The 72,089-nt window shown below is 35.0% G+C and overlaps 2 protein-coding genes and 1 non-coding gene across 3 annotated transcripts; 2 read left to right on the top strand and 1 right to left on the bottom strand.

Annotated features, from left to right (window-relative positions):
• Window positions 1–18,097: 18,097 nt before the first annotated feature.
• On the bottom strand, window positions 18,098–18,204 carry LOC128293583 (small nucleolar RNA R71). The gene has a single exon (XR_008283764.1). It is a non-coding gene; the product is annotated as a small nucleolar RNA R71 (small nucleolar RNA).
• Window positions 18,205–31,054: 12,850 nt separating this feature from the next.
• Window positions 31,055–31,600, top strand: LOC108451521 (uncharacterized mitochondrial protein AtMg00860-like). The gene is made up of 2 exons (XM_017749203.1): window positions 31,055–31,162; window positions 31,277–31,600. Exons 1-2 carry the CDS (start codon window positions 31,055–31,057, stop codon window positions 31,598–31,600), a joined length of 432 nt encoding a protein of 143 aa, XP_017604692.1.
• Window positions 31,601–55,794: 24,194 nt separating this feature from the next.
• On the top strand, window positions 55,795–59,320 carry LOC108451522 (probable LRR receptor-like serine/threonine-protein kinase At3g47570). Its single transcript, XM_053027542.1, has 2 exons — window positions 55,795–58,760; window positions 58,917–59,320. Exons 1-2 carry the CDS (start codon window positions 56,090–56,092, stop codon window positions 59,318–59,320), a joined length of 3,075 nt encoding a protein of 1,024 aa, XP_052883502.1. The 5' UTR covers window positions 55,795–56,089.
• The last annotated feature ends 12,769 nt before the right edge of the window (window positions 59,321–72,089 follow it).

Here is a 72,089-nt window from a genome sequence, read left to right as displayed (position 1 = left end):
TCGTTGCCGAACTTGTCCGGCAACCCTTTCCAGAACACGAAGCATTACTCGTGATGGGCATCATCCCCAGCACCGCGGTCATGAGACTCTACCTCTGTTGTCGGTGGTACCGGTGCATCTACCGCCGGCATATGTCTCGAAGACGAAGATCTCGCACAAGCACTTCCTCGGCTCCGTCCACGGCCTCTTGTACTCATATCGTATTATCTTGATTCTGAATTTTTATGCATCAATTAATATTCCAGTGTTTATTACAGATGTTTTATGAATCAGACAGTAGTTCAGAGTTTGTTTGCGCAGAATCGAAGTCTAGCTACAATTTCAGTCTCTTATTAGATTTTCCTATGGTTTCAATATCATCTTATCTAAAGTATCCTAGCAGGATTTTAGTACAGACAGATAAGTCAGAAAAATATTCAAAAGAGTTTAGAGTAATACTTACAGGCTTGGGTCGGAGATTCGGAATGCCAGCTTCTAAAGATCTAAATTTTGAAAATCGAGTTTTTCGCATTCTTTATAAAATTTTTGCTTTCGAAAATCTTTGTTTTTGTAAACCCATTCCACAGCCGAGTTGTTGCAACCTAGGCTCTGATACCACTAAATGTAGTACCCCAAACCCGACCCAGAAGTTATGGTTGGATCCGGCATGCCACATCAAAAACGTTAAAAAAAAATCCATTCTAAGTCCAGAAAATCGTACTTAATGTTCAAAAGATTAATTCATTAAGGGTTAAAGTGAATGGAAGTCAGCACCGGTAGGAAACCGGAAAAAGGTGGTGAGTCCATCTGATCGCTTAAGTACCAAGCTCCTTCGGATCCAATCCTAGACATGCATACGCCATTGCCACACCTTAACGTCATGGATATTTCTAGGAAACCGATTTGATTAAGTCATTTTAGGAAAAGTGATTAATTTTGGAAAATACTTTCATTGCGGAAGCTTTGCTTGTTGTCTGTTATTTTGAAATCAACTGTTGTTTTTGAAAACGCGCCTAAAGCTATCCAGTTTCAACAGTTAAAATAAGTAATACCTATCTTAGTAATACATATTAAAACCATCAAAATAAATAAGCGGCCTTATTACATTTAAAAGCCCAAAACCTCAAACGTAATTAAAAGGATGTCCAGTTCACGGAAGAAAATCAAACTTTCGAGCGGGTGGCCACTCCGAATTCCCTCACGACTCCAAGCCCACTATGGTTGGGGATTTCTGCGTGGATGAAAATAAAAGGGTGAGTTTGGGAAACTCGGTGTAAGGAAAACCCATTCAAAGTCCAAGTCACTCAAGCCCATTGGGCCTAAGCCCATTCGAAATGATGGTCTTGGGCGAGTCCTTTTGATTACAATAAACCGGGCCTTAGCCCTTATTCAGATAACGATATGGCCCATAGGCCCATTTCAAAATATATGCAACATCAATAACATATGCAAGCCCATTTGGGTAATAAATGATCTTGGGCCAAAGCCCTTTTCAGATTATAATAAAGCGGGCCTTAGCCCTTATTCAGATAACAAGATGGCCCATAGGCCCATTTCAAAATACATGCAACATCAAGAAACATATGCAAGCCCATTTGGGAGACTACTCAACCCACCAACCACTACACTCCACCCGTACCAGCCATACACTCCATGTGGGAATAGCTCAACCCACCCACCCAACACTCCACAGATTGCTTTGACCTTCTTTGCTCGATTAACGATAAATTGAGGCAAAGCCTCCAAGATCGTGGACAAGCCACTTTCAATACTTCCTCCGTCAATATCCCATCCCATGCATCGATAATAACAACATGGCATGCAATAAATAACAACGATCAAACATGCATTTAGGTCAATTTAACCCTAGGGTATTTGGTAATTTATCTACTAGGGTAAAAGCGTAAATTTTCCACTTTTAAAGGTATTTCAGTAATTTATCTATTTTAGGGTTTTTCATGCATATTCCTACTTTTCACGTACTAACAGAATCACGTACTGAGGGTTCTTACCGAATTGGGCCCGTTGGCCCATCATTCCAATTTTGGCCCATTAAGCCCAAAAATATCGAGGGCATAGAAATCATGCACTTTGCAGTCCAAACATTGCAGCTTACCAAAAACATTAATCGATTTACCTCACGAGCATTCGCACACTCATAAATCTACAAAATACCGGTTTTCGGCATTTCGACTTTTCGACTTTTGCCGATCCGGACTAAGAAAAAGGGTGTTAGTTACACACTTTTTGCGACGATATCTTGACGAGATCCACACACGAACCGCCTACAATTAGATTACTAACACGTTAATCTAACTATTCAAATCTGAACTACGTATTAATCCCTTACAATATTCGCCAACCACACCTACAGATCATAGTAAACATATAAGAAATCAATAAGCAACCCATTAACAAATTTTTGTCAATGTTTACCACATAATCATAATTTCACTGCAAGCTGTCTTCCTGGGCAACAGTCACTAAATCATTTATAACTGGAGCTACGAAACTCCAAATCAAGTTCCGTTAATTTTCCTGAAAATAGACTCATATATCTTCTATCCATAAAATTTTCATAATTTTGGTTTAGCCAATCAATACCAGAAATTTCTCAAAGTTTCCCATGTTTCACTGTTTGACTAATCTGACCACCCTTCATTACGAATCAAATTTCTCATTGTACAGAATTCGAAATATGTTCTTGTTTATTTCATTAGAAACTAGACTCAATAAGCTTTAATTACATAATTTATTCAGCTTCTAATTCTTCTCCCACAATTTATGGTGATTTTCCAAAGTCACATTACTGCTGCTGTCCCAAGTAGATTTATTACCAAATCACTCTTTCAAACACCTATCTTGCATGCATGTTATTTAAACATGTATATCACCAATCAATCATCACATATCTATGATTTTTACTTAAGCATAATCTCCATTTCATCATTTTAAAGCACAACATGTTAGCCGATTTTTCCCTTTAGCATCTAAGGCACATGCATGCTCATTTGTTTGGCTCAACTTCACATATCTTCCATTTTCATCAAAAAACATGAAACAACAACCATTTCCTTCATTTTAATTCATGACCAAATGCTCACAACACAACCAAAAATCAAAATATACTTCAAGAGTTAAGGTAGAATCAAGAAGAACTCATGAACCTCAAAATAGAAGCAAGGTACCAAGAACTTACCTTCAATTTTCCTCCTCCTAATGACCGAATACTCAAGAGCTTTCTCCTCTCCTTTCTCTTCTCTAACTTTCAGCTATGATGAACAAAGATGGACAAAACTTTGTTCTTTTCACCCCTTTTCTTTTAATAAAACTTCATATTTCATCCATTTAATTCTTTAATACAAAAGACATGATATTCTTATCATGAAACATTTACCTAACCCATTATCATGAAACATTTACCTAACCCATTATCATGGAACATTTACCTAACCTATTATCATGAAACATTTACCTAACCCATTATCATGGAACATTTACCTAACCTATTATCAATTTGTATCAATTTGTACCATAAATTATGGATATCAAGTGTACATTTTGTCTACAACAACATGATGGTTGGCCACTTCAAGTAAAATGGGAGGTTTGTCATGCAAATCCTCCTATTTTGCACTCCTATTTATTTGGCCACTTCAATTTAGCCTATATCATTTTCAAACATTTTCACATAGGTCCTATTTCATAATTTCACCCTATTTTTCTTATGGAACAAAAATTAACTAAAATTGTCGGGTTCTATCTTAAGTTTGGGCTTTCTAGAGGCCCACTAACATAATTAAACCTATGCCAACATTCACAGGATTCCCAAAAATTGGGGCGTTACACACTACTTTTCACACTTGATCACCATAACCAGAACTTACTTATTAGACACATTACAGGCTTCACCTTCAAGGTGGATCTCATTCTTTCTTCAGAAAACACACACATTTCTCGGAAAAGTATTCACATAGAGTTTACATTTGACAGATCGTCATTTAGACAGATGCTGAACTGTTCGCATAGGATGATGTACTCACATATATTACTCTTGGCAGATACTTATAGTAACTGATTTTTTTTTTAAAATAAGCCTCATACGGATCCTACCTTTGACGGATTCTCATATTTAATTTGGTAGTTATCAGGTTACTAGCCATATCATATTTTAGATTGAACCAAACCAAAACTTATTCTGATGGATGAAACATTCTAAGTTATCTTAAGGAATCCCAGACAATCATGTTCCATAACATGAGGACGCCCAAATTGGCGGATAGCTTAGATTTCATATAACTTCTATTCATGACATGAAAACACTTAGATTTGGCGGATAACATAGACTTTGAATACCTTGCTTACGTAGCATAGACACTCTCAATTCTGGCGTACATTTAAACCACCTATCACTACGGATATGCTAAGTTCTCTATATTGGCGTATTATTATAGCGATTTCTCTCTTCAAAAACGTTGTTGATAACTCTTTTAAAGAATGATCTCCAAGCCTATTCAGTTTTCACCACAAAATTAACCAAACAAAGATATTTCAAACTTACTCGGATCTTTATCATATAGCCAGTTAATGAAGAAGTCACAAATTTTATCCAAATCTTGTTACAAAGGTGGTTAAGTAGACTTTGCCACGACATAGAGACTTCATAGAATACGCCACAAAGGCTTTGCAAAATACGTCACAAAGGCTTCATTTGGTTTGTTACTAAGGCACCACATAACTGTCATGTTTGGCGATATGAATTTGCCTAAACTCAGCATCGCTTGAGGTTTGCCCATCATCAACCTTGGGACACACAGAGATCCTAGTAGACAAATGCAGCTCATCCGCCATTTTCAAAATATACCATGGTTGTAGTCTTTTCACACATATATCTTCCATACCAAATTTCGTGTTTACTGTCCCAGTGACCCTTACAAGTTAGATGGTTCAATGTTAGTGATTTTATTTTTGAGTCTTGGGTTCAATTCCTCTATTATTCACATTTTTATTTTTATTTCATGTTGTTTCAAAAGTTAAATTAAATGTATATGCCAAAATAAAAGTTTATTGACTAAATATGTAACACCCCAAAATTAAGAGGTTATAATTTTAATTTTTATATAAATTAGATGATTAAGAGTTTAGTAAAATCACTTGAAAATCAAGTTTCAAATCCAATTTTTTACTTTTTTTTTCTTTTTATTTTGCTGCACTTAAGGAAACAAGGTTAAGGTGGGACTTTTTCTAAAAGAAGAAACGGTGTACTATATCTTTTCAACTATGGATATGAGGATATAATTTTCTAAAGGGCTCAAAAGCCAGAATACATAGAAAAAGTTGGTAAAGAAAAAAAAGGTTAAATGTACTTGCATCAAATATATATCTAGAAAAAGTCAAATGTGCTAGGCTCCGCAAAAAGACGACCCTCGACAGTATAAATTATTTCACACTGCAAGCTAAGATTTTTCTTGGGTTAAAAGGCTATAAATAGTTTCACATTGAAGGCATCTCTTGATTTTTTTAGGTAACATTAAAGGCATCAGGAGGAATTAATTACACATCTATTTTAGCGGAGACCGCCATTTAGAAAACGACAGTCAGCTTTGGTCAAGAAAAATTGTAGGTTAGCTTTCAAGATTAATTACGAAAAATAAATAATATACATATATATTAAATTTTTTTAAAGATAAATTCATTAATTCATTTAATGTATGAAATTATACAATTTAGAAAAAAAAAAACCAAACACTCTTCGTAGATGGGGAAGGACAAACTCCATCAACACAGCAAAGGCTTTAGCTTCAATATCAATAGAACATTCTGACACGTTGACAATAGGTTTTGTCACAACTCAAGTATGACATATCTGGAGTGATTGTAAGCACTTAACACAATAAGAAAATCAACCTCGAATTGTCTAAAACGGCAAGCAAAAATCAACAAAAGAATCGAGCATTCACCTAACTATAGAGGGTGACAATAAAACCATCACTTGTAAAACTAAGATTACATGCATAAGCAAAACTAAAAACCGTACTATAAGAGCAGACAAAAATTTATAAAACTGAAGACTTATTAAACAATGGAATAACAAACAAAAAACATATAAAACTTAAGACAATACGAGTTTAAATCAACTCGTGAAATCATTTATTATTCTAAAATATTTTCAAAATAGAAACAAATTAAGAAACTGATGAGGAGTCAAAAAATAAATATGCAAACTGAAGAAGAAAGAAGAAATGTGGAGTGAATAAAAAAGAAAGAAAGAGAGAATTGATGAGGGAATATATATTTATATATTAAAATAAATATATATTGAATTTTTAAATAAATATATATTGAAATTTATTGACTGTAAATTAATGCAAGTACATAAATATATCACAAGCGTGATTATGATGTAAAAAAAACATTACGCTAAAAATAAAGAATAAATAGTTTCTTATGAGATTTATTGTAGTTGTAATTACGAAATTGGTTAAGTGGAGAAAACTGATGTGGATGAAAATATTGTTATAACATTGCTATTTGCATGAATGATTATTTACATAAAAAAATTTAATATTCATTATAGGAGGTAGAACATGCACGCCCACGACACCACAAAATAATATTTTACTATATCTTTTTAACAGTACAAAATAAGAAAATATAGGAAAAGTTTAAATAAATCGAAATTCCTCTTTCCTTTATTTTGCTACGCAGAACTCATAATTTTTTTAAGTTTTGTATTAAGTGATGTGGGATCAATTCTCTTACTAACAAAATACTTAAGCCAAATTTAGTACCTAAAAATTAAATATTAAAATTAAACATTGTACAATAATAAAAATTAATAGAACATACTTTCTAACTAGTTGGTGTTAATACTCAACGCTCCCCCTCAACACCAACTTCCACAATGTCGAGATGACAAAGAAAGCTGTCGAGCTTGTTGCCATGTAAGCCTTTTGTGAATAGGTCTAAACTTGGTCTTTAGTCTTGACATGTTCCAACTTCATTTCTTCTTGCAAGCCTTTTTCTCTAATAAAATGATTATGCACCTCGATATGTTTAGTTCTTGCATGAAAGACTAAATTCTCTATCAAGTATATTGTTGACAAGTTGTCACAATATAAAGGAGTTGGACACTCCACTACTTGATGCAAGTCCTCCTATAGTTGCAAAAGCCAAGAGCTCTATTGAGCTATCATCGCTGCTACATGGTACTTTCTTCTGTGGTTGACAAATACATTGTTGGTTGTCTTTTTCTACACCAAGAAATTGCTCCAAACCCAAACATAAACACATACTCGATAGTTGAACGTCGGGTATCATGGTCTCCCACATAGTCAACATCACAAAAACCAACTAAGTTGCAATCTCCACTCTTTTTGTACATGTAACACCCCAAATCCGGTCTAAACGTTAAGGTTGAATCCGGAGGAATTACATTAGTTTGTTTTAAAAACTCAAAAGTTTAATTCTAGCTTTTGAAATCGGGAAATCTGAAAATATCATTTTCAGCCAAAACATTGACATGTTATTTTGGAAATTACATTAGTTTGTTTTAAAAACTCAGAAATTTAATCCTAGCTTTTGAAATCGTGAAATCTAAAAATATCATTTTCAGCCAAAACATTTGTAACGCCCCAATTTTCGGGAATCCTGTGAATGTTGGCATAGGTTTAATTATGTTAGTGGGCCTCTAGAAAGCCCAAACTTAACATAGAACTCGACAATTTTAGTTAATTTTTGTTCCATAAGAAAAAGGAGGTGAAATTATGAAATAGAACCTATGTGAAAATGTTTGAAAATGCTATAGGCTAAATTGAAGTGACCAAATAAATAGGAGTGCAAAATAGGAGGATTTGCATGACAAACCTCCTATTTTACATGAAGTGGCCAGCCATCATGTTGTTGTAGACAAAATGTGCACTTGATATCCATAATTTATGGTATAAATTGATACAAATTGATAATAGGTTAGGTAAATGTTCCATGATAATGGGTTAGGTAAATGTTTCATGATAATGGGTTAGGTAAATGTTTCATGATAAGAATTTCATGTCTTTTGTATTAAAGAATTAAATGGATGAAATATGAAGTTTTATTAAAAGAAAAGGGTGAAAAGAACAAAGTTTTGTCCATCTTTGTTCATCATAGCTGAAAGTTAGAGAAGAGAAAGGAGAGGAGAAAGCTCTTGAGTATTCGGTCATTAGGAGGAGGAAAATTGAAGGTAAGTTCTTGGTACCTTGCTTCTATTTTGAGGTTCATGAGTTCTTCTTGATTTTACCTTAACTCTTGAAGTATATTTTGATTTTTAGTTGTGTTGTGAGCATTTAGTCATGAATTAAAATGAAGGAAATGGTTGTTGTTTCATGTTCTTTTGATGAAAAATGGAAGATAGGTGAAGTTGAGCCAAACAAATGAGCATGCATGTGCCTTAGATGCTAAGGGGAAAAATCGGCTAACATGTTGTGCTTTAAAATGATGAAATGGAGATTATACTTAAGTAAAATCATAGATATGTGATGATTCATTGGTGATATACATGTTTAAATAACAAGCATGAAAGATAGGTGTATGAAAGAGTGATTTGGTAATAAATCTGCTTGGGACATCAGCAGTAACGTGACTTTGGAAAATCACCATAAATTGTGGGAGATGAATTAGAAGCTAAGTAAATTATGTAATTAAATCTTAATGAGTCTAGTTTCAAATGGAATAAACGGGAACATATTTTGAATTCTGTACAATGAGAAATTTGATTCGTAATGAAGAGTGGTCAGATTAGTCAAACAGTGAAACATGGGAAACTTTAAGAAAAATCTGGTATTGATTGGCCATACCAAAAATTCTGAAAATTTTATGGATAGAAGATATATGAGTCTATTTTTAGGGAAAATTAACAGCACTTGATTTGGAGTTTTGTAGCTCCAGTTATAAATAATGTAGTGACTGTTGCTCAGGAAGACAACTTGCAGTGAAATTATGATTATGTGGTAAACATTGACAAAAATTTGTTAATGAGTTGGTTATTGTTTTCTTATAAGCTTACTATGATCTGTAGGTGTGGTTGGCTGAATATTGTAAGGGGTTAATACGTAGTTTGTATTTGAATAGTTAGATTAACGTGTTAGTAATCCAATTGTAGGCGGTTCGTGTGTGATCTCACAAGATATCGTCGCAAATAGGTGTGTAACTAACACCCTCTTTCTTAGTCTAGATCGGCAAAGCCGAAAAGTCAAATGCCGAAAATCAGATTTTGTAGATTTGCGAGTTTGCGAATGCTCGTGAGGTAAATCGATTAATGTTTTGGTAAGCTGCAAAATTTGGACCGCAAAGTGCATGATTTACGTGCCTCGATATTTTTGGGCTTAATGGGCCAAAATTGGAATAATGGGCCAACTGCCTATTTCGTAAGAACCTTGATGCGTGATTCTCGTAGTACGTGAAAGGTAGGAATATGCATGAAAACCCTAAAATAGATAAATTACTGAAATACCTTTAAAAGTAGAAAATTTACGCTTTACCTGGTAGATAAATTACCAAATACCCCTAAGGTTAAATTGACTTAAATGCATGTTTGATCGTTATTATTTATTGCATGCCATGTTGTTATTATCTGATGCATGGGATTGGGATATTGACGGAGGAAGTCTTGAAAGTGGCTTGTCCACGATCTTGGAGGCTTTGCCTCAATTTATCGTTGATCGAGTAGCAAGGTCAAGAATGTGGAGTGTTAATGGGTGGGTTGAGCTATTCCCCACGTGGAGTGTATGGCTGGTACGGTGTGGAGTGTAGTGGTTGGTGGGTTGAGTAGTCTCCCAAATGGGCTTGCATATGTTATTGATGTTGCATGTATTTTGAAATGGGCCTATGGGCCATCTCATTATCTGAATAAGGGCTAAGGCCCAATTTATTGTAATCAAAAAGGCTCGTCCAAGACCATCATTACTGAATGGGCTTAGGCCCAATAGGCTTGAGTGACTTGGGCTTTGAATGGGTTTTCCTTACACACGAAGTTTCCTCAAACTCACCCTTTTATTTTCATCAACGCAGAAATCCCCAACCATAGTGGGCTCGGAGTCGTGAGGGAATTCGGAGTGGCCACCGCTCAAAGTTTGGTTTTCTTCTGGTGAACTAGACATCCTTTTATTTATGTTTGAAGTTTTGGGTTTTTAAATGTAATACGGCCGCTTAATTATTTTTAATGGTTTTAATATGTATTACTAAGATAGGTATTACTTATTTTAACTGTTGAAATTGGATAGCTTTAGGGCGCGTTTCAAAAATAGTAACTGATTTCAAAACAACACGAAAATCAGCAAAGCTTCCGCAATGAAGATGTTTTCCAAAATTAATCTTTTTTCCTAAAATGGACTTAATCAAATTGGTTGCCTGAAAATATACATGACGTTAAGGTGTGGCAATGGTGGTGTGCATGTCTAGGATTGGATCCGAAGGGAGCATGGTACTTAAGTAGTCCGATGGACTTACCTCCTCTTTTTCCGGCTTCCTACCTGGTGCACAACTTCCATTCACCTTAACCCTTAATGAATTAATCTTTTGAACATCAAGTACGATTTTCTGGACTTAGAATGGAAAATTTTTTAACGTTTTTGATGTGGCATATCGGATCCGACCATAACTTCTGGGTCGGGTTTGGGGTGTTACATTTAGTGGTATCAAAGCCTAGGTTGCAACAACTCGGCTGTGGAATGGGTTTACAAAAACAAAGATTTTCGAAAGCGAAAATTTTATAAAGAATGCGAAAAACTCAATTTTCAAAATTTAAATCTTTAGAAGGTGGCATTCCGAATCTCTGGCTCAAGTCTGTAAGTATTCTGAATTTTTCTAAATATTTTTTGAATTATCTGTCTGTACTAAAATCCTGCTAGGATACTCTAGATAGGATGATACTGAAATCATAGAAAAATTTGATAAGAGACTGAAACTGTAGCTAGACTTCGATTCTGCGAAAACAAACTCTGAATTACTGTCTAATTCATAAAACATCTGTAATAAGCACTGGAATATTGAATTAATGCATAAAAATTCGTAATTGGATAATATGATATGAGTACAAGAGCTGCTGTGGAAGAGGCCGTGGACGGGGCCGAGGAAGTGCTCGAGCAAGATCTTCGTCTTCGGGACATATGCCGGCGGTGGATGCACCGATACCACCAGCAACAGAGGTAGAGTCTCATGACCGTGGTGCCGGGGATGATGCCTTGTCACAGGAAATACTTCGTGCTCTGGAAAGGGTTGCCGGGGCAAGTACGGGCAACAAAATTTAGGGGTCTATTTCTGAATGACTTCAGGCTAACGGAGCAGAGATCTTTATGGGCGTGTCTGGTATAGCCCCAAATGTGGCAGAATATAGGTTGTGAGACCTATTTGGCATTTGTAAGTTAGTCGAAAGAGGAGGGACTGATAGTGGATAAGGTTAGGACTGTAAAGGAGTTCCAAGATGTTTTTCTGGAGGAGCTTCCAAGATTGCCTCCAAACCGAGAAGTAGAGTTTGGAATCGACTTATTGCCTGGAATGGCACCAGTGTCTATCGCACCGTATAGAATGGCACCGAAGGAGTTGGTGGAGCTAAAGGCACAAATTCAAGAGTTGTTGGATAGGGGCTTCATTAGGCCAAGCGTGTCTCCATGGGGAGCACAGAAGGATGGTACGATGCGGATGTGCATTGATTATCGCCAGTTGAACAAACTGACGATTAAAAATAAGTATCCACTACCAAGGATTGACGATCTGTTTGACCAGCTTAGAGGGGTTTCTGTATTTTCTAAGATCGACCTCCGATCTGGATATCATCAGTTAAGGGTCAAGGAGGCGGATATCCATAAGACGGCATTCAAGACTCGGTATGGTCATTACGAGTTTTTGGTTATGCCATTTGACCGATTTAACGCTCTGCAGCATTTATGGATCTAATGAATCGTGTGTTCCAACCATTTTTGGATCAGTTCGTAGTCGTCTTTATTAACGATATCCCGGTATATTCAAACCGAAGCGAAACATGATGAGCGCCTCAGATAGTCTTGCAAGTGTTAAGGAGAAGGAACTCTTTGTGAAGTTCAGCAAGTCGAACTTTGGTTGAGGAGGTAACCTTCTTAGGATATGCGCCTCTCTTGAGGGATTAAGGTGGACCCTCGGAAAATTGAAGCGATTTTGGAGTAGAAGCCGCCTAGGTCGATGTCGAAATCTGAGTTTTCTAGGACTGGCAGGATACTACAAAAGGTTTGTGGAAGATTTTTCTGTGATGGCAGCACCTCTGACAAAACTCATAAGGAAAGGAGTACCGTTTGTATGGACTGAGAAGCAGCAGGAAGCTTTTGAGAAGTTGAAGAAAGTTTTGACTGAAGCACCTGTGTTAATTCATCCGGAGTCTGGGAAGGATTTTAGTGTGTACAGTGACGCATCACACGTGGGTTTGGGCTGCGTGTTAATGCAAGAGGGTAAGGTGGTTGCATATGCATCACGATAGCTTAAGCCTCATGAGGGAAACTATTTGACTCATGATTTAGAGTTGGCAGCAGTGATATTTGCACTTAAGATTTGGAGACATTACTTGTACGGAGAAAGGTCTATTATATACACCGACCATAAGAGTCTTAAGTATTTGTTGACTCGTAAGGAGCTGAACCTCGTGCAAAGGAGATGGATTGAGTTGCTTAAGGATTATGACTGCTCGATCGAGTATCACCCAAGCAAGGCTAATGTGGTAGCCGATGCTCTAAGTCGTAGAGTCAGATCGATCTGAGAGCAATGTTTGCTCGTCTGAGTCTCAGATGATGATGGAAGTCGGTTGGTGAGTTGCAAGTGAGGCCAACTTTGGTGGATCAGATTAAGGAAAAAAAGCAGTTGAACGATGAGTCTTTGGTCGCTCGTTTTCAACAAGTTAAGGAAGGGGAAACTTCTGAGTTTGGGAGCCAGAAGAGACGATGCAACAGCAATACCCTCATCTGTTTGGATTAGGTAAATTTCGAGGACGAAATTTCTTTAAGGAGGGTAGAGTTGTAACGCCCCAATTTTCGAGAATCCTGTGAATGTCGGCATAGGTTTAATTATGTTAGTGGGCCTCTAGAAAGCCCAAACTTAAGATAGAACCCGGCAATTTTAGTTAATTTTTGTTCCATAAGAAAAAGGAGGTGAAATTATGAAATAGAACCTATGTGAAAATGTTTGAAAATGCTATAGGCTAAATTGAAGTGACCAAATAAATAGGAGTGCAAAATAGGAGGATTTGCATGACAAACCTCCCATTTTACATGAAGTGGCCAGCCATCATGTTGTTGTAGACAAAATGTGCACTTGATATCCATAATTTATGGTACAAATTGATACAAATTGATAATAGGTTAGGTAAATGTTCCATGATAATGGGTTAGGTAAATGTTTCATGATAATGGGTTAGGTAAATGTTTCATGATAAGAATTTCATGTCTTTTGTATTAAAGAATTAAATGGATGAAATATGAAGTTTTATTAAAAGAAAAGGGTGAAAAGAACAAAGTTTTGTCCATCTTTGTTCATCATAGCTGAAAGTTAGAGAAGAGAAAGGAGAGGAGAAAGCTCTGGAGTATTCGGTCATTAGGAGGAGGAAAATTGAAGGTAAGTTCTTGGTACCTTACTTCTATTTTGAGGTTCATGAGTTCTTCTTGATTCTACCTTAACTCTTGAAGTATATTTTGATTTTTAGTTGTGTTGTGAGCATTTAGTCATGAAATAAAATGAAGGAAATGGTTGTTGTTTCATGTTCTTTTGATGAAAAATGGAAGATAGGTGAAGTTGAGCCAAACAAATGAGCATGCATGTGCCTTAGATGCTAAGGGGAAAAATCGGCTAACATGTTGTGCTTTAAAATGATGAAATGGAGATTATACTTAAGTAAAATCATAGATATGTGATGATTCATTGGTGATATACATGTTTAAATAACAAGCATGCAAGATAGGTGTATGAAAGAGTGATTTGGTAATAAATCTGCTTGGGACAGCAGCAGTAACGTGACTTTGGAAAATCACCATAAATTGTGGGAGATGAATTAGAAGCTGAATAAATTATGTAATTAAATCTTAATGAGTCTAGTTTCAAATGGAATAAACGGGAACATATTTTGAATTCTGTACAATGAGAAATTTGATTCGTACTGAAGAGTGGTCAGATTAGTCAAACAGTGAAACATGGGAAACTTTAAGAAAAATCTGGTATTGATTGGCCATACCAAAAATTCTGAAAATTTTATGGATAGAAGATATATGAGTCTATTTTCAGGGAAAATTAACGGCACTTGATTTGGAGTTTCGTAGCTCTAGTTATAAATAATGTAGTGACTGTTGCTTAGGAAGACAACTTGCAGTGAAATTATGATTATGTGGTAAACATTGACAAAAATTTGTTTTCTTATAAGCGTACTATGATCTGTAGGTGTGGTTGGCCGAATATTGTAAGGGGTTAATACGTAGTTTGTATTTGAATAGTTAGATTAACGTGTTAGTAATCCAATTGTAGGCGGTTCGTGTGTGGATCTCAAATCAATATATATCGTCAAGCAAACAGTGTGTAACTAACACCCTCTTTCTTAGTCTAGATCGGCAAAAGCCGAAAAGCCGAAATGCCAAAAATCGGTATTTTATAGATTTGCGAGTGTGCGAATGCTCGTGAGGTAAATCGATTAATGTTTTTGGTAAGCTGCAAAATTTGGACCGCAAAGTACATGATTTACGTGCCCTCGATATTTTTGGGCTTAATGGGCCAAAATTGGAATGTTAGCCAACGAGCCCAATTCGGTAAGAACCCTCGATGCGTGATTCGTAGTACGTGAAAGGTAGGAATATGCATGAAAAACCCTAAAATAGATAAATTACTGAAATACCTTTAAAAGTGGAAAATTTACGCTTTACCCTGGTAGGTAAATTACCAAAATACCCCAGGGTTAAATTGACTTAAATGAATGTTTGATTGTTGTTATTTATTGCATGCCATGTTGTTATTATCGATGCATGGGATTGGGATATTGACGGAGGAAGTCTTGAAAGTGGCTTGTCCACGTCTTGGAGGCTTTGCCTCAATTTATCATAATTGAGCGACAAGGCCGCAATCAGGAGTGTTGGGCTAGGTGGGTTGAGCTATTCCCCACGTGGAGTGTATGGCTGGTGCGGGTGGAGTGTAGTGGTTGGTGGGTTGAGTAGTCTCCCAAATAGGCTTGCATATGTTATTGATGTTGCATGTATTTTGAAATGGGCCTATGGGCCATCTTGTTATCTGAATAAGGGCTAAGGCCCGTTTATTGTAATCTGAAAAGGGCTCGTCCAAGACCACTATTACGTGAATGGGCTTAGGCCCAATAGGCTTGAGCTGACTTGGGCTTTGAATGGGTTTTCCTTAAACACTGAGTTTCCCCAAACTCACCCCTTTTATTTTCATCAACGCAGGAAATCCCCAACCATAGTGGGCTTGGAGCTGTGAGGGAATTCGGAGTGGCCACCCGTTCTGAAAGTTTGGTTTTATTCTGGTGAACTAGACATCCTTTTATTTACGTTTGAAGTTTTGGGTTTTTAAATGTAATACGGCCGCTTAATTATTTTTGATTCTTTTAATATGTATTACTAAGATAGGTATTACTTATTTTAATTGTTGAAATTGGATAGCTTTAGGGCGCGTTTCAAAAATAGTAACTGATTTCAAAACAACACGAAAATCAGCAAAGCTTCCGCAATGAAGATGTTTTCCAAAATTAATCTTTTTTCCTAAAATGGACTTAATCAAATTGGTTGCTTGAAAATATACATGACGTTAAGGTATGGCAATGGCGGTATGCATGTCTAGGATTGGATCCGAAGGGAGCATGATACTTAAGTAGTTCGATGGACTCACCTTCTCTTTTTTCGGCTTCCTACCTGGTGCACAACTTCCATTCACCTTAACCCTTAATGAATTAATCTTTTGAACATCAAGTACGATTTTCTGGACTTAGAATGGAAAATTTTTTAACGTTTTTGATGTGGCATGCCGGATTCGACCATAACTTCTGGGTCGGGTTTGGGGTGCTACAACATTGATGTGTTATTTTGGAAATTACACACATAACTTATTCATTCCAAAAAGAAATCCTTAATTTGAACACGTTTAAAAACTTTTGCTTCCAAAGTTTGTTCTGAAATCATAAGTGTGGCAAAACTCTTATGTATTTTGGTCAAATCTTTTGCTCAAAAACACTTAACTTATGGTAAAATCACTTAATAACTTAATTGGTTTCGAAGTGAAAATTTCAGAGATTTAATTGAAAGAAGAAAGATACATGATCTCAATAACTTAAAACGTACAGTTCGCCAATTGGCATATTCTGAAACATCCGTTATAGATTTTCATAAAACCCATTTCGAATTTGCAACAAAAAATTGATAAACCATAAATGTAACATATTTTAATCCCATTCTTAATGCGTTTATGGATGATTAATGATATAAATTAGTGAATTTGATGCTCTTAATCCCTTAAATTCATGTTTCTATACTTAGGAGAGAATTTGAGAGCAAAAGGAGCGAAAAAGGGGCCAAAATCGAAGTTTTTAGGATCCACACAGGTAGGCCACATGCCCATGTGCTAGCCCGTGTCGATATCGCTCCCTCTTTCCCAAACACGTGGAAAAAACCAATTTTTAGGGTTTTTGAGCATTTAAAAGTCTATAAATACATACTAGAAGAAGACCTAAAGTTCTGAATTTAATGATAATTACTTGTTCTTGTTCTTAATTATGTGTTCTTAATTCTTGATTTAATATTTTTAGGATATTAATTCAAGTTGATGTGCTTATTCAGTGGAGCAAAAGTCCCCATTTAAGCGTATATCTACCATAATTAAGTAGAGTTGCATGCAACCCTAGAAATAGGGCGACATAAATATGCCAGATTTGAGTCAAATCTAATAAGGGAATTCATAGATCGAGTTAATGCGACAATAGGGGTTTTAATTAGAAAGAGATTTCAATTAATCAACCTAGAGTCAGTTGTTTTTAGTCTCGAAAGAGATATTAACATAATTTAGGGATTTCTACGGATTAAGACAAGTGAATAAATCGTTTGATTTAGAGTCAGAATAATAAGTGAAGTCTAGGTGGATTCTTTCCTGAGTATTGTCCTCTTTATAGGTTTTCTTCAAGTATTTTTCCCAATTCGCTCTTTGTGGTGTTCAGTAGTTAATTAGTTAGTTAATTTTAGATTAAAACAATCCCTTATATTTTAGGCTAAATAATAGAAAGTTAATACTAGTACTTTTAGTCCTTGTGGATACGATATTCTGGATTCACCATAACTATACTACCATTCGATAGGTGCGCTTGCCTTAGCCGTGATCGTAGTTTAGTTTAGTTAATCATAAAACAATCATCAAGTTTTTTGCGCCATTGCCAGGGACTAAAATATTAGGAACACTTGATTTTTATTACTTTAGCCATTTTTATTTTTATTGAAATTTATTTTTGTTTTTATTTTAATTTACTAACTTATCTTTATTTGCTTCTGGCAGGTTTCTTTAGTTTATGACTAGAAGAAATCAGTCAGGACCATTGCTTTTTAACAGCGAAATTGAAAGCACAACTTGCAGAAATCATAGAGAAATAAGGCGAAGTCTACAGTATATAGAGGAAAAGCACGAGGACGATACCAATAATACCGAGGAGATGGCTGAAAATCAGAATAATCTACTACCTCCTGTGGTTGCCACTAATCCTATAAATCAGAATCCTGTTCCTCATACTATGTACGATTATGCTAAGCCCACTCTCATTGGGGCTGAATCGAGTATTGTTAGACCTGCCATTGCTGTAAATAATTTTGAAGTGAAACCTAACACTATACAAATGATTCAACAGTTTGTTCAGTTTGATGGTTTGCAGGATGAAGACCCAAATACTCATTTGGCCAATTTCTTAGAGTTCTGTGATACTTTCAAGATAAATGGCGTTTTTGACGACGTCATTCACTTACGATTATTCCCCTTCTCATTGAGAAATAAGGCTAAGCAGTGGTTGAACTCCTTACCACGAGGGTCCATCACTACTTGGGATCAAATGACTGAAAAGTTTTTATTGAAATACTTTCCGCTAGCTAAGACAGTTAAGTTGAGGAACGATATCCCGTCCTTCATGCAAATGGATTTAGAGACTTTATATGATACATGGGGGAGGTATAAGGACTTATTGAGAAGGTGCCCTCACCATGGGTTACCTTTACGGTTACAGGTTCAAACTTTTCATAATAGTTTGAACCCCTCAACGAGGCAGATGATTGATGCAGCCGCCAGTGGTACCATAAATAATAAAACACCTGAGGAGGCTTATGAGTTCATAGAGGAGATGTCACTGAATAACTATCAGTGGCAAGTCATGAGGACAAAGCCTAATAAAGCAGCCGGTGTTTTCAACCTCGACGCGGTCACCATGTTATCAAACTAGGTTGAGCTCTTAAATAAAAAGACTGATGGTTTATGTGTTTCTACGCAGGTACTGTAAAGGCCCAAAATTCACGGGCATAAAAAAAGTACATTATCGGGCCTCCGTCTTAGTGAATTAAATTCATAAATAATTATTAGAAATATTTATAAGTCTAGTAATTTAGTTTAATTTGGAGAAAATAGAAAAAAGGATTAAATTGAATTAAGGATAAAAGTTGAATTATAGAACAATAGAAAGTAAAAAGGGCTAAAATGACAATTAAGCCAATTTGCTATAGTTGAGGCGGCATAAGAGAATGAAATCTAAGATTTTATTTGTTTTAAATTATATAATTAATGATATATAAATATAATTTATATAATATGAATTTATGATAATTAAATTATAATGATATTATATTATTAAATAAATTTATGCCAATTGTGTGGATATGATAAAATACATGTGTAATGCTTGTATTTATACAATTGTAAAATATATGTATATTTTCTTAAATAATAAGTAAAAGATATTTATTAATTATTAATTTAATTTATTATATTATAAGATTTTTATTTGATAAATTAATTAGATTAAGACAAATGTATGGTGTCGTAACCATTTTTTTAAAAAAAAAACGCGAATCGACTTGGATTTTGAAAATAAACACAAAAGAAGGGTTTAAGACTTTTGTGTCTGGAGGGGTCATTCACTCCGAGCAGAAGATGTCGGGAAAGGAAATCTTGGAAGGAATAATGAAGAGTTTGGACATCAACGCCACATATGAAGAAGGGACGAGGGTAGAGAATTTGTCAAGCATTCACCCCTATGAGCCGGGAAGTGTTCTGAATAATTGGACTGTGGAAGAGATTCCTGTAGTCTTTAGAACTAACTCAGAGTAATGTCCAAAACACGCTTATTACTCTAGGCCTAGGAGTAACAAGTGTCATTTTGTGAAATAGGCTTATGTTCGAAATCGTTATTTCAATGAAATGCATCCTTTTGACTTATTCCGTGCAAATATTCTTTTATTCTTTCATTCATGATCATACCAAACATATCGTTGTTCTTAGATTCTCTTGTTCTTTGCATCTTCCTTCACACCGACAACAGGTCTCCAGATATCAATGATGCGAGTGACGTTGCTACTAATTCAGAATCTCCTTTTGAGCGAGATATGTGTCTGGAGGGATCCCAAGATTTTGAGGATGATGGAGACTGTAACTTATCCCCTGATTTGTTAAGGATGGTAGAACACGAGGAGAAACAGATTCTACCCCACAAAGAGACCGTAGAAGTCGTAAGCTTGGGAGATGAACTAGAAAGGAGAGAAGTAAAGGTCGGAGCTTACATCACCACAGAGACAAAGCGGGACCTTATTGAGTTACTCCAAGAGTTCAAGGATGTCTTTGCATGGTCATATCGGGATATGCAGGGCTAAATCTTCGACATTGTGGTACACGTGCTCCCCATCAAAGAAGAATGCAAGCCGCCCAGAAAAGCTTGAAGGATGCGGCCCGATGTTCTGTTGAAGATAAAAGAGGAGGTCAAGAAGCAATTTGATGCTGGTTTCTTACAAGTAGTTAAGTACTTGGAATGGGTAGCCAACATCGTCCCCGTCCCTAAAAAAGATGGAAAGGTACGGATGTGTGTAGACTACAGAGACTTAAACAAGGCCAGCCCAAAAGATAATTTCCCGTTGCCTCATATCGACACCTTAGTGGACAACTCGGCAGGTTACTCACTCTTCTCCTTCATGGATGGTTTCTCGAGGTACAATCAGATCAAGATGCCTCCTGAAGACATGAATAAAACCACATTTGTGACCATTTGGGGAACCTTTTGCTATAAAGTAATGCCATTCGGATTGAAAAATGCGGGAGTAACATATCAGAGAGCCATGGTAACCCTATTTCATGATATGATGCATAAAGAAATTGAAGTCTATGTCGACGACATGATCGCCAAATCTCGGACAGAAGAAGAGCATGTGCAAGTCTTGAGGAAATTATTTTTGAGGTTGAGAAAATTCCAGTTGAAACTCAATCCCGCAAAATGTACCTTCGGGGCCAGGTCAGGAAAACTGCTAGGATTCGTGGTCAGTGAAAAAGGGATTGAGATTGACCCAGATAAGGTCAAAGCCATACAAGAGTTACCTCCACCACGTACTCAGAAAGAAGTTCGAGGATTCCTAGGAAGACTAAATTACATCGCTCGGTTTATTTCACAACTAACCGAGAAATGTGACCCCACATTCCGTCTCCTTAAGAAACATAACCCTGGTGGTTGGGATGAGGAATGGCAGAAGACCTTCGACAAAGTTAAGCAATATTTGTCTAATGCCCCAGTGTTGACACCACCTAATCCAGATAAGCCACTGATACTGTATTTGACGGTATTTGAAAATTCTATGGGATACGTGCTTGGCCAACACGATGAATCGGGAAGGAAAGAAAGAGCGATATATTACCTCAGTAAAAAGTTTACTGAGTGTGAGACGAGATACTCGTTCATTGAAAAGTTGTGCTGTGCCTTGATCTGGACAACCTGAAGACTGAGACAATACATGTTGTACCATACAACTTGGCTGATCTCTAAAATGGATCCTCTGAAATACTTGATGGAGTCGACTGCCTTGAACGGGAGAATGGCTCGATTGCAAATTCTACTTTCTGAATTCGATATAGTCTATGTGAACCAGAAGGCCGTAAAAGGGAGTGCAATAGTAGATTTCTTAGCCAGCAGAGCCCTAGAGGACTACGAGCCTCTAAAATTTGATTTCCCAAATGAAGATCTAATGTGCATAGCAACCACTAAAGAAGACCCTCAAGAAAGTCACCTTTGGAAGCTAAACTTTGACGGAGCATCAAATACTGTGGGTAACGGAATCGGGGCAGTTTTGGTGTCCCCGAACAGAGATCATTATCCATTCACTAGTAAATTGAATTTTGACTGCACGAACAATATGGCAGAATACGAAGCATGCATCATGGGAACACGTATGGCCATAGAACGTAAAATCAAGGTGTTAGAGGTATATGGAGATTCTGCCCTAGTGATTTATCAACTCAAAGGTGAATGGGAGATGAGACCCCAAATTGATCAATTATCGGAGGTTGATCCTTGAGTTAATTAAAGAGTTTGATGATATTGTCTTCTACTACCTCCCACGAGAAGAAAATTAGATGGCTGATGCCCTAGCAACTTTAGCTTCTATGATTAAGGTGAACCAACTAGAGGATGTGAAACCAATCCAAATGAGCATTTACGAGGCCCCGGCTAATTGTTACAACCTCGAAGAAGAAGAGGAAAATGATGATCGCCCTTGGTACCACGATATCCTACGATATGTGAAGAATCGTGAGTACCCCGACCAAGCTACTGAGAACGACAAAAGAACGTTGAGAAGACTGGCCAGTGACTATGTCTTAGACGAGGAGATCCTATACAAAAGAAGAAAGGATCAGGTACTGTTAAGATGTGTAGACGCTATTGAGGCTAAGAAAATCTTGGAAGAAGTCCATGAGGGCGTCTGCGGGACACATGCTAATGGTTTTACAATGGCCAAGCAAATTATGAGGTTCGGTTATTATTGGTCCACCATGGAGGGAGACTGTATTAACTACGCCAAAAGATGTCATAAGTGCCAAATCTATGGAGACAAGATTAATGTACCTCCCTCACCTCTGCATGTCATGACTTCGCCATGGCCTTTCTCGATGTGGGGTATGGATGTGATTGGGCGAATTTCACCAAAAGCTTCAAATGGGCATCGTTTCATCTTTGTGGTCATCGATTATTTCACCAAATGGGTGGAGGCCGCTTCATATGCCAATGTCACTAAATCAGTAGTTAGCAAGTTCCTGAAAAAGGAAATCATCTGTGGATATGGAATGCCGGAAAGGATCATATCTGACAACGCATTGAATTTGAACAACAGCACGATAGCAGATGTCTGCAGTCAGTTCAAAATCAGACATCACAACTCGTCACCGTATCGCCCGAAAATGAACGGTGCAGTTGAAGCAGCCAATAAGAACATCAAGAAGATTGTAGGAAAGATGACAGAAACTTATAAAGATTGGCATGAGAAGCTACCATTCGCCCTCTATGCTTATCGAACGTCTATCAGAACTTCTACCGGGGCAACACCTTTCTCATTAGTCTATGGAATGGAGGCAGTTTTACCTATCGAGGTCGAGATTCCTTCCCTAAGAGTTTTGTCAGAAGTAAAGTTGGATGAAGCAGAATGGATCTAGTCCCGATACGATCAGTTGAATTTGATTGAAGAAAATAGGCTACGGGCTATTCGCCATGGTCAGATGTACCAAAAGCGAATGATGCGAGCATACAACTAAAACGTTCGTCCCAGAGAGTTCCACGAGGGAGACCTAGTACTAAAAAAGATCCTGCCCATACAAAAAGACTTCAGAGGAAAATGGATGCCAAATTGGGAAGGGCCTTATGTGGTGAAAAAAGCCTTTTCTGGCGGAGCATTGATATTGGCTGAAATGGATGGCAAGACCTTATCCAATCTCGTGAATTCGGATTCGGTTAAGAAATACTTCGCCTAAAAAAAAAAAAGGGAGAGGCCAGGGTGAAAACTCGCAAAGAGCACCTTGAGACCAAAGGGATTTTGAATTGAAAACCTGTAAAGGGCGATTCAAGTTTTGATCAAAGGTGGAGCATGCGATGGTCTTATAATACTTAAATTAACAAAGAGGAGAGATGTTACATCTTGAGGCATCTGCAAGAGTACTTTAGACCCCCTAAACACATATTGGGGAAAAAAAGGAGCCTTCAAGAAGTCAGTACAGAGAAACTCACGCTGCGATATCTGGGGCGCCTATTCCCTTTTATTCATTTTGTATTCCAACAATGTTTGTTGACTGTGATTAATCTATTCCTTTCAAATGTTGTTTCTGATAAATTTCAGTTTTGCCATTGTTATGATCTTTTTCAAGCATTTTACATTGAAATGATGATTAATGGACTAAAGCCATTTTCGTAAAAAGAGTTCTGCATATTACTCTGAAAGTTTCTAAATAGTACAGGAACCTGAAACAGGACTATCTTTTTTAGAACTAACCAAACTCAAAGATTGGAAACATCTGAGAAGAAAGAGTTTAAATTGGGACTACCTTTTCGGGTTTTCTGTTCAAAATTTGAGCTGAACAAAAAGACAGGGTACCATTTCAGTGAAGGAACCTTGATGAAAAAAGAGCAATGGCAACATAAACAGGGATTCACGCTCACAACATGCTGCATTCATACATTCATAGATCATTCAAAATGCATCTAATTAAGAGCATTTGATTCACTTTAATCATAGCATCCTAATTCTTTGGCATAAGCATAAATACATGGAACTGATTCTACAGGTCATGTCCCTAGTATCAGTGAATCCACCAAGCCTTAAACCCCTAAGCAGTAGGGTAATAGGCTAAAAATTACGGATCTTGTCTCCCTGAAGTTGCAGTGGAACAGATCGAATCCAGCAAGTCTCATCTCCCTGAAGTCGCAGTGGAGTAGACTGAAGATTTACAAATCTTACCCCCTAAGCAGTAGGGAAACAGATCGAGAGTGATGGGCTTCAACCCCTTAAGCAATAGGGTAACAAGCCAAATTTTCAAACCTTAAACCCCTAAGCAGTAGGAAAACAGGTCGAGCTTTAACCCCTAAGCAGTAGGGTAACAAGTTGAGTTTTGAAGATCTTAACCCCCTAAGCAGTAGTGAAACAGATCAAAGAGGATGGGCCTTAACCCCTAAGCAATAGGGTAACAGGTTGAAAATTACAAATCTCTTTTCTTTGAAATGTCACTGGAGAGCACAGCAGACCTCCTTGAAATTTCAACAGGATAGATTGAAGTTACGAGTCTTATCTCCCTAAAGTTGTAGCGGAGCAGACTAAAGATAGCAAATATTATTTCCCTAAAGTTGCAGTGGAACAGATTAAAGCTAAAGTACAGATCTTATCTCTTTGAAGTTGCAGTGGAGCAGATCAAAGCCATTAACCTTATCCTAAAGTTGTAGTGGAGCAGACTGAAGATAGCAAATCTACTTCCCTGAAGATGCAATAAAGCGGAGTGAAGAAACAAGATTGGAATGAAGCTACCTGGAGAAAAGGAGCGCTAAACAAGTCAAGACCTGGTGAGACTAAGCAAAATTGGTCTTTTTTAAGTCTTTGCCTTGTTCTCGTTACACGACAACAAGCAAAGAGGGGCAGCTGTACAAGCCCAATTTTGGGCCCAAAACCCTTAAAACCTACCTAGCCCAAAACCCACAACCCACTAAACCTAACAGAAGCCCAAACAACCAAAACCTATCCAAAACTAATCCCAATCATTAACTAGCCCAAAAATTTAGGGTTTTAAAATTTAAAACCTAAATCACCTATCCAACCCCAGTCACATCTCACAAAGTGGCCTCTGCTCCACCGCCTCTTCACTGCAAGCATTAAGCGAGTGGACAGAAAGCAAATAGCATGTAAATGGCTATTTAAAGCCAAATCTAAAACCTTTATGCAGTCGGCACAAAGAAAATGAAAAAGGAAGCATTTTGATTTTAAAACAAAAATCGGTGATTCAAAAACACAAAGCGACCAATCGAAGAAAAAACTAAATCGAAACAAATACCAAGAATCGGATACCTAAGAACTAAGGTGATTACATCCGTGCATTTTTGATTCGTTTCTTTTTCTTTTCCATTTTCAAATTTTCTATTTGCATATATATATACCTATATTATAAACACTTAAAACAAAGAAAAATAACACAAAAAGGAAAAATTTTACCTTTTGAAACTCAAACCACCGTGCACGGTGGCCGTGACAATGGCGCCGACGTTCGTGATCGGCCCCTGGCCAGAATCGCCCGTCTCCCTCTCTCTCCTTTTTTCTCTCCTCGGACTAAAATGAAGTTTTTAGAAATTTTAGGCTTTATAGCCTACCAAAATGCACAGTTTGATTGCCCAATTTAAACAGCTTGACGCGTTTAGAGCAATGACCGAGGACCCGACCAGCCTATGCCCGAGGTCGCGTGTTTTGGGCGAGGTTATTTGCCCTCGGTCCTTAGCTTCAAGGCTTCACAATTGAGTCTTATTTAATTTTAATTTGGCTCTAAAATTTACTTTGTTTTCAATTTGGTACCTTCTTGAAATGCCGTTTTAGTAGATCAGGATATTTACTCCTTTGGTCCCTCACAGTTTGCTCGCGTGTTCAAATTAATCCTTTTTCCTTCATTTATTTGAAATTAGCCTCAAAATTCCTTTATTAATTCAATCTCATCCTTTTACTTTTCCTCATTTTCTAATTTAATTTTAATATTATTTATAATATCATATTTTATTATTGTTGTATTTGTATTAATAGTTCATTATTATCATTTTATTATATAAATATGTTATAAAATATTGTTAATAGTTTCAATATTATTATTCTTATTAGCATATGTATGTTAATAATATATTTTGTCTATTTTTTATATATATAGGTATATATATGTATATTCCTCCTTTTAATACTATGTATATATTTTGATATATTACGTGTATGTTACATTTTGTATACTATGCATATATTACGTATATGCCTTTAATATTATTAGGTATTTATTTATATATATATTTATATAATATTACTAATAATTATTTTTATTATTACCATTTCTAATATATAAATATATGCCTTTATATATAGTATGTATATATAAACATGTTATTAGTTATACATATATCTATTTTCAATACATGTTTATGTAATGTTTTAGTATTATCATTATCTTTGTATTGTTACTATAACTATTATATCTTTAGTTGCCGTTGTTTTTGCATTATCACTTTCATCATTATTATTGTTACTAACATGTATATACTATATATTTTATTATATTACGTATACGTTTTCATATATACGCCATGCATATGCATTTTAAATGAAAATGATGACGACGATAGTATATACATATATGTATTAAGGAACATACATAATAATAGGCGTAATAAGAAATATATGAGAAAAAGTATATATATACATAATGATAAACATTTAAAAATGCATATGCATGGCGTATATATGAAAACGTATACGTAATATAATAAAAATATATAGTATATACATGTTAGTAACAATAATAATGATGAAAGTGATAATGCAATAGTGACGACAACGAAAGATATAATAGCGATAGTAACAATACAAAGATAATGATAATACTAAAACATTACATAAACATGTATTGAAAATAGATATATGTATAACTAATAACACGAAATATATATACATACTATATATAAAGGCATATACGATATATTAGAAATGGTAATAATAAAAAATAATTATTAGTAATATTATATAAATATATATATAAATAAATACCTAATAATATTAAAGGCATATACGTAATATATACATAGTATACAAAATGAACATACACGTAATATATCAAAATACATACATAGTATTAAAAGGAGGAATATACATATATATACCTATATATATAAAAAATAGACAAAATATATTATTAACATACATATGCGTTAATAAGAATAATAATATTGAAACTATTAACAATATTTTATAACATATTTATATAATAAAATGATAATAATGAACTATTAATACAAATACAACAATAATAAATATGATATTATAAATAATATTAAAATTAAATTAGAAAAATGAGGAAAAGTAAAAAGGATGAGATTGAATTAACGAAAGGAATTTTGAGGCGAATTTCAAATAAATGAAGGAAAAAGGGGATTAATTTGAACACGCGAGCAACCAGGAAGGACCAAAGGAGTAAATATCCCGATCTACTAAAACGGCACAGTTCGCAAAGGTACCAAATTGAAAACGAAGTAAATTTTAGAGCCAAATTAAAATTAAATAAGACTCAATTGTGAAGCCTTGAAGCGGAAGGACCGAGGTGCAAATAACCCTCGGTCCAAAAACACGTGGACCCCAGGCATAGGCGGTCGGTCCTCGTCATTGCTCAAATAAATCGTTCTGCGTTTTAAACTGGGCAATCAAATGGTGCCGTTTTGGTAGGCTATAAAAGCCTGAAAATTTCTAAAAAACTTCATTTTAGCTGCTGAGGAGAGAAAAAAAAAGGGAGAGAAAGGGAGAGGGCGATTCGGCCAGGGGGTCACCGGCGGTCGCTGTAATGTCGTCATCCATTGTCGCGCCACCGCACGGTGGCCGGAGTTTTGAAAAAGGTAAAATTTTCTCCTTTTTTGTGTTATTTTTTCTTTGTTTTAAGTGTTTATAATATAGGTATATATATATATATATGCAAATAGAAAATTTGAAAAATGGAAAAGAAAAAAGAAACGAATCAAAAAACGCACGGGATGTAATCACCTTAGTTCTTTAGGTATCCGATTCTTGGTATTTGTTTCCCGATTTAGTTTTTTTCTTCGATTGGCTGCTTTGTGTTTTTTGAATCACTGATTTTTTGTTTTAAAATCAAAATGCTTCCTTTTTTATTTCTCTTTTGTGCCGACTGTACAAAGGTTTTAGATTTGGCTTTAAATAGCCATTTACATGCTATTTGCTTTCTGTCCACTCTCGTTTAATGCTTGCAGGTGAAGAGGCGATGGAGCAGAAGCCACTTGCAGGAGATGTGACTGGGGGCGGTGGGATAGGTGATTTAGGGTTTTAAATTGTGAAACCCTAAATTTTTGGGCTAGTTGGGTCAGATTGGGATTAGTTTTGGGTAGGTTTTGGTTGTTTGGGCTTCTGTTAGGTTTAGTGGGTTGTGGGTTTTGGGCTAGGTAGGTTTTAAGGGTTTTGAGCCCAAAATTGGGCTTGTACATATGGTATACAATTAATACAATTTATACATGTTTAAAAATTATATTAGTACAGTTGTAAAATAAATAATTAAATTAATTATTATTTAAGTTAAAGATATTTATTAAATTAAATAATTAAATTATATGATTTTTTTGTATAATATTAAATAATGACAATTGTAATAAGAATATTAGTACATTTGTTATAAAATAATTTGTTTACTTAATATTAAAGTAATAAATAATTAGAATTAAATTATTAAAAAAATTACGAAAAATTTTCGGAGAATTCGAACAAGTTCCGTTTCACTTTTAATTTACTTTTTGGCTTTGAGCGTCTATCATTGGGACTTAACTATTAAATTATACTATGAATGTTATTTTATTTGTGGATTATTCATTAGTTGTCTGATATGTCTAGTAATACCTCGTAACCCTATTTTGGCGACGATTTGGGGTTAAGGGTTGTTATGATTGTTGGTATTAGAGCTGTCAGGTTTAGCCAATTCTCAGACTAAATCGAGCTCGAAAATTAAGTCTAGAAGTACATGTCACTTTTGATCGAAATTGAGTCGGGATTTTTGGATGCTGACCTATTTGTTTGTTTCTGTTTTATAGATTAAAGATGTTAGATGAAAGAATAGAAGATACCAATCAGGAAATGTGTACTGGTGATAAAGAGTTGTATCGATTAGATGAAACCGAGTCGATAACACCTAGCATAAATCCTGTAAGAAATCAACCACCTAAAGTTGATAGAAGAAATGATAAAGATGATTCTGATATATTGAGAAAAATTACCGATGCACTACAAAGAGTAGCGGAAACTGTTCTTGCTACAACTTCAGTTTCAACTCAAAGACGGGCCCCGGTAAAGGAATTGAAAAAGTATGGTGCCACTGAATTTATGGATCTGATAGGAGTTGATCCATCTACAGCAGAGAATTGGATGGAATCAACTAAACGGATTCTGCAGCAATTAGAATGTACCCCCCGGGAATGTTTAATCTGTGCTGTTTCATTACTTCAGGGTGAGGCTTATCTATGGTGGGAATCTGTAATCCGACGTTTGCTAGCAGAACAGGTAACATGGGAATTATTTCAGAAGGAATTTCAGAAGAAGTATGTTGAAGAGCTATATATTGAAGATAAAAAGCAAGAATTTTTAATGTTGAAACAAGGTAATTTATCAATAGTGGATTATGAAAGAGAATTTTCTAGATTGAGCCGGTATGCTACTGAGTTCAACCCAACAGAGGCAGATAGTTGCAGGAGGTTTCTACGGGGCTTGAGAGATGAAATCAGAGTACAGTTGGTGTCACAACGAATCACAGAATTTGTAGATTTGGTTGAAAAAGCGAAAATGGTAGAACAAGTTCTGGGATTAGATAAAAAGCCTGAAATGACTAAATCAACCGGGAAACAAGCTGGAACTGCTATTTCTAATTCTTTACCAAAAAGATCCAGAGAGTTCAGAGGCGGTTGGAGGTCAAGTTTCAAATCGGATCGAGGTGACAAAAGTCGGGGTAAACACACTACTATTTCTACTGGTAGTGTAAAACAGCCTTCACAGAATATTGATGTCCCAGATTGTGAACACTGTGGAAAGAAAAATTTAGGTGAATGTTGGAGGATAACTCGACGATGTTTTCGATGTAGGTCCACAAATCATTTCATCCGAGATTGTCCAAAAAGTGAAAATGCCACTCCTGCAGCATCTCAAAGATCAATGCCTACTGTTCGTGGCAGAGGATCTAGTAGGGGTGGTTCTGTGTCCAGAGGTGGAGGTGTCAGAAGAAACAGTGAATAGTTAGACAACAGTCAGACGCTAGAGCACCGGCCAGAGCGTACATAGTTCAGACCCGTGATGAAGGTGATGTACATGATGTTGTTACAGGTATATTTCTATTGTATTCTGAACCTATTTATGCTTTAATTGATCCGGGTTCATCACATTCATATATAAATTCAAAACTAGCCGAATCAAGAAATTTAGAATCTAAAATGTCTAGAATTACTATAGAAGTGTCTAGCCCTTTGGGACAAACGGTGTCAGTAGACAGAGTATGTCAAAGGTGCCCGTTAATAATACATGATAAAATGTTTCCTGTGGATTTGTTGATTATGCCTTTTGGTGATTTCGATATAATATTGGGTATGGATTGGTTATATGAGCATGGAGTAGTTTTGGATTGCTATAAAAAGAGGTTTAGTATTCAGATAGAAAATGGGGACAGAATTGAAGTGAATGGCATCCATACCAGTGGTTCGACACGTATCATTTCAGAAATGAAGGCTAATAGATTATTGCAGTAGGGTTGTTTAGCATATTTGGCATATGTTGTTAATTTTGATTCAATTGGGAGTCAGTGTAGTCAGAGCAAGACCGTATGTGAGTTTCTAGATGTATTCCCAGAAGAACTACTGAGCTTACCACCTGATAGAAAGGTTGAATTTTCTATTGAGGTGTATCCAAGTACAACACCAATTTTTATACCTCTGTATCGAATGTCGCCTACTGAAATGAAAGAGTTGAAAGTATAGTTGCAAGATTTACTAGATCGAGGCTTCATCCGACCAAGTATTTCACCCTGGAGTGCTCCAATGTTGTTTGTTAAAAAGAAAGATGGTTCTATGTGGTTATGCATTGATTATCGATAGTTGAATAAAGTAACGATCAAGAACCAGTATCAGTTGCCACGTATAGATGATTTGTTTGATCAGCTTAAGGGAGCTTCTGTATTTTCTAAAATTGATTTGAGATTCGAGTATTATCATCTGAATGTGAAGGAAAGTGATGTGCCTAAAACTGCCTTCCGTACTCGTTATGGCCATTATGAATTTTCAGTGATGCCGTTTGGGTTGACCAACGCCCCAGCTACTTTCATGGATCTGATGAATCGCATTTTCCAGTCGTATTTAGATCAGTTAGTGGTGGTTTTTATTGATGACATATTGGTATATTCGAAGACAGAGGCAGAACATGATCAGTATCTTCGAATAGTTCTACAAATTTTGTGAGAAAAATAGTTGTATGGAAAATTGAGTAAATGTGAATTCTGGTTATCAGAGGTGGTATTTTTAGGACATGTAGTATCTGCTGATGGGATTAAAGTTGATCCGAAGAAAATCGAAGCAATTATCCAGTGGAAGGCACCAAAGAATGTATCGGAGGTGCATAGTTTTCTCAGTTTAACTGGGTATTACAGGAGGTTTGTAAATGGATTCTCGAAGATAGCACTATCAATGACTAAACTACTACATAAGAATGTTCCTTTTACCTGGGATGATCAGTGCCAGAAGAGTTTTGAGACTTTGAAGCAAATGTTGACAGAAGCACTGGTATTAACATTACTAGAGTCAGGGAAAGATTTTGTTGTAGTGATGCTTCTCTGAGTGGTTTAGGTTGTGTATTGATGCAAGATGGAAAGGTCATTACCTATGCATCTCGACAGTTGAAGTCACATGAACGTAATTACCCGACGTACGACTTGGAGCTAGCTGCAGTAATTTTTGCTTTAAAGATCTAGAGACGTTACTTATATGGTGAAAAATGTTACATTTATATAGATCATAAAAGTCTTAAATATCTTTTATCGCAGAAGGAGTTGAATTTAAGACAAAGACAGTGGATCGAACTTCTAAAAGATTATGATTGTGTTATAGACTATCATCCAGGAAAAGCAAATGTGGTAGCTGATGCACTGAACAGAAAAGCTGCGATTGAATTACGTGCAATGTTTGCTCGGCTCAGTATTAATGATGATGGGAGTTTGTTAGCTGAGTTAAGGGTTAAGGCGATGATGTTTGATCATATTAGAGTAGCTCAGATGAAAGATGATAGATTATTAAAGAAAAGAGAAATGGTTCAGAATGGTACAACCGAGAGTTTTAGTATTGACGAGCATGATTATTTGAGGTTTCAAAACTGAATTTGTGTTCCAGCTGCTTCTGAACTAAAAGAGTTAATTCTTCGAGAATCACACAATGGCACCTTCACATTGCATCCTGGTGGAATAAAAATGTATTGTGATTTACAGGAGCTTTATTGATGGTTAGGGACGAAGAAAGATATAGTTGAATATATCGGTAAATGTTTGACTTGTCAACGAGTAAAGGCAGAACATCAGGTACCGACAGGGTTACTTCAACCTATTAATATTCCCGAATAGAAATGGGACAGTATTACTATGGATTTTATTACAGGATTGCAATTGTCGGTAAGCAAAAAGAATGTCATTTGGGTGATAGTTGATCGACTTACTAAGTCTACTCATTTCATAGTAGTCAAGACTGATTAGTCTCTACAGAAACTTACTGAGATTTATATCCGAGAAATTGTGAGATTGCATGGTATTCCGGTATCAATAATTTTTTATCAGGATCCATGATTTACATTGAGATTTTAGAGGCAGTTGCATGATTCTCTAGGTACCAGACTTAATTTTAGTATTGCATTTCATCCACAAATCGACGGACAATCAGAACGGGTCATTCAAATTTTAGAAGACATGCTTTGGGCTTGCACTATTGACTTTGAATTAGGTTGGGAACGATATCTACCACTAGCAAAATTTGTTTATTAATAATAGTTTCCAATCCAGTATTCAAATGACCTCGTATAAAGCTTTGTATGGTCGAAGATGTCGATCATTGGTATGTTGGACAGAATTGAATGAGAAAAAGATTGTTGGACCGGAATTAATTCAAGAGATAGAAGAAACGGTTAAAAAGATCAGAGATAGATTGAAAACAACTTTCAACAGACAAAAATCTTATGCAGATCTGAAGCGACGAGATATAGAGTATTCTGTGGGTGATAAAGTGTTTCTAAAGGTATCGCCTTGGAAGAAAGTTTTAAGGTTTGGTCACAAAGGAAAATTAAGTCCTCGTTACATTGGACTGTATGAAATAGTTGAAAGAATCAGACCAGTTGCTTATCGATTAGCTTTACCTCCAGAGCTTCAGAAGATTCACAATGTTTTTCATGTTTCTATGCTTCGAAGATATAGATCAAATCCTTCCCATGTTATTTCTACTGAAGACATTGAGATTCAATCAGATTTGTCCTACGAAGAGGAGTCGATCCAAATATTAGCTCGGAAAATAAAAGAGCTGAGAAATAAACAAATTCCATTAGTGAAAGTGTTATGGAGAAATCATGGGGTGGAAGAAGCAACTTGGGAACCATAAGAGATAATGAAAGCTCAGTATCCTCATCTTTGCTCAAGTAAATTTCGAGGACGAAATTTATTTAGGGGGGAGAAATGTAATGACCCAAAATTCACGGGCATCGAAAAAGTACATTATCGGGCCTCCGTCTTAGTGAATTAGATTCATAAATAATTATTAGAAATATTTATAAGTCTGGTAGCGTGTTTAATTACGTTTTAATTAGGCAAATTTAGTTTAATTTGGAGAAAATAGAAAAAATGATTAAGTTGAATTAAGGATAAAAGTTGAATTATAGAACAATAGAAAGTAAAAGGGTTAAACTGAATTAAGCCAATTTGTTATAGTTGAGGCGGCATAAGAGAATAAAATCTAAGCTTTTATTTGTTTTAAATTATATAATTAATGAATTTATGATAATTAAATTATAATGATATTATATTATTAAATAAATTTATACCAATTGTGTGGATATGATAAAATACATGTGTAATGCTTGTATTTATACAATTGTAAAATATATGTTTATTTTCTTAAATAATAAGTAAAAGATATTTATTAATTATTAATTTAAATTATTATATTATAAGATTTTTATTTGATAAATTAATTAGATTAAGACAAATGTATGGTGTACAATTAATACAATTTATTCATGTGTAAAATTTATATTAGTACAATTGTAAATTAATTAATTAAATTACTTATTATTTAAGTTAAAGATATTTATTAAATTAAATAATTAAATTATATGATTTTTTTGTATAATAAATAAATTGAATAATGACAATTGTAATAAGAATATTAGTACATTTGTTATAAAATAATTTGTTTAATTAATATTAAAGTAATAGATAATTAGAATTATATTATTAATGTAAAACAAATAAAATAAAATAAATAAATTAAAGTAAATAGAATAAAACTAAAGTAAAGGAAAAAGAAACAAAAGCCAACAAACAGAAAAAGAAACAGAGAGCATTCGAAAAATAGGGAAAAAAAAAGGAGAAAATTGGGATTTTAAAGCTTCAAGTTTGTTTGGTAAGCTAAATTTAGTCTTTTTCTCTTAAATTTGATATTTTAGAAGTCTTAAAACAAGGTTTTGATGAAATTAATTTGATAGTTTGAAAGTTTATAAGCTTTTAAACAAAGTTTATGTTGAAGAAAAAGATGAATTAGGGATTGAATTGAATAAATTTTAAGTTAGAATTAGTAAAAGGATTAAATTGTAAAGTAAGCTATAAGTTTTGTATTAGAGGATTAAATTAAAAGAAATTTTAAATTAGGGTTATATTATGAATACTTGATAGTGAGGATGAATATGGAAGAAAAATGAATAGAATTGAAGTATGAAATAAATGAAACAAATAAAAGAGTCAATTAGGATTAAATTTAAAATTAGGTATAAATTGAATAGAAATTTAATTAATTATTTAAATTAATGTTGTAATTAATAATGTAAATTTTATTATTTTTATTTTTATTTTTGTAGCTAACAAGGAAAATGAGGCATCAGCATTCAAAGGAAAAGAAAAGATCGTTGAGGAGTAAACTCGTATTCGTGTTTGTATTACTATAACTCAAACTATTTATTAAATGTATATTGAATTTATGGTTATGGAATAATTAAGATAAGGTAAGTATTATATTTGAAATTAAATATGAGCATGAGTGAAAATTAATTTGTATACGAATTATGATAATAGATGTTTGAATTGATTGAGTATTGAAAATTTGTGGAAATGAAATTGAAATTGGAAATGTAAAATAATACCCTATTAACTTGTCGAACTAGATTTGATACAAATGGCATGCCATTGGATTTGTGATGTGATGGCCGAGAAGATGTTTCTGCTATTATATACTTCGGTTTATCCGAAGAGGCATTTAATGCCTTATTGGTGTGTTTGGGAGGCTATATTATATTGGTGTGTTATGGAGGATTTATATTATTCCGAGTGTGTTTGGGTTGGATATTCTGGTGTGTTTGGGTGGAATCCGCGTATCTGTTAGAGTCCGAGTCTTATTAATAGGGTAAATAATTGAAACGAAATTTTGAAAATGAGATTAATTGTTTCAGCACTATTGAAAAGTATGAGAAAGAATGTATGAGTTAAATTATGAATTGAGTTAGTATGTGAAAAAAGAAATATGAATTTAAGATCTATGAAGTAATATAATTATATATAATTAGTTTAAATGATTATAAAGTTTATGGTTGATGTTTGTAATTTATTACTGTTAAATAGTTTTGATTTATAGTAATACCACGAGTATGAAATACTCAGCTTACGGTTGTTTCCGTGTGCAGGTCATTAGAGTTTCGAATTCGATCCAGCATCCAAAATAAACCCGACTCCAACAAGAAGATTTTGGTGATGTATTTCTCCATTTTGTTAAGTGGCATGTACTAGGTAGTTGAATATGAATTATGTATATACATTTAAGTTAAATGATTTTGGTTGTATATAAATGGTTATAATGTTTTGGATTATGAATATGATATAAAGCTATGAAATGATAAATTTGGTATTAAATAATTGAAATGAAATAAAAGTTATAAATTATGCATATATACTAACATGTTATATTGTTTAAACTAAGGTATTAAATTATTATTTTGACTTAAATTGGATGTATTTGAGTATACCTAATTATTGGTTGGAGTATTGATATTGGATTGTTTTGGGTTTGAAGTTTGCAGGGGGTTTTATGTAAAAATAAGCAAAAATGCTGTCAAAATTTAAAAAAAAATTTACGAAAATTTTTCGAAGAATTCGAACAAGTTCTGTTTCACTTTTAATTTACGTTTTGGCTTTGAGCGTCTATTATTGGGACTTAACTATTAAATTATACTATGAATGTTATTTTATTTGTGAATTATTCATAAGTTGTCTGATATGTATGCCTCGTAACCTTATTCTGGCGACGGTTTGGGGTTAAGGGGTGTTACAAGTACATCCGGTAATGCAGTGCGATGCGATTAGAGGAGGAATAAACAACATAGAATACCCATCCTACAACCCTAGCACAGAGAACTAAGACCCACTATATGGGTAATAATTCTAAACCTCGAATAATCCATATAGTAACACTTATAATACAGGTTGGAGGAACCATCCCAATTTCTTGTGGGGTGGTCAAGGACATCAAAAACCGCAACCCCTCCAGGATTCCAACAACCACCTTACCAGTAGGAAAAGAAGCCGAACCTTGAGGAGATGCTAATGAAATTCATCTCGATGTCAGAAACTCTCTTCCAAAACATCGAAACCACACTAAAAAATTAGCAAGCATCGATTCAAGGGCTCAAAAATCAAATTGGTCAACTTGCCAAAATGATTTCAGAATGACCATAAGGTAGCTTACCAAGTAATACCGAAACTAACCCAAGGGAGCAACTTCATGTGATTATTGTTCGAGACGAAGAAGGGTTAGTTGAAGATGAACCAAAATCGAGACAAAAAGATGTGGTAGGTATAGGTAAGGTTGAGGTGAGTCACAACGAGCAAAAATTGATCATTAAGGAATATAAACCTCATGTGTCATATCCAAATACAACAAGGAAAGACCATACAAATGAACAATTTGGTAAATTCCTTAAACTGTTGAAAAAATTACATATTAACTTACTGTTTATTGAAGCTCTTTCACAGTTGCCAAATTCCAATAAATTTTTAAAGGAGCTTTTAGCAAATAAATAGAAGTTAGATAATTCGTCACACGTGGAGCTAAATACTATAACGCCCTAATTTTCGGGAATTCTGTGAATGTTGGCATAGGTTTAATTATGTTAGTGGGCCTCTAGAAGGCCCAAGTTTAAGATAAAACCCAGCAATTTTAGTTAATTTTTTTTGTTCCATAAGAAAAAGGGGGTGAAATTATGAAATAGGACCTATGTGAAAATGTTTGAAAATGCTATAGGCTAAATTGAAGTGGCCAAATAAATAGGAGTGCAAAATAGGAGGATTTGCATGACAAACCTCCCATTTTACATGAAGTGGCCAGCCATAATGTTGTTGTAGACAAAATGTGCACTTGATATCCATAATTTATGGTACAAATTGATACAAATTGATAATGGGTTAGGTAAATGTTCCATGATAATGGGTTAGCATTTACCATGATAATGGGTTAGGTAAATGTTCTATGATGGGAATTTCATGTCTTTTGTATTAAAGAATTAAATGGATGAAATATGAAATTTTATTAAAAAAAAGGTGAAAAGAACAAAGTTTTATCCATCTTTGTTCATCATAGCCTAAAGTTAGAGAAGAGAAAGGAGAGGAGAAAGCTCTTGAATGTTCGGTCAGGTTGGGAAGAAAATTTTAGTTTAAATGATTATAAAGTTTATGGTTGATGTTTGTAATTTATTCTTGTTAAATAGTTTTGATTTATAGTAATACCACAGTATGAAATACTCAACTTACAGTTGTTTCCGTGTGCAGGTCATTAGAGTTTAATTCGATCCAACATCCAAAATAAACCCGACTCCAACAAGAAGATTTTGGTGATGTATTTCTCCATTTTGTTAAGTGGCATGTACTAGGTAGTTGAATATGAATTATGTATATACATTTAAGTTAAATGATTTTGGTTGTATATAAATGGTTATAATGTTTTGGATTATGAATATGATATAAAGCTATGAAATGATAAATTTGGTATTAAATAATTGAAATGAAATAAAAGTTATAAATTATGCATATATACTAACATGTTATATTGTTTAAACTAAGGTATTAAATTATTATTTTGACTTAAATTGGATGTATTTGAGTATACCTAATTATTGGTTGGAGTATTGATATTGGATTGTTTTGGGTTTGAAGTTTGCGGGGGTTTTATGTAAAAATAAGCAAAAATGCTGTCAAAATTTAAAAAAATTCTGAAAATTTTTGAAGAATTGAACAAGTTACATTTCACTTTTAATTTACGTTTTGGCTTTGGCGTCTATTATTGGGACTTAACTATTAAATTATACTATGAATGTTATTTTATTTGTGAATTATTCATAAGTTGTCGATATGTATGCCTCGTAACCTTATTACAGCGACGGTTTGGGGTTAAGGGTGTTACAAGTACATCCGGTAATGCAGTGCGATGCGATTAGAGGAGGAATAAACAACATAGAATACCCATCCTACAACCCTAGCACAGAGAACGAACAGACCCACTATATGGGTAATAATTCTAAACCTCAGAATAATCCATATAGTAACACTTATAATACAGGTTGGAGGAACCATCCCAATTTCTTGTGGGGTGGTCAAGGACATCAAAAACCGCAACCCCCTCCAGGATTCCAACAACCACCTTACCAGTAGGAAAAGAAGCCGAACCTTGAGGAGATGCTAATGAAATTCATCTCGATGTCAGAAACTCTCTTCCAAAACATCGAAACCACACTAAAAAATTAGCAAGCATCGATTCAAGGGCTCAAAAATCAAATTGGTCAACTTGCCAAAATGATTTCAGAATGACCATAAGGTAGCTTACCAAGTAATACCGAAACTAACCCAAGGGAGCAACTTCATGTGATTATTGTTCGAGACGAAGAAGGGTTAGTTGAAGATGAACCAAAATCGAGACAAAAGATGTGGTAGGTATAGGTAAGGTTGAGGTGAGTCTAACGAGCAAAAATTGATCATTAAGGAATATAAACCTCATGTGTCATATCCAAATACAACAAGGAAAGACCATACAAATGAACAATTTGGTAAATTCCTTAAACTGTTGAAAAAATTACATATTAACTTACTGTTTATTGAAGCTCTTTCACAGTTGCCAAATTCCAATAAATTTTAAAGGAGCTTTTAGCAAATAAATAGAAGTTAGATAATTAGTCACATGGAGCTAAATACTATAACGCCTAATTTTGGAATTCGTGAATGTTGGCATAGGTTTAATTATGTTAGTGGGCCTCTAGAAGGCCCAAGTTTAAGATAAAACCCAGCAATTTTAGTTAATTTTTTTGTTCCATAAGAAAAAGGGGGTGAAATTATGAAATAGGACCTATGTGAAAATGTTTGAAAATGCTATAGGCTAAATTGAAGTGGCCAAATAAATAGTAGTGCAAAATAGGAGGATTTGCATGACAAACCTCCCATTTTACATGAAGTGGCCAGCCAGCATGTTGTTGTAGACAAAATGTGCACTTGATATCCATAATTTATGGTACAAATTGATACAAATTGATAATGGGTTAGGTAAATGTTCCATGATAATGGGTTAGCATTTACCATGATAATGGGTTAGGTAAATGTTCTATGATGGGAATTTCATGTCTTTTGTATTAAAGAATTAAATGGATGAAATATGAAATTTTATTAAAAAAAAGGTGAAAAGAACAAAGTTTTATCCATCTTTGTTCATCATAGCCTAAAGTTAGAGAAGAAAGGAGAGGAGAAAGCTCTTGAATGTTGGTCAGTTGGGAAGAAAATTGAAGGTAAATTCATGGTAGTTTGCTTTTATTTTGAGGTTCATGAGTTCTTCTTGATTCTACCTTAACTCTTGAAGCATATTTTGGTTTTTAGTTGTGTTGTGAGCATTTAGTCATGAATTAAAATGAAGGAAATGGTTGTTGTTTCATGTTCTTTTGATGAAAAATGGAAGATAGGTGAAGTTGAGCCAAACAAATGAGCATGCATGTGCCTTAGATGCTAAATGGGAAAAATCGGCTAACATGTTGCGCTTTAAAATGATGAAATGGAGATTATACTTAAGTAAAAGCATAGATATGTGATGATTGATTGGTGATATACATGTTTAAATAACATGCATGTAAGGTATGTGTGAAAGAGTGATTTGGTAATAAATCTGCTTGGGACAGCAGCAGTAACGTGACTTTGGAAAATCACCATAAATTGTGGGAGATGAATTAGAAGCTGAATAAATTATGTAATTAAATCTTATTGAGTCTAGTTTCAAATGAAATAAACAAGAACATATTTTGAATTCTGTACAATGAGAAATTTGATTCGTAATGAAGAGTGTTCAGATTAGTCAAACAATGAAACATGGGAAACTTTGAGAAAACTATGGTATTGATTGGCTAAACCAAAAATTCTGAAAATTTTATGGATAGAAGATATATGAGTCTATTTTCATGGAAAATTAACGGCACTTGATTTGGAGTTTCGTAGCTCCAGTTATAAATGATTTAGTGACTGTTACTCAGGAAGACAGCTTGCAGTGAAATTATAATTATGTAGTAAATACTGACAAAAATTTGTTAATGAGTTGCTTATTGATTTCTTATAAGCTTACTCTGATTTGTAGGTGTGGTTGGCCGAATATTGTAAGGGGTTAATACGTAGTTCGTATTTGAATAGTTAGATTAACGTGTTAGTAATCCAATTGTAGGCGGTTCGTGTGTGGATCTCCAAGATATCGTCACAAACATGTGTAACTAACACCCTCTTTCTTAGTCCGGATCGGCAAAAGTCGAAAATTCAAATGCCGAAAACCGGTATTTTGTAGATTTGCGAGTGCGAATGCTCATGAGGTAAATCGATTAATGTTTTGGTAAGCTGCAAAATTTGGACGCAAAGTGCATGATTTCGTGCCTCGATATTTTTGGGCTTAATGGGCCAAAATTGGAATGATGGGCCAACGGCCCAATTCGTAAGAACCCTCGACGTGATTCTTAGTACGTGAAAAGTAGGAATATGCATGAAAAACCCTAAAATAGATAAATTACTGAAATACCTTTAAAAGTGGAAAATTTACGCTTTACCCTAGTAGATAAATTACCGAAATACCCTAGGGTTAAATTGACCTAAATGCATGTTTGATGTTGTTATTTACTGCATGCCATGTTGTTATTATCGATGCATGGGATTGGGATATTGACGGAGGAAGTACTGAAAGTGGCTTGTCCACGCATCAAGGCTTTGCCTCAATTTATCGTTAATCGAGCAAGCAAGGTCAGAATCGTGAGTGTAATGGGTGGGTTGAGCTATTCCCACATGGAGTGTATGGCTGGTACGGTGGAGTGTAGTGGTTGGTGGGTTGAGTAGTCTCCCAAATGGGCTTGCATATGTTTATTGATGTTGCATGTATTTTGAAATGGGCCTATGGGCCATCTGTTATCTGAATAAGGGCTAAGGCCCAGTTTATTGCAATCTGAAAGGGCTCGCCCAGACCACTGTCACTGAATGGGCTTAGGCCCAATAGGCTGGAGCTGACTTGGGCTTTGAATGGGTTTTCCTTACACTCGAGTTTCCCCAAACTCACCCCTTCTTTAACCTTGCAGTGAGCCTTGATGTGGGTGACTTGGAGCCGAGGGATTCGAGTGGCCACGGTGAATACTTTTGGGTTTGAAAAAGAGACAGTTTTCTTAAGTTATTTTTAATTACTATTTAATTTTGGGTTGTAAAAGGTCATTTTAACTTTATTTTCTTCTTTGATTTTCGGGATTATATTATTTTAAACAACTTTAAATTGATGGATACTAATTCAAATGGGCTAGACTTAGGGCGTGATTTCAAAAGCGACACTTGTTTTTTTTTTAATAACACGACGTCACGAATATTCGATTTACCAAAGATAATCACTCAAAGAAATTTCAACTTGTTATAACCAAGTGTGGCAATGGATGTGGGCATGTCTAGGATTGGATCCAATCGGAGAGCTTGGTACTTAAGCAGCCTTCATGGCTCACCTCCTCTGTTATGGATACCTACCTAGTGCCCAGCTTCCATTCACTTGGTTAGTTTGACAAAAGTCGGCTTTTAAAACACTGAAAAGGGAACACGGGTTTTTGACTTCAATGTGGCACGTCGAATTCGGGCTTAACGTCTGGGCAGGGTTTGGGGTGCTACAAATACAGTGTGCTCAACCATTTTACAGAATAAACTACCCAACAAATTGAAAGATCCAGGGAGTTTTACTGTTCCTTGTTTAATTGGTAGTTTAAGTGTTAGTAATGCTTTGGCTGATTTAAGGGCTAGTATTAATGTCATGTCCTACAAAATGTTTAAGCAACTAGGTCTTGGGAAACCCCAACAAACTAGGATGAGCATTCAATTGGCAGATAGAACAGTTAGATTTCCTAGGGGTATTGTTGAAGACGTACTCGTCAAAATTGATAAATTCATTTTCCCAGTTGATTTTGTTGTTCTAGACATGGATGAGGATAGTGACGTGCCATTGATCTTAGGACGGCCTTTTTTAGCAACTGCTAGAACTATCACAGATGTTGGTACAGGTGAGTTAATACTTTGTGTAGCTGATGACACAATTAAACTCCAAGCTCGTAATTCAGTTAGGATATCTAGTGATCGAGATGATATTATGAGCTCTTAATGTTAATAACCTTGTGGCTCAACATTCTTTGCGAAACACCTCAAAAAATGTGAGGTATTGATTGGCTAAACCAAAAATTCTGAAAATTTTATGGATAGAAGATATATGAGTCTATTTTCATGGAAAATTAACGGCACTTGATTTGGAGTTTCGTAGCTCCAGTTATAAATGATTTAGTGACTGTTACTCAGGAAGACAGCTTGCAGTGAAATTATAATTATGTAGTAAATCTTGACAAAATTTGTTAATGAGTTGCTTATTGATTTCTTATAAGCTTACTCGATTTGTAGGTGTGGTTGGCGAATATTGTAAGGGGTTAATCGTAGTTCGTATTTGAATAGTTAGATTAACGTGTTAGTAATCCAATTGTAGGCGGTTCGTGTGTGGATCTCACAAGATATCGTCACAAACAGTGTGTAACTAACACCTCTTTCTTAGTCCGGATCGGCAAAAGTCGAAAATTCAAATGCCGAAAACCGGTATTTTGTAGATTTGCGAGTGTGCGAATGCTCATGAGGTAAATCGATTAATGTTTTTGGTAAGCTGCAAAATTTGGACCGCAAAGTGCATGATTTACGTGCCTCGATATTTTTGGGCTTAATGGGCCAAAATTGGAATGATGGGCCAATCGGCCCAATTCGTAAGAACCCTCGACGTGATTCTCGTTAGTACGTGAAAAGTAGGAATATGCATGAAAAACCCTAAAATAGATAAATTACTGAAATACCTTTAAAAGTAGAAAATTTACAGTTTTACCCTAGTAGATAAATTACCGAAATACCCTAGGGTTAAATTGACCTAAATGCATGTTTGACTGTTGTTATTTACTGCATGCCATGTTGTTATTATCTGATGCATGGGATTGGGATATTGACGGAGGAAGTACTGAAAGTGGCTTGTCCACGCATCAAGGCTTTGCCTCAATTTATCGTTAATCGAGCAAGGGTCAAGAATCGTGGAGTGTTAATGGGTGGGTTGAGCTATTCCCCACATGGAGTGTATGGCTGGTACGGGTGGAGTGTAGTGGTTGGTGGGTTGAGTAGTCTCCCCAAATGGGCTTGCATATGTTTACTGATGTTGCATGTATTTTGAAATGGGCCTATGGGCCATCTTGTTATCTGAATAAGGGCTAAGGCCCGTTATTGCAATCTGAAAGGGCTCGCCCAAGACCACTGTTACTGAATGGGCTTAGGCCCAATAGGCTGGAGCTGACTTGGGCTTTGAATGGGTTTTCCTTACACCTGAGTTTCCCCAAACTCACCCCTTCTTTAACCTTGCAGTGAGCCTTGATGTGGGTGACTTGGAGCCGAGGGATTCAGTGGCCACGGTGAATACTTTTGGGTTTGAAAAAGAGACAGTTTTCTTAAGTTATTTTTAATTACTATTTAATTTTTGGGTTGTAAAAAGGTCATTTTAACTTTATTTTCTTCTTTGATTTTCTGGGATTATATTATTTTAAACAACTTTAAATTGATGGATACTAATTCAAATGGGCTAGACTTAGGGCGTGATTTCAAAACGACACTTGTTTTTTTTTTTAATAACACGACGTCACGAATATTCGATTTACCAAAGATAATCACTCAAAGAAATTTCAACTTGTTATAACCAAGTGTGGCAATGGATGTGGGCATGTCTAGGATTGGATCCAATCGGAGAGCTTGGTACTTAAGCAGCCTTCATGGCTCACCTCCTCTATTATGGATACCTACCTAGTGCCCAGCTTCCATTCACTTGGTTAGTTTGACAAAAGTCGGCTTTTAAAACACCTAAAAGGAACACGGTTTTGACTTCAATGTGGCACGTCAATTCGGGCTTAACGTCAGGGTGGTTTGGGGTGCTACAAATACAAGTGTGCTCAACCATTTTACGTAATAAACTACCCAACAAATTGAAAGATCCGGGAGTTTCTTGTTCCTTGTTTAATTGGTAGTTTAAGTGTTAGTAATGCTTTGGCTGATTTAAGGGCTAGTATTAATGTCATGTCCTACAAAATGTTTAAGCAACTAGGTCTTGGGAAACCCCAACAAACTAGGATGAGCATTCAATTGGCGAGATAAACAGTTAGATTTCTAGGGTATTGTTGAAGACGTATCGTCAAAATTGATAAATTCATTTTCCCAGTTGATTTTGTTGTTCTAGACATGGATGAGGATAGTGACGTGCCATTGATCTTAGGACGGCCTTTTTTAGCAACTGCTAGAACTATCACAGATGTTGGTACAGGTGAGTTAATACTTTGTGTAGCTGATGACACAATTAAACTCCAAGCTCGTAATTCTGTTAGGATATCTAGTGATCGAGATGATATTATGAGCTCTGTTAATGTTAATAACCTTGTGGCTCAACATTCTTTGCAGGAAACACCTCAAAAAAAATGTGACAGAGCCGCAGGCCAGTTTATATAACAAAAACAGAACAAATTGTGAAGAAAGAAGATTACAAATCGATGAACTAGATGAATGGCAGACACACTTCAAGGAGACCCTAGAATACACGATGAACCAAAGTGACTCCATCACTAGCTTAAGGATGAGACGAACCAATTTAAGATTGGCGATCAGGTATTGTTGGATAAAACGGACCCTCGAATCGCCACTTCAGACATAATGCAAATGGAGCAACTCCTTTTACGGTACTGAATATTTTCCTATATGGTACAGTCAAAGTAGATCATTCTAAATTTGGCACTTTTAAGGTAAATATTACTAGGCTAAAACCTTATGTTGATAACAGAATTGACATTGAGAAAGAGGAGTTTCGACTCCATGAACCACCGTAACATGTGAATACGAGGTAAGTGAAGCTTAGACTTTAAATAAGCTCTTCTCGAGAGCCAACCCGAGTGTTAACACTAAGAATTTCTTAACATAATTTCATGATTTTTTAAATTATTTAATTTTCAAAATCTAATAAAAAGTGTGTTTTTGACCCACATGGCCTGGTCACACGGATGTGTGGAGCACACGGCCTGGCCGTATGGGCGTGTGGGATCTCACATGGGCGTGGGAGAAGCGAAGGAAAACACACACAACCTGACGACATGACCATGTGACCCACACGGCCTGGACACACGGGCGTGTCCTAGGCCGTGTGAAACCTAGAGCTAATTTTTTTCAAAGTCGAACAGCTACACGGTCTGACCACACGAGTGTGTGGAGCACACGGCCTGGCCACACGGGCGTGTGGGATTTCACATGGTGTGGGAGAAGCGAAGGAAAACACGCACGGCCTGGCGCCATGGCCATGTGACCCACACGGCCTAAACAGACTAGCATGTCCATGGCCATGTGAAAGTTGAGTTAATCACCCCAATTTTATTTTATTTTATTTATTTTTAATTGTTATATTATTTATTTTTATTTTACTAATTAGTTAATTAATTTAGTATTCTTATACTTATATTTTTAATTTTTATATTTTAATTTTATATACTTTTAATATTTTTATTTTTATTTTTATTTTTATTTTGCTATTCCTATTTTTTCTTTTTTTCTTTTCGTATTTTTTTATTTTACTATTACCATTACAATTACCTTTTAAGTTTATTGATATTATTAAGTTTATTATTATTTTTTATTTTTATCTTTCTTTTTAATTTTGTTTTAGTTGTTTTATTTTTTCTCTTCAACTTATTTTCATTATTATTTTTTTGAAAGATTTATGGTTGTTTCTAATCGAGTAATAACCCTTAATTTTCTTTATTATTTGTATTTATTTTCTTGTTAGTTTTCTCGAATCATGAATTACATTTAAATTTGACTGCAATTATGCTTTTCACTATTCTGAAGATTTCATCCAATACTCAAGGCAGTTTCAGTTTTCTCCCTCTCTTATGATATTCTGTTTATACTGTGATTATATATGTTTGTACATTGAGAACAATGTACATCTTAAGTGTGGGAGGTTATCTATAGAATTATTAGAAAATCCCTGAATTATGTCTTGTGTGTAAGTAATTTTCTCACATTACTATTAGAATGAATTCTTATTAATTTATGATTATCATTGATGTGTTTTAGATTAAATTTATAGGTAATTATGCATTGATTGTTTAAACTTTAAGACACTAGAGAATCAAGCATGACAAGTCTATTTTCAGAATAAAATTTTTTTAGGTTGTTTCCCTAAATTGAAGTATTACCTTAAAGTTTGAGATTTGCAAGATTAACATCAAAAACCATAATTTTTGTGAGATTTTGAGCCTTTAGAACATACACTTTTCTTGCTCACTCTATTATTGGTTATGAGTGTGTCAATACTGATTGGTTATTTTAGAACTTGCTTCGATTATACATGTCGAGACCACACATTTGATTTGATATACTGAGATGATAAAGGTACCTAAGTTTTAACCCACTTATCCCATAAGCCTACCTTCATAATTAACCCTTAAAGAACCCCCTTAAGACTAACAAACCGTTTCTTGATTTACCCTTTAATATTAACCCATAACTTCTTCTTTTTTTATTCATTGAGAATTGTTTCCTGTTTTATTAACTCCCTTTTTGTCGAGATTTGATTTGGTTAGTTGCTTAACTATGTTCTTTTGTTTCAATTGTTAAATTTTCTCTTATTATCTATTATTCTAAAAAAATGAAAAAAAAAGTGAAAAAAAAACATTTATGTTGAATTATTACTAGTTTTATGTTTTTGAGTTTAAGTAGTTAATTTCATATTCTGAGAAGAAGCTCGTGTTATTCTTTAATAATTTCGATTGATGTAATTATTCAGTATTAGTTTATTTTTCTAGTTAGGTAATTTATCAATTCGATCTCGATTCTAACCATCTTTTTTAGCCTTTATCCACACCTTTAACCAAAGCCCCGTTACAACCCTTTAAAGACCTTTTGATTTGTGTATCATCTCATTTATAGTGGTGGAGATTTGATTTTCATTCAAGCTTATGGTAATGACTTTTCATAATTGACTTTTGAGTGTTTAATTTTTTAACCTTAAACACTTTGAGTGATTTGAGTGATTCTTTAGTGAGGATGTAAAATCTTGTCGATTTTGAATTAAAGGTAAGTACTTAGATAAGGGGAGATACTTATGTTTTCATGTCATAAAAAAATGTGTGACTTGGATTGTTTGAATCTTTAGGGCTCTTTTAGTTGAATTTTCAATGCATGATTATTTGTGAATTATTTCGAAACATTATTGATGAGAATTATAAGTTGAGAAGAATTAATTTTAATTCTGAGTTGAGGATTTTGCTTGAGGATAAGCAAATGCTTAAGTGTGGGGATATTTGATAAACCATAAATATAACATATTTTAATCCCATTCTTACTGCGTTTATGGATGATTAATGATGTAAATTAGTGAATTTGATGCTCTTAATCCCTTAAATTCATGTTTCTATACTTAGGAGAGCATTTGGGAGAAAAATGAGTGAAAAGAGGGCCAAAATCGGAGTTTTCAGGATCCACAAGGGCAAGCCACACGCCAATGTGATCCACACGGGCAGGTCACACGCCCATGTGCCAACCTATGTCGATATCGCTTCCTATTTCCCAAACAAGCGGAAAAAGTCAATTTTTAGGGTTTTTGAGCATTCAAAAGTCTATAAATACATACTAGAAGAAGACCTAAGGAGACACGCAGAGTAGAACACATAAATTACTTGAAGAACGCCAATGGATTCAGCTAGGAAGTAGGATCTCCTTCAAGACTGAAGATCTCCCTCCAATTTCTCTCGAAGTTTTTAGGTTTCTTTATGTTTTATTGTTTTCCTATTTTTGAGATGTTTTCGTATTACATTATTAACTAAACTCCCTAAATACCTAGGGAGGATGAAACCTATGACGAATTTTATTATTTAATGTTCTAAATTTAATGATAAAGATTTGTTCTTCTTCTTAATTATGTGTTCTTAATTCTTGATCTAATATTTTTAGGATATTAATTCAAGTTGATGTGCTTATTCAATGGAGCAAAAGTCTCTGTTTAAAAGTAGATATACCATAATTAAGCGGAGTTGCATGCAACCTTAGAAATAGGGCGACATAAATCTGCCGGATTGGAGTCAAATCTAATGAGGGAATCCATAGATCGAGTTAATGTGACAATAGGGGTTTTAATTAGAAGGAGATTTCAATTAATCAACCTAGAGCCAGTTGTTTTTAGTCTCGAAAAAGATATTAATATAATTTAGGGATTTCTACGGATTAAGACAAGTGAATAAATCATTTGATTTAGAGTCAGAATAATAAGTGAAGTCTAGGTGGATTCTTTCCTGGATATTGTCCTCTTTATAGGTTTTCTTAAGTATTTTTCCCAATTTGCTCTTTGTCGCGTTCAGTAGTTAATTAGTTAGTTAATTTTAGATTAAAACAAATCCCTTATATTTTAGGCTAAATAATAGAAAGATAGTTAATACTAGTACTTTTAGTCCTCGTGGATACGATATTTTAGACTCACCATAACTATACTACCATTCGATAGGTGCGATTGCCTTAGTTGTGATCGTAGTCTAGTTTAGTGAATCATAAAATGATCATAAAAAATCCTTAGCTTATTTTAGTTTTGAAAACCAAAATCAATTTTGTTAACTCGTATGATTTTGTGGTTTTACATTAAAACACCCAAAAACCAACAAACAAAACAAAAACCAAAAAATAAAGTTTAAAAACAAATTACAACCCCAAAAGTCCAGAAAGATTAATAACAAAAAACTATCATACTTAATTAACCGAGAAACCAATCCGAGCTCCCGCACGTCATCCGGTCCTAAGTCAAAAGGGTTACCTAAAACATATTAAACAAACGAGTGAGCTTGATGCTCAGTGTGTGACTTAACGCACAAATAGAATTTCCTTATGAGTTTTGCATATACAATAATCAGATTAAAATTTCGTATCATATTACATGATTTCATAAACATATATCAGAACGAAATTTTTATAATTTCATATTTCATAAGCACATATATCATATCAGAATGTCATGTCAGATTGGAACAAATGTAGACACAGATCCTACCCCTATCTACTACACACCAACTCTACTCAGCCAATCATAGCAAATAGGACTACAATAGTCCATCCACCCAAACACACCAACATGTGGCGATCTACCACTTATAAATATGCAGCTGAGCTGCCATATAGAAATTTGTGGTCTACTCGCCATATATTTGCAGTAAAAACTGACATATAACACCTCATTTATCATACCAGAACCCACTCCAATGCACATGCATAATCATAATAACATATGTTCAGATTACATGGTCGAATCGAATAACTTATCAGGACAGATAATAGAATACGTATAACACACATGGTTTACATAATAGTCATCCTTAACTTAAGTACCTACTTACAGCAAATCATTACACATTATTATACTTATCAAAACTTATTTAACATACCTCCTACACTTACCTATGTTTATTTACTGAAAATTTATGCTTTTCTAGGCCTACATAATGCCCATGGACCCAATTTTTGAGTCCTTTAACCGACTCCTAATTGGGCCTCAAAAGGCCCACACGGCTCAAAAAGTTAACCCATATGGTCCACATGGCCTACCTATACGAGATGCAAGAATTCACACAATCGTGTGCCCTACAGGGCCTACCTATACGGACTACAATATTTCACACGGCTGTGTGAGGCACACAGCCTACCCATACAAGCTGCAAGCTTTCACATGGTCGTATGCCTCACATGACCTATCTAAACGAGCTACAAAAATCATACACAGTCGTGTGGAGCACATGGTCTACCACATGGCTTGGCACATGGTGGTGTGGCTCTAGGCAGTTTCGAAAACAACCCTTATTTTGCAATTTTCTTGAGTTTCTAGCGAGGTTTTAAGTTAGTTTCACGCACATGATGGCAAATTTTATCAACCACACTACAGGAACACACAAATCTTACAATCGTTCATCAAACCACACTAATTAATTCTCAAAAACCCATCCAAAATAACACACTCGTACCAAAGTTCCAACCTCTAAATCAAAATTTAAGTTCTTACCACTCAAAAATTAGCGTCCAAATCGAGACTTCATTGGAGGTATTCGATTTTCACAACATTCTCCTAAACAAAATCAAGAAAACACTTAACAGAGTATAGAATGAAAACTAAAACTAAAACTCAACCTTGAACAATAAACAAGTTAAAGCTAACAATAACAGAAAAATAATCAACAAAACTTACGCCCTTATTGTCTTATGATCAATAACAGAGAGTTAAACGTAATTCCTATGACGAACCACTGGTAACAAGTGTAACTCCCCTTACCCGTATCTGATACCGAGACAGGGTTCGAGGCGTTACCAGACTTAATCACACACATTCATGCAAACCGGCCATAAAATTTTTTCCAAATTAAAAACCCTTCATTCACATACATATCGTCTCTTACATTGGCCTATGAGGCCCAAAACATAAATTAAATATGGTTCAAAACTAAACCGAGAACTTTCGAAACTTTTATAACACTTTGAAAATTTTCATACTTTGGAGAGTCACAAGCCTGTGTGGGCAAACTGTGTGGTCTTACACGCCCGTGCGGCTTGGGACACGCCTGCATCCTTAGCCCCTGTAACTCTCTGACTATGACTTCATCAACAAAATAAGGTCACACGATCGAGTCACATGCCCATTTGCTTAGGCCATGTGGAGAATTAAATTTCAAAAATTAAGTGCAGACTTCACACTGCCTGGGCACACGCCCATGTCCTAAGGTCGTGTCCTTCATACGGTTGAGATACACGACCGTGTCTCTGTTCGTGTGCTTACTACTAGGCATTCTATTTTACACAATTAAGGTGCAGGGAGCACATAGCCAGATCACACGCCTATGGGGCAGACCGTGTGTCACATACGGCCTAGACATATACCCGTGTATCTATCCTTGTGGACAATTTTGAGGCTATTTTCCAAGCCATTTGCCACCCTTAACTTGTACAAACACATACATGACTTCAAAAACACTTAACATAACATATTTTAACACTTAAGCATCATCTTATCATGTTAGCTTATACATGCACATGTCACCCTACTTTATCAACCCATCTTGCCAATTCTCATTTAAGTCATGGTAGTCATCATACTAAACAAGTTCCAATTAAATGATGAAACATTCATAGCCATAACACATCTCATCACATACACATATCCACCAACCACATCACAATTGTATGAGCACATGCATGCTTGAATAAATAGGCTTACAACCCGATAATCATTATAAGCCATAGCACATGGTCATACACAAATGAATCAATTATCATCATAAACCAATACATTTGGCCAAACCAATATGGCATATAACAAAAATACCAAGTCCCCTATACATGTCATACTCAAAATATTTGAATTCACTATACCCCAAAAGATTAGTTTGATAGTGTGAGTCGAGCTCCGACTTCCTTCGATCCCCAAGCTAGCTTGGCGATACTATAAGAAAATGGAAAAGAAATGAGAGTAAGCATAAAGCTTAGTAAGTTTACATTTAAATAATTAACAACGTTAACCATGCACTATTATACACATAACATAATATAATTTATCACAATGTCATCAAGTATCATAGATACATCTTAAATCATGTCATTTATGTAATGTACAATAAAACTCATGATCATGATTCATTCATTCATTTCTTACCGAGGTCTCATCGATTCATAATCTCAATATTTATGAGCTTTGTGTACATATATGTACCCTTTCAACATGATCATACCTTGCCATTCCTTTGACATAATCTTTGGAATACCTGTTGAACCACTTGGAATACTAAAGGATACTCAGGAATTCTCGTACACATAATAAGATGCCAATGCCATATCCCAGATATGGTCTTACATGGGATCACATACCGATGCCAATGCCATGTCCCAGACATGGTCTTACATGGGATCACATATCGGTGCCAATGCCATGTCCTAAACATGGTCTTACATGGGATCTCACATATCGATGCCAATGCCATGTCCCAAACATGGTCTTACATGGGATCTCACTTAACCTTAATGTCATGACATTTGTATCCTAACTATTCCTAAGGTTCAACCGGGAATTTCACCACATCAAACTTTCATTGAGTCATCATTACTCAAATCCACAAGACAATTATACAATTCATGTAATATTAAAACATTAGATACATAAAAATGTAATGTTGCATTATTTACACACGATACCCAAAATATGGCTAACTATTCGATTTAGTCCACAACCTTGTTCTTTCCTCGGTTTAGGCCCGACCTTGTTTTTCTTAAGCTATAATAAAAAATTTTCACTTATTTAATTATCAAATTGTTCAAAATAGCCCATAAATCATACTTTGAAAAAATTACAATTTTTCTCCTATATTTTCACATATTTACAATATAGTCTCATAAGATGAAAGGTACTCATTTTCTTTGTCACCCAAGCCCAGCCGACCTTAACACATACTCTAATCAGCCAACATTTCTCCTTAAAACATACATCTTACTTCTCATTTTACATCTTTTACAAATATGTCATTTTTATGTATTTTCATCAAAAATCACTTAGTAAAATATGTTAAACACACATCAAACTTTCATAATCTGTCATGAAACATCAAAATACATGCATGTCACACATAGGTCAAATTCCAAACATAAACTCTACTTCAAAATATGGCTAGAAATAGGTAAATCGGGTTACGAGGACTTCTAAAATGTAAAGAACATTAAAAATAAGGCTAGGATGCACTTACTATTGAGCTTGAAAGTTTAGCAAAACCCTAGCTATGGCTCCTTGAGATTTTCGGCCAAGGTGGGAGAAGATGGACACCAATTTCTCTAATTAAAAATTCACGGCAATTTCATGCTCAAAGCTTCTAGAACATATATTTTTCAACCTATTCAATTTAGTCCTAATTATCAATTTGGACACTTTATGCATAAAATTTCTTCATGAAATTTTCACACAAGCATGCAATCATATCATAGACCTCATAATAATCATAAAATAATTATTTTTACTTTGGATTCGTGGTTTCAAAACTACTATTCTAACTAGGCCCAAAATCAGGATGTTACAACAAGAATTAACAAAAGGAAAGAAAGAAACCTCAAACAAAGAAAATGTAAAATAAAGAAAAGAGAGTAAAAAAATAGGGAAAAACTGAAGTGAATAAAGGGTGAGGAAAATGTGTAAATTTTGGGAAAATAATAATAAATTAAAAATTAAAAATCCCTATTATTATCATTTAAAACTACCTACTTCCCCCCACTCCATCCCACTAATTCTGATTAGTTACCCTTATCAGAATTCTCTCTAGAGTTTAAAACAAAAATAATTCTCGTTTGTGCAGACAAGGTTTTGAACACAAAACCAAAGGGTAAACTAAAGCTTAGAAGCCTTACCACTGAACTAACAAGCTCATTTTTGTTAAGACTTGCGCAAGAACTCAATTTAAGCCAAATATGCAGAGCTAAAGATAGTGTACAATGTGCATGATTAGTATATTTAGGTTTATTTTCTCCATACCGTACTGTCGTTTGTTTACTCATTTAATGAAAAGTCAAAGCCTCCTTTGCTAGTGGTTTTTCCCTCTTTGAGGGTTTTCTACGTAAAATATTTGTGTTTGTTCTTTTACCTTTTCTTTTTCATTGTTTATATGGGTCGATCCCCAACAACTAGTTTCTCCCCCCATGCAGACTGCTCTTTATTTATTTTTTCTTACAAAATAAACTGAAAAAGAAGATAGAAGGAAGAAAATTAGTACAAAAATGAGAGAGAACTCCCCGAAGAATGATGTTTATCTTCTATATGTTGTGAGAAATCGTATTGTTGGGAGTTGATTTGGAAGATAATTTGAATGTGAATATTTTGTGAAATCTAAATTTAGTAAGGGATTTTATATAAAATAGGCAGAAATGCTAACAAAATTTTTATAAAATAATTTTACTACTACGTTTCTTTTTTCAAAAAAAATGGAAAAGTTAGTTGATTCGGCAACGAAATGTGACATTTTATATTAAGATCCAACAACTAAGTCGGGTATAAAGTGCCACATAACATCCTGCATTTAAATCCTCTATCCAAATCGGTGTAGAATGTTACAAAAACATAATATTTTTAAAATATATTATAATAAAAATCTGAACTTATCCGAACCCATCATTGTCATAACAAGACCATCAAGATTAATCATCTTCCATTTTCATACACTTCCTCTATACCAGTCGAAAAGTTTGGTGTTTAGGTAGCCATGAACTCTCTTATTTGAAATGCCACATTAAATTTTAGTCGTAGTGTTGTTGGCTACAAGCTCTTGGATCAAAGCGATGAAATAGGGGAAAATGTCACACTTAGATCAAATTTTAATAGAAATTAGATTAAATTTGTTCTATGGACGCAAGTGATTTTGATGTGGATATCAAAATGTCAATGGAAATAACCATTATTATATTTATTATTGCGATAGATTGGATTACTTCTTATATTTAAGATGGATAATTTTTGAAATAAAATTTCTGGAGTTTAAAGAATATTGATATTATAAAAGTATGTAAGTTCAATTGAAAATTAATCTAATTTAAATAATTTATTTTGAAGATTGGAAACTTTTAGATTGTGAAAATATGTAAGATAAAGCATCTTTATTATTTTATATATGCAAACTATCCGGTCATAAACATCTTTAATATCCTCAATGGTAAGTCAACTTCTGGTTTAATTTTAGATTGACTTTGGACGTAGATGGAGCCCACTGCTCTGACCATTTAAACACACCCTTTGAAAATCTATCAATGGCTTTCACTCTATTATAAATAAACTCAATATAAGAAATTATTTAGATGTCTTCTTTGAAAAATCATATATATTATAAAATATATGAAAATTTTGAGATTTGGTATAATTTTTAAGTTTCAAAATCTTTATTTAGTTATATTTAGAGTGAGTTTAGTTTTTAAAATTAAGTTTTAAATATGATTTTTCATTATTAATAATAATAATATTTTAAACAATAAACAACTTTAGACATCATGAATTAAATTATAATTAAAACTTAAAATTAAAATCTCAAACATAAATTACAAAATAATAAAATTGCATGGAAACAATTTATTATAAAAATTTACTCATGTGGAATTAAAGATGTAGATCCCGTTTGGTGGAATCCGGGGTTGAATTTACATTTCTCTGCAACTGTATCTAGATTTTGAGCTCCGATGAAATTACCCACTGGCCAATTCACAATGTTCACAATGTTCAATAATTCCTTTGTGATCATTTCCTCTTCTTTTTTTTAATTATTTTGTAGGATTGACTTTCTATATGTTCACAAAGGATGAACACGTTGGCTTGGTTACCACTCAACGACTCGACTGTTTAATTTCTGTATATTCTCTTTTTCTGACGCCTCATACCACTCGACTGCACTATCAGTTTTGAAAGTGTTCAATGGAGAAATCACGTACTAAATTCCTGCTTTGCATTGTTGCAGTAATCACCTTGGTATCAATGCCCTTCACGCTTGCGATGGCGGCCTTGGGGAACGAAACAGATAGACTAGTATTGCTTGCTTTGAAAGATGAGCTTGTTGGTAGTGGTATACTTTCATGGAATGCTTCACTCCATTTTTGCGAGTGGCAAGGCGTTCGATGTGGTGGGCAGCATCAAAGGGTTATCGGTTTAAGCCTGGCCAGCATGAAACTTGGTGGCTCCATATCTCCATCAATAGGGAACTTAAGTTTCCTGAGAGAGGTTAACTTCTCCAATAATAGCTTGAAAGGTAACATTCCTAGGGAATTTGGCCATTTGAAACGGCTTCGTTCACTGAATCTAAGTTACAACAATCTCCAAGGTAACATCCCTATAGAGCTCAACAATTGCTCCAACCTGCAGTTTCTTATGTTGAGGGACAACAGTTTCTCTGGGACAATTCCCTTTCAATCAGGGGAGAATATGATTAAACTCTCTCTTGCTAGCAATGATTTCGTTGGGGGAATCCCATCTTCATTAGGAAATCTTTCGTCCCTGGATTATCTCCAACTTGGGAATAATCACTTGGAAGGAGATATACCCTTTGATATCGGCAGATTATACAACTTGAAAACACTTGTTCTTAGTCAAAATAATCTGTCTGGAACCATACCTTCTTCCATTTACAACCTTTCCGCCATGAGAGCTCTTGGGATGGGCTTAAACAAGTTACATGGTGGTCTTGAATCTCAACTGGGTTTTGCTTTTCCGGAACTTGAAATACTGCATTTCGGAGACAACCAATTCAGCGGAAGAATTCCAGCATCAATAACTAATATCTCTGGCTTGAAAGAGTTTGACATCTATTCAAATGGTTTCAGTGGATTAGTTCCTGAAAATATGGGAAAGCTTCAGAATCTTGAGTTGTTTTATATTGACTATAACCATCTTGGGATTGGGAAAGAAGGAGACTTGGATTTTCTTCCATCTTTAACCAACTGCAGTCTATTGAAAGATTTGGATATCCATCATAACAGGTTAGGCGGGGTGTTACCAAACTCTATAGCTAATTTATCAGCCCAGCTTGAACATCTTTTCATGGGAGAAAATCAGATTTCAGGAAGTATTCCTGAAGGGATTGGCAATCTTGATAAGCTCATAGACCTGCATATAGGGGAAAACTTGTTTACAGGCGAAGTTCCAACTTCCATTGGAAAGCTTCGGAATATAGGGCGATTCGACCTGTCTTTGAATCGTTTATCTGGTGAAATTCCATCCTGCATTGGCAATCTTTCTCGATTGTTGTACCTTTATTTAAATGGTAACAATTTTGAGGGAAGGATTCCATTGACACTCAGGAAGTGCAAAGATATGCAAGTGATGGATCTTTCGCAAAATAAACTCGGTGGCACCATACCGGATCAGCTGATTGCTGCTTTCCAAAGTTTGATTACTCTGAATTTGTCTCACAACTCTTTCAACGGTAGCTTTCCATCAGCTATTAGTAACTCCAAGAATCTTGTCGAGTTATACGTTGATAACAACAATTTCTCAGGTGAACTTTCCGGGGGATTTGGTGAGATTTCTGAATTAAGAATCTTGCACATGCAGGGAAACTACTTTCATGGTAGTATTCCTCAAGCTCTTGGCACTTTAAGAGGTCTTGAAAGCTTAGATCTCTCTGGTAACAATTTGACTGGCACCATACCACTTGAACTTCAAAAGTTGCCATTTTTGGTGAGTTTAAACCTTTCTTTCAACCAGTTAGAGGGTGAAGTTCCAGAAGAAGGGGTCTTCAATAATACCAGTCAATTCTCTCTTATTGGGAACAAGAACCTTTGCGGGGGAATTCCTGAAATAGAGCTTCCCAAATGCTTCAATCAGGCAGCAAAGGCAAAAAGAAATGGTTTATCAACAAAATCCATTATCATTATCGTCATTAGCCTTTTGCTTGCCTCGGTTTCAGTTGCGTTCATTGCTATACTTTATTGGCGAAAACGCTCAGGAAAGGAAATGATCCCTTTGGCTTTGCAGCAAGTTAATTTTGTGCAAGTTTCGTACAAGGAACTTGTTCAAGCAACTAATGGTTTTGAAGCCTCGAACGTCATTGGGAAGGGCAGTTTCGGGTCTGTTTATAAAGGGTTTCTTGATCAACAAGAAAACCCCGTCGCAATCAAAGTATTGAACCTTCAAAACCTTAGGGCTATAAAGAGTTTCACAGTTGAATGCGAGGCTTTAAGAAATGTTCGGCATCGGAATCTAGTGAAGCTAATAACTTGTTGCTCAAGCATGGACTACCAAGGCAATGATTTCAAGGCTATAGTTTTGGAATTCATGGCAAATGGAACTTTAGAGAGTTGGCTTCATCATGATTATGATGAAGATCACTCGCCACGCCAGCTCAACTTTGCTCAAATGTTGGACATTGCTATAGATGTGGCCAACGCGTTAGATTACCTTCACCACCATTGTCGAACACCGATCGTTCATCGAGATCTAAAACCGACAAATGTTCTTCTCGATGATGACATGGTTGCACATGTTGGTGACTTCGGCATTGCTAAGCTCCTTTCCGATGCAGCAAGTAAATTGGATAACGAGCAAACGACTTCTTCAATCATCAAAGGAACTCTAGGCTATCTCGCCCCGGGTAAATTTCATTTTTTTTTCCTTATTTTGTTAGACAAATGCATTCTTTTGTGGTGATATGCTTTGAAACATATATTTACTTCATTTTAATCATTTGACTTGTTTCTTAGACATTCTTTTCGTGTTTTATTTATATTGTTTAATTGTATCTTTGTAGAATATGGAATGGGTGGTTCTACATCCCTTGAAGGCGATATCTATAGCTATGGGATTCTCATTTTGGAGATGATCACCAGAAAGAGGCCAACCGATGATTTGTTTGGTGATGGAATGAGCCTTCATAGTTATTGTAAGATGGCATTGCCAGAAAAATTTGAGGAGATTTTAGATTTCCGACTGCTTGAACAAATCAATAAGAAAAGTCAAAACATAGATTGTAAAATGTTGGATTGTTTGGTTTCATTCACTAAAGTCGGTGTTGCATGCTCTGTTGAAGTTCCTGCCCAGAGAATGAAGATTGAAGATGTTGTCACTGAATTGTATGCAATAAAGGCAAGACTGCGTGCTAGGAATCCAATTGATCCTCAACAAAAGCTAAAAAGAGCTAGAGGTTTAACCTAGTTTTATCAAGGGTGCATGATGCACTGTACATGCTAAAAAGACTTCTATTATCACAGGTGCAAGGCACAAAAAAAAGCAGCAATCCGAATGAATTAAAGCGACGACATATATATATATATATATATATATATATATATATATATATAAGTGGTGCTTTCAATATTTCAATAATATTTTAAGTATGTAAGAGATACTTGTATTCAGTTAAGTTTGATATTTAGACTTTGTACTCATGAATCTTCTTACTCTAATTAAATACATAATTATTTTGTTTATTTTTAAATAATTTTAATAATTTTTATTTTATTTTTATTTAAATAAATATATTCGAATAGACATAATTTTTAGATAAAACTCACAATGAAAAATGTAATTTGTATCACGAGTTATGTACTAAATACTTATATATAAAACTCGATTGTGCCTGTGAAAAATAAAATAGAATAAAATAAATAAAAATAAAGAACACATAAATTTTACGTGGAAACCCTTTCGGGAAAAAAACCACGGGCAGAGGAGAAGAAAATTCACTATGTCGAAAAATTTTTACTCAAATACAAGAGGAATAGACTATGTCTATTTATAGGCTTGCAAAGCCATATTCTAGTAGGATTGAAACACCTTATCCTAATCAATATAAAATAGATGGAGTTTAATAAGGTTTAAAAACCTTATTCTAAAATAAAATAAAAGAAGTCTAGTTCTATATGGATTTTACTTTTATTTTATTTTCCATCGTATTTTATTTAAATAAGAATTTGGGTCACTTAATTCTAACAATCTCCACCTTGACACAAATTCTCAATGAACAAGTTCTTCATCGCGAACTTTCAATAAACAAGTTCTTCACCTCTTCCAAAAAACCCCTTAAGGGTTTAACTTCAACAATGAACACCAACCAAGTCTAAGCAATGCTCAAACTTGGTTATAGGAAGTGACTTAGTCATCATATCTGCAGGATTTTCATGAGTGCTAATTTTGCTCACAACAATATCACCACGAGCAATAATATCACGAACAAAATGATACCGAATATCAATGTGTTTTGTTCTCTCATGAAACATTTGATCTTTTGTAAGAAAGATGGCACTCATTGTCATCCTTTGCAACAAGCCTTGCTTTATATCTGGGTTCTTCAACTCACAGAGTCCCTTCTTTCTTTTAAACACCCATTTACAACGAACGCCTTTTTACCTTTAGGAAGTTTTACAAGATCCCATGTTACTGTTTTTGTGGAGTGATTCCATCTCCTCTTGCATAGCAAACATCCACTTTTCTGAGTCTTCACAGCTAATCGCCTCAGAATAATTAAATGGCTCTTGATTCGCATCTATATCTTCAGCCACATTTAAAGCATAAGCAACTAGATCAACCTCGGCATACTTCTTTGGAGGTTTAATTTCTCTTCTTGTCTGTTTTTGGCGATAGAGTATTGCGGTGAAGAAGCAACTCTATTCTCAATTTTTGTCTTGGCTTGAGGAGTTGATTACGTATTAATCGATGCTCCACACCTTTTGGTTTTCTTTATTGGAAGAGTCTTTAAGAGATAAGTTAGGTAGCATAGCGGTTTCATCAAAAACAACATCTCTGCTAATCACAACTTTTCTATTTTCAGGACACCATAACTTATAGCATTTTACACCACTTTATAACCAAGAAAAACGCATTTAATGGATCTTGGTTCCAATTTTCCATTATCAACATGAGCATCGCAGACACCCAAAAATCTTTAAATCGAATAATTAGCGGGATTACGGACCATACCTCTTGTGGAGTCTTTTCTCAATGGCAGCGGATGGAGATCGGTTGATCAAAAACATGCGATGAGGTCATACGCCCAAAATGACTTGGTAAGTTGGCATTTGACAACATACATCGAACCTTCTCCATGATCGTTCGTTCATTCGTTCTGCAACGCCGCTTCTTTGTGGAGTATGATGAACTGTCAAGTGTCTCATGATCCCTTCTGACTTGCACAATCTATTAAACTCATCGAGCAGAACTCTAAGCCATTATGCATGCGGAGGTATTTTATCTGTTTTCCGTCATTTTTCAATCATAATTTTCCAAGACTTAAATGTGGAAAACACATCGCTTTTACGCTTGGGAAGAACGCCCAAACTTTTACGGAAAAATCATCAATAAAGGTTAGCATATAATTAGCTCCACCTCTCGAAGGCACTCTGGGCGGCCCCACAGATCGAATGGATATACTCCAACGTTTCCTTCGTGTTATGGATTCCTCTAGTGAATCGAGCTCTCTTTTGCTTCCCAAAACACAGTGCTCACGAAATTCAGTTTGCAAATTCCTTGCCCATTAAGAAGTCCTCTTTTGCTTAATTACGCCATGCCATTCTCACTCATATGCCTAGGCGCATATGCCAAAGTTTAATAATATCATCATCGACAAGGAAGAGGCGGCAATTTGCATCACGATATGATAGAACCACAGAAAACATATAACTTGGCAATCTTTCTTTGCCCTTTCATCACAACAAGGACCCTTTGGAAATCTTTAAAACCCCACTTTCAGTGTGTATCTGCCCCTTTTGAATCAAGAGTACTCAACGAAATTAAATTTCTTTTCAATTCGGAACATGCATGCGTCACTAAGTGTTCGACAACTCCATCAAACATCTTAACTTTAATTGTTCCAACACTGCGATTTTACATGAAGCATTATTTCCCATCAAAACAACACCTTGAATCTTTGTTTCATAAGTTGTAAACCAATCCCGATTGGGACTCATGTGGAAGGTGCAACTGAATCAAGTATCCACTCTCGCTTACTTTAGAATCATTGATGAAGCAACTAGAAGTTCACCATCATTGTAGTCTTCTACAACATCACTTCACCGAATTTTACGTTTGTTTTCCTTTTGATTCATGACCTCCTTTTAATCTTATTTTGTAGCTTATAGCACTCAGATTTAATGTGCCCTTTCTTCTTGCAAAAGTTGCAAGTTTTACCTCTGTTTGAAGATTTCGATCTACCTTAGATTTACCACGAGGATTCCGTTCTGTGTTCTACCACGATCATCATCAACATTAGGTCTTGTCTCCCACGAACAATGAGACCCTCTCCACGAGAGTTGGGTTTAACCACAAGATGTTTCATCTTATCATACGAGGTTAAAGAATCATAAACCTCATCAAGCTGAGAGACTCGCGGCTATATAAAATCGTGTCTCTAAAGGTTGAATAAGGCAGGGCAACGAACAAAGTAGAATCAACCCTAGATCTTCCTTATCATCTTGAACCTCCATGGCCTCCAAGGTTGAGAGAATTTCTTTAAACAACATTAAGTGTTAGTGTCTGACGCACCTTCCTCCAAGCGATGAGCATAAAGACGCTGCTTCATATGCAACTTGCTTGTTAGAGTTTTCGACATACATATTTGTTCTAGCCTCTTCCATAATGCAATGACAGTTTTCTCTTTCATCACATCCTGCAAAATTTCGTTGGACAAATGCGAGATGTAATTGTGTTAATGCCTTTCGATCCTTACGTTTCTTCTCTTCATCATTAATGTCGAAGGCATCTTATCTATCCTAGCGGGCATCCTCTAGATCCATCGTGCAAGAAGCGCTTGCATCTTAATTTGCCACAACGCAAATCGGTGTTGCGATCAACAATGAATTTCATACTTCAAAGACGCCATTACCGTGATCGAGATGAATAACCCGAAAGCTCGATACCAATTTGTGAAAAATAAAATAGAATAAAATAAATAAAAATAAAGAACACATAAATTTTACGTGAAACCCTTTCGGAAAAAAACCACGGGCGAGGAGAAGAAAATTCACTATGTCGAAAAATTTTTACTCAAATACAAGAGGAATAGACTATGTCTATTTATAGGCTTGCAAAGCCATATTCTAGTAGGATTGAAACACCTTATCCTAATCAATATAAAATAGATGGAGTTTAATAAGGTTTAAAACCTTATTCTAAAATAAAATAAAAGAAGTCTAGTTCTATATGGATTTTACTTTTATTTTATTTTCCATCGTATTTTATTTAAATAAGAATTTGGGTCACTTAATTCTAACAGTGCCATTTTCACTATTCAATTTTGTTGTTTTAAGCCTTTTTGTATCTTAGAGACAAAATTAAAGTCTTTAAAGATTATTGAATCACGTTTCAAGTCTATTTCATTCTTTCCTTAATTTTTCTTTCTTGCACCTCAAGTTTTTTTATTGTACCACATTTTTGGATGAATGATGATAATGAACAACAGGCAAGAAAGATAAAGTTAAGCCAACAAGTCCATCTTCTTTAGAAAAAAATCTTAGAGCAATATTTCTGATAAAAATGGTTATAACATCTATCTTATAGTATGTTTTCTCTCTTTTTTTCTTTGTTCTTTGTTCTTATAGCAAGTTCTATCTCTTTTCTTCTTTTCTTTCTCTTCTTTATGATTGATCTATAGGGGACAATCTAATAATCTTATAATTGAAGATGGAAAAGAAAAACCACTGTAGATTTTTATTTAAGTTTAATTACAAAATATTGATATATTCTCTATTTATACATATATTTTAAATTTTTATTAAATTATTATCACTCATTAATTCGAGTATCAAATTATTATTTTTAAATTAAATGTCACTACCATTAAGAGGAAGAAAAAAGGACAGAAATATTAAAACCGGTTGCTGGAAAAGAATTGGCCACCACACAACTGAACAATAATAAATGATAACAAAACAAAACTAACTCATCCCTTTCTTACAATAACCTCTGATAGCCAACAAAACCCAGCTTTTGGTCTTCTTACAATAGATATGTAGAGACACATATGTTAAATTATACTTTTTATTATATTTAAAAGAGTTTATTCTCAAGTAACTTGAAAGGTCTTTTTCATAATTTTCACTTAATTTTAGTTCTTACATTATAATAAGTGTTAATTGCATTTTATGCTACCTAAATTGGTCAAATGCAACATTTAGATCCTAACAATCGATTGAATTTTGTAGGGAGTCGACGGAGGCCCGAACGTGAATGAAAACGTTGTCTAAAAGGTAGGTATCGTGACATCAAAGTCTGGAAGTCATGATACCTCTGACAGTGCTGAATTGAAAAGGATCGAGACACTTCATAGTGATATCCTGATATCCAAGCATGGGTATCGCGATATCCAACTCCCAAAGGACCCCCATTTCAAGACTATTGTGGGTATCGCAATTCCCATTATATGGAGATAATAAATTATGCATATTAAAATGTATTTAATAACATCAAAATAAAGATTTAGTTAAGTGATAAATTTAAAGTTTTATTAATTCAATTATCATGGATTCAAATCTCATTATATGTATATTTTAATTAGTTTTGTTAAAATAAAAAAATTAAAATACCCTCAAATAATATAACTTTTTATTACGAAAAAATATTTTGTAATTCGAGTCTAAATAATTAATATAGATTCATATATGTATTATAGTATATTAAATTGTGAAATGTACTATAATACTATACTATTATTTAAATCGTTGATGAGTTGATTTTACGAGTTAACTAAACACTAACGCAATTATTAAAATGTCCTTTCATATTTGAAATAAGGTATATTAATCATTTTTACTTTCTTTTTCTTTTTTTTTTCTTTTTTGGCATCTAGTGAGATTTGAACTCATGACATTTTGGTTGATAGAACTTTAATTTTACCACTCAACCAAAACTTTACATTAAAATATTTTACACATTTTATTATCTCCTTCAATTATATATATTTATAACGTTAACTCAATATCAACTCAGGATTGATGACAAGATCATGATAAACAATACAATTGTAGTACATTTAATATTCTTAATTTGAACCTGGGCTGATAGTTAAAGGTGTTCACCTGAACGGCTTAGGTTCGAGTCGTGTCTTAGGATTGACCCGATCAAGCAACGAACAAGAAAAAATAGCGGAATTGTTAGAATTAAGTGACCCAAATTCTTATTTAAATAAAATACGATGGAAAATAAAATAAAAGTAAAATCCATATAGAACTAGACTTCTTTTATTTTATTTTAGAATAAGGTTTTTAAACCTTATTAAACTCCATCTATTTTATATTGATTAGGATAAGGTGTTTCAATCCTACTAGAATATGGCTTTGCAAGCCTATAAATAGACATAGTCTATTCCTCTTGTATTTGAGTAAAATTTTTCGACATAGTGAATTTTCTTCTCCTCTGCCTGTGGTTTTTTTCCGAAAGGGTTTCACGTAAAATTTATGTGTTCTTTATTTTTATTTATTTTATTCTATTTTATTTTTCACAAATTGGTATCGAGCTTCCGGGTTATTCATCTCGATCACGGTAATGGCGTCTTTGAAGTATGAAATTCATTGTTGGATCGCAACACCAGATTTGCGTTGTGGCAAATTAAGATGCAAGCGCTTCTTGCAGATGGATCTAGAGGATGCCCCGCTAGGATAGATAAGATGCCTTCGACATTAACAGATGAAGAGAAGAAGCGTAAGGATCGAAAGGCATTAACACAATTACATCTGCATTTGTCCAACGAAATTTTGCAGGATGTGATGAAAGAGAAAACGCCACGCATTATGGAAGAGGCTAGAACAAATATGTATGTCAAAAACTCTAACAAGCAAGTTGCATATGAAGCGGCGTCTTTATGCTCATCGTTTGGAGGAAGGTGCGTCAGACACGAACACTTAACAAAGTTTAAAGAAATTCTCTCAAACTTGGAGGCCATGGAGGTTCAAGATGATAAGGAAGATCTAGGGTTGATTCTACTTTGTTCGTTGCCCGCCTTATTCAACCTTTAGAGACACAATTTTATATAGCCGCGAGTCTCTCACAGTTGATGAGGTTTATGATTCTTTAACCTCGTATGATAAGATGAAGCATCTTGTGGTTAAACCCAACTCTCAGGGAGAGGGTCTCATTGTTCGTGGGAGACAAGACCGGAATGTTGATGATGATCGTGGTAGAACACAGGAACGGAATCCTCGTGGTAAATCTAAAGGTAGATCGAAATCTTCAAACAGAGGTAAAACTTGCAACTTCTACAAGAAGAAAGGGCACATTAAATCTGAGTGCTATAAGCTACAAAATAAGATTAAAAGGAGGCTGCGAATCAAAAGGAAAACAAATGGAAAATTCCGTGAAGTCGATGTTGTAGAAGACTACAATGATGGTGAACTTCTAGTTGCTTCATCAATGATTCTAAAGTAAGCGAGGAGTGGATACTTGATTCAGTGCTGCACCTTCCACATGAGTCCCAATCGGGATTGGTTTACAACTTATGAAACAATGATCGAAGGTGTTGTTTTGATGGGAAATAATGCTTCATGTAAAATCGCAGTGTTGGAACAATTAAAGTTAAGATGTTTGATGGAGTTGTCGAACACTTAGTGACGTCGGCATGTTCCGAATTGAAAAGAAATTTAATTTCGTTGAGTACTCTTGATTCAAAAGGGTGCAGATACACAATGAAAGTGGGGTTTAAAGATTTCAAAGGGTCCTTGTTGTGATGAAAGGGCAAGAAAGATTGCCAAGTTATATGTTTTACTGAGGTTCTATCATTCTTGGCGATGCATTTGTCCGCTTCCTCTTCCTTGTCGATGATGATATTACTAAACTTTGGCATATGCGCCTAGGGCATATGAGTGAGAATGGCATGGCGAAATTAAGCAAAGAGGACTTCTTAATGGGCAAGGAATTTGCAAACCGAATTTCTGTGAGCACTGTGTTTTTGGGAAGCAAAGAGAGTTCGATTCACTAGAGGAATCCATAACACGAAGGAAACGTTGGAGTATATCCATTCGATCGTGGGGCCGTCCGAGTGCCTTCGAGAGGTAGAGCTAATTATATGCTAACCTTTATTGATGATTTTTCCGAAAAGTTTGGGCGTTCTTCCCGAAGCGAAAAGCGATGTGTTTTCCACATTTAAGTCTTGAAAATTATGATTGAAAAACAGACGGAAAACAGATAAAATACCTCCGTCATGCATAATGGCTTAGAGTTCTGCTCGATGAGTTTAATAGATTGTGCAAGTCGGAAGGATCATGAGACACTTGACGATTCGTCATACTCCACACAAAATGGCGTTGCGAGCGAATGAACGAACGATCATGGAGAAGGTTCGATGTATGTTGTCAAATGCCAACTTACAAGTCATTTTGGGCGATGACTCTCATCGCATGTTTTTGATCAACCGATCTCCATCCGCTGCCATTGAGAAAAGACTCCACAAGAGGTATGGTCCGTAATCCCGCTAATTATTCGATTTAAAGATTTTGGGTGTCCTGCGATGCTCATGTTGATAATGGAAAATTGGAACCGAGATCCATTAAATGCGTTTTCTTGGTTATAAAGCTGGTGTAAAAGGCTATAAGTTATGGTGTCCTGAAAATAGAAAAGTTGTGATTAGCAGAGATGTTGTTTTTGATGAAACCGCTATGCTACCTAACTTATCTCTTAAAGACTCTTCCAATAAAGAAAACCAAAAGCGGTGGAGCATCGATTAATACGTAATCAACTCCTCAAGCCAGACACAAAATTGAGAATAGAGTTGCTTCTTCACCGCAATACTCTATCGCCAAAACAGGACAAGAAGAGAAATTAAACCTCCAAAGAAGTATGCCGAGGTTGATCTAGTTGCTTATGCTTTAAATGTGGTGAAGATATAGATGCGAATCAAGAGCCATTTAATTATTCGAGGCGATTAGTGTGAAGAATCGAAAAGTGGATGTTTGCTATGCAAGAGGAGATGGAATCACTCCACAAAAACAAAACATGGGATCTTGTAAAACTTCCTAAAGGTAAAAAGGCTGTTCGTTGTAAATGGGTGTTTAAAAGAAAGAAGGACTCAGGAGTTGAAGAACCCGATATAAAGCAAGGCTTGTTGCAAAGGGTTACAATCAAATTCGAGTGGACTTCACAGATGTGTTCTCTCCAGGTTGTTAAGCATAGTTCGATTCGAGCTTTGCTTGGTATTGTTGCCATGCATGATTTGGAGCTTGAGCGTTAGATGTAAAACGCATTTTGCATGGAGAACTTGAGGAAGATATTTACATGCAACAACCAGAGGGTTTTATAGTCTCGAAAAGAGGACTATGTTTGCTTGCTGAAAAAGTCCCTTTACGGTTTGAAACAGTCACCAAGACAGTGGTACAAGAGGTTTGATTCCTTTATGACTTCTCATGATTTCAAAAGAAGTAGTTTTGACAGTTGTGTCTACTTTAAGAAAAATAGTGATGGTTCTTTTGTGTATCTACTTCTTTATGTTGATGACATGTTGATAGCAGCAAAAGATAAAAGAGAGATAAGAAAGGTTAAAGCCCAACTAAGTGAAGAATTTGAGATGAAAGATTTAGGACCAGCAAAAAAGATACTTGGTATGGAGATTCTCAGAGATAGAAAAGCAAGTAAATTGTACCTAAGTCAGAAGGGGTACATTGAGAAAGTTCTTTGCGAGTTCAATATGCAGAGTGCTAAGCTGTTAGTACTCCTTTAGCGACCATTTCAGACTTTCATCGGCCTTATCTCCTCAATCGATAATGAGATTGAGTACATGTCACATGTTCCATACTCTAGTGCAGAGGATCTCTCATGTATGCTATGGTTTGTTCACGTCCGATTTATCATATGCGATCAAGCAAGGTTAGCGTATACATGGCGAATCTCGGTAAAGAACACCGGAAAGCGTTCGATGGATTTTAAGATATTTACGAGGCACTACTAATGTTTGCTTACAGTTTGGAAGAACTAAAGATGGAGTTATAGGGTATGTTGATGCTGATTTTGCTGGAGACCTTGATAGAAGAAGATCTCTCACAGAGTTACGTCTTTACAATCGGAGGTTGTGCAATTAGTTGGAAAGCCACTTTGCAAACTACGATCGCTTTGTCTACCACTCAAGTCGAGTACATGGCGATAACTGAGGCTTGTAAAGAAGCTATTTGGTTGAAGGACTATTTAGTGAACTCAATGAAGACCTTCAAATCAGCCACAAGATTTTGTGACATCAGAGTGCCATCTTTCTTACAAAAGATCAAATGTTTCATGAGAGAACAAAACACATTGATATTCGGTATCATTTTGTTCGTGATATTATTGCTCGTGGTGATATTGTTGTGAGCAAAATTAGCACTCATGAAAATCCTGCAGATATGATGACTAAGTCACTTCCTATAACCAAGTTTGAGCATTGCTTAGACTTGGTTGGTGTTCATTGTTGAAGTTAAACCCTTAAGGGGTTTTTGGAAGAGGTGAAAACTTGTTTATTGAAAGTTCGCGATGAAGAACTTGTTCATTGAGAATTTGTGTCAAGGTGGAGATTGTTAGAATTAAGTGACCCAAATTCTTATTTAAATAAAATACGATGGAAAATAAAATAAAAGTAAAATCCATATAGAACTAGACTTCTTTTATTTTATTTTAGAATAAGGTTTTAAACCTTATTAAACTCCATCTATTTTATATTGATTAGGATAAGGTGTTTCAATCCTACTAGAATATGGCTTTGCAAGCCTATAAATAGACATAGTCTATTCCTCTTGTATTTGAGTAAAAATTTTTCGACATAGTGAATTTTCTTCTCCTCTGCCCGTGGTTTTTTTCCCGAAAGGGTTTCCACGTAAAATTTATGTGTTCTTTATTTTTATTTATTTTATTCTATTTTATTTTTCACAGGAATAAATTGAGAAATTGAACACACAAATTTAACGTGGAAAAACCCCTCCAAAGAGGATAAAAAAACCACAGGTAAAGATAATTTTACTATAATGGCAAAAAAAACAAAGAGTACAAAAAATGGAGATAAAAACTAAACCCTTAAAACCCGAAAACAAAGAACCCACAAAACGTAAACATAAAATTCTCTAAATGTGTTATGAGTTCTAATCTCTAATGGGTGTCTTTTTCTAAGGTTGTAAAAGAGCCTATTTATATGCTAAATTCATAGGTCAAATAATAATAAAATAATCTAAACTAATCAGTGTTTGATTGAAACAAGTAAACAGAGTTTAACTGAAAGATTATTTTTCAAATTTGACTCAAAATAGGAGTCATATTTAACAAATCTCCACCTTGACTTATATTTCCACAACGCCATCTTTGCCAGAGCCCGCCACGAGCCTATCTTGAACTATGCAGGTAATTAACTGAGTCGAATTTGTGCTTAGAAACCAGAAGACTTCTAGCCTTCGACTTGTACATTGTCAAATCAAAACTAACTCGGGTCTGATTTTCACGAACACAGTGCCCTAACTTTTCAAAACCTGCATCCAAAAAAGAACCTCTCTTCAACGAAACGGTCATACCTTTTTCTCTCCTATGACCAAGTTGCCTCTGCTCCAAACGAGTTGACTTCAACTCCGTAACAGACGAGGGACGCTCGATTTCACCGCTCACTGTAAAACCTTCTAGAATATAAAGATTACCGGTTCTTTTACCTTTTAACAAAACGAGAGCTCCAAGAGATACTTTAATGCCGCACGACTCGATGTTAATTCTACATCCTTTCAAGTCTAAAATACTCAAGGAGATGAGATTCTTTCGTAAATCAGGTACATACCTGACATCTGAGAGTGTCCTAATCGTCCCATTGTGCATCTTAATTTTAACAGTACCAATACCAATTACCTTACTAGATGAATCGTTTTTCATGCGCACAATTCCACCTTCAACCGAACTATACGTGGAAAACTATTTTCTATTGGGACACATGTGGAAAGAACATCCTGAATCTAGGATCCACTCGGACGTGAGCTTGGAGTTATCGCTTGTTGACACTAACAAGAAATCATCACCATTTTCATCAGCCAAATTATCACCAGCTACATCTTTCTTGTTACTCTCAGCAACTCTTTTATTTCGCAGTTTATAACAATCTGCTTTGACGTGACCTAACTTTTTATAATAGCAACACATTTTGTCTCGTTCCTTTGATGCTACCAAAACGGATGCTTGCCTATCTGTCTTGCTATCCAAATGAAGCTCATTGTCGAGTTTATCTCTACTCAACAAATGACCCTTCACATCTTCAAACGAGATTTTGTCTCTGCCATAAATTAGGGTCTCCTTGAAAGACTTGTATGAAGGAGGTAAAGAGCACAATAATAGCATAGCTTGATCTTCATCATCAATATGAACCTCAACGTTCTTTAAATCATTTAAAAGAGTAATGAATTGACTGATGTGATCTCAAAGAAGCTGACATTCGTTCATGCGAAACGTAAATAGACGTTGTTTTAATACTAAACGGTTAGCCAGAGACTTAGTAACATAAAGAGTTTCTAACCTTTTCCACAAGGCAAATAAGGTCTTCTCCATCAATACCTCATGCAATACGGTATTCGCGAGGCATAACTGGATTGTAGACAAAGCCTTTTCATCAAGCTCTTCCCATTCTGTTTTATTTAGATTCTTAGGCTTTTTCCCGGTAACAATCTTTTTCAAACCAGATTGTACTAGAATTGCCATCATCCGAACTTGCCACAGATTGAAATTTGTCTCACCATCGAACTTCTCAATTTCAAACCTTGTTGCTGTCATATCTGAATGGGCTGATCTATGAAATTGAACTAGCTCTGATACCACTTGTTAGGATCAACCCGATTAAGCAACGAATAAGAAAAATAGCAGAATAAATTGAGAAATTGAGCACACAATTTTAACATGAAAAAATCCCTCCAAAGAGGATAAAAAACCACGGGCAAAGATAATTTTACTATAATGGCAAAAAAATAAAGAGTACAAAAGATGGAGATAAAAACTAAACCCTGAAAACCCGAAAACA

This window comes from Gossypium arboreum, chromosome 5 (genome assembly GCF_025698485.1).
Source record: "Gossypium arboreum isolate Shixiya-1 chromosome 5, ASM2569848v2, whole genome shotgun sequence".
Taxonomy (NCBI): Eukaryota; Viridiplantae; Streptophyta; class Magnoliopsida; order Malvales; family Malvaceae; genus Gossypium; species Gossypium arboreum.
Note: the sequence above shows the minus strand (reverse complement) of the source record. Positions and strands in the feature narration are given on the sequence as shown.

Bases quoted from the DNA above. Each gene is read 5' to 3' on its own strand.
- LOC108451522 (XM_053027542.1), top strand. From the start codon at position 56,090: ATGGAGAAATCACGTACTAAATTCCTGCTTTGCATTGTTGCAGTAATC. The intron at 58,761-58,916 runs GTAAATTTCATT...GTATCTTTGTAG, and splicing joins TCTAGGCTATCTCGCCCCGG to AATATGGAATGGGTGGTTCT.
- LOC108451521 (XM_017749203.1), top strand. From the start codon at position 31,055: ATGCCGTTTGGGTTGACCAACGCCCCAGCTACTTTCATGGATCTGATG. The intron at 31,163-31,276 runs GTATATTCGAAG...TGGTTATCAGAG, and splicing joins TTTTTATTGATGACATATTG to GTGGTATTTTTAGGACATGT.